The 71,371-nt window shown below is 48.2% G+C and overlaps 1 protein-coding gene across 2 annotated transcripts; it reads right to left on the bottom strand.

Moving 5' to 3' along the window:
* Positions 1-5,256: 5,256 nt before the first annotated feature.
* On the bottom strand, positions 5,257-53,868 carry Mras (muscle RAS oncogene homolog). 2 transcript variants are annotated; one of them, XM_055629810.1, is made up of 6 exons: positions 53,496-53,868; positions 30,402-30,612; positions 12,767-12,920; positions 11,230-11,329; positions 9,434-9,513; positions 5,257-8,234 (listed from the first exon to the last, which is right to left on the bottom strand). In XM_055629810.1, exons 2-6 carry the CDS (start codon positions 30,592-30,594, stop codon positions 8,135-8,137), a joined length of 627 nt encoding a protein of 208 aa, XP_055485785.1. In that variant the 5' UTR covers positions 30,595-30,612; positions 53,496-53,868; the 3' UTR covers positions 5,257-8,134. The 2 variants fall into 2 exon arrangements, with proteins under 2 accessions (XP_055485785.1, XP_055485786.1); XM_055629811.1 differs by lacking the exon at positions 53,496-53,868 and adding an exon at positions 42,824-42,986.
* Between the last annotated feature and the right edge of the window lie 17,503 nt (positions 53,869-71,371).

A 71,371-nucleotide genomic window follows, 5' to 3' on the forward strand; every position in this document is an offset into this window, starting at 1 on the left:
CCCGTTTCGTGGTTCTCCCAGGTACCAGACCAGCAGCAAACCATTGCCCAGAACCTGTTAAAAAGCACATTTAAGCTGCTACATCCTAAGCCTGTGTTCTAACTACTCCCACCCACGATGACAGTTGCTAGGGTTCCTGGCTATGGCCGGTTCCCTAAGCAGAATGCCAGAGGCCATGAACACGCTTAAGGCCCTCTGGACCTCACCCACTGTACTCTCCACTGGGGGGCCCTGGCCTGAGCAGTCTCCGTTGGAAGGGCTGTAAGAGGGACAGAGCTGAAGGTGGGGTCCATGGTGAGGCCGCCCTGGGTGGAGGTTCAGTTGCAGACACTCTGGAAAATGACTGTCACTGAAGCTCAAAAGGCCACACTGAGTCACCCAGGGGGAAGTTGGGCTGAGTCCAGCTCTGTTGAAAGAAGGCGAGGAAGTGTGCCACACACTGAAAGCTTTCCCTCCAACCTGGGTAAATTCGGGAGTGGGCTAGCTCCATCTTCAGTGTGGCAGGGTCAAGGTGGGGAAGGGCACAGGCTTCAGGAGCAGAACTGGGTGCTTTGGCAGGCCCCGTCGTTCCTGCCCGCTCCTGGCCTCAGTTTCTTTTTCTATTCAACGCTTTATCATCTTCAAGACAGGGTGGTCATGAGGAGAGGAGGCGGGTGCAGAAGTGGGACAGTGTCTTACAGGCAGTGCTCAGCCATGCTTGCTCCCTGTGTGTCCCGTGGACTTGCTAACTCATGGTTCTCTGAGCTATATCACTACCTGGGACTTTAAAAAGCTAATTAAAGCTGCTAATCCCCAAGCCTGTGTTCTAATTACCCCCGAGCGAGCAGAGGGGATGGTGACATTGGCTAGGGCCTGCAACTAATTCACAGTTATGGGAGTTGTTATGCCAGAATAGGGCAGATGTTTCATTCTTAACACTAGGCCTGTCCTGGACCTATGGTAACCCAACATCCAGAAAATTCCTTGCCCAAGCAAACTGGAGGCTTTAAGTCACCCAGCTGTTTCGCCCTAGGAAGGAATTGTGGGATGTGGCTTTTTTAAAAAGTGCCTGCATTGAGAGGGTCTTGAGGAGAGGGCTTTTGACACGGGGGAGGAGCTAGGCTGGGAGAGGGTCTGGTGGCAAAGGTCAATCGAGAGGCCATCTTAGGGCCTCCAAGTCTTCAGCGAAGATCAGGGGTGGTTACAAGGGTGGGCTTTTCTTTGTGGAGACTGAAGAAGGGGTTAACTTGAGAAGAGAGGCTTCAGAATAGAGGCGGATGCAGAGGGCACCATGAGATCATGGCATGACGCTGGAAAACTATTTGAAGTTTGCAGCGACCTTGGGGCTCCTACAAGCTATGAGACTAGGAACCAAAGAAAGCCCATTTGAACGTAAGATGGTTTGGGATTTAAGGCACGGAGGCTGGTATCTGTGATGATTACTGGTTTGTTTTATATGAATTAGGTATCATCCCCGTGCCATCTGCTCCTTCCTCGGGCCCGAGGGCATAAAAACACAAAGAACATAGACAAATGAAATAGCGTTATAGCCTGTGACCAGCCTCAAAGAATACCTGCTTTAATGAAAATATAAGAGTTGCGTGTGGGGCTGGAAATCTACAGCAGTGGTAGAATTCATGCCTAGCATGAACAGGTCCTGGGTTCAGTCACCAGCGCGCACGCGCGCGCGCGCACACACACACACACACACACACACACACACACTCACAGTGCTGTCTGCCACAGTGGGGAAGGAGGTAGGTGAGTCATGCTGGTCACATACTGGGTCAAGGTAGTGGGAACTGGGGGAAAGGCAGCCTGACCCCGTCCCCTCCTGCAGGATGTCGTGGGAGGGCAAGCGGGGACATGTCCACTCGGTTAACTGTTTTTGTCAGCGCTTCTTCAGAGGAGCGGGCTCTTCGCTCCTTTCATTTCCCCTTCCTGTCCTCCGGGGCTGTGAAACTGCCGGAAGACCCTGGCGTTGGAGAGGAGGCTGCTGTACCCTCTCCCTGAGCGGTACCCAGTGTGCTGGCAAGAACCCCACAGAACGCAACAGTCACAGACCCGGAAAAGGGGACAGGACGGGGTCGCTGCCATTTTGCACATGATTTCAAGGTGTCAGCCACCCCGCCTGCGACTCTGTGGAGTTAAGGCTGGGGTCTCTGGTTCCAGATGTTGGGGGGCGCTTATTAATTAGATGCAGGAAGCATCGGTACTCAGTGAGACCACAGCTGCCTTGCGGGTGAGAACAGTGGCAGAAGCTTTAACTTTGGGCCCACACTTACCCAGTTTGGTGATTCCCAAACTTTAGGGGACATCGGAGGGCCATGAAGGCCTGGTCAAACACAGAGTGCAAGGCTTCAGCTCCTCAGGTGTAGGGCGGGGTGAGTTAATGGCCCGCTGAGGCTGAGGCTGAGGCTGCTGCTCTAAGGGACACGCTTATCCCAGGACCTGACCTCTGCTTGTCATCCCAGTCATAGGTCCCAGAGCTGAGCAGAAAGATGGATGGGAGTGAGAGTGGTCAGCTGTACCCTGTCCTACCCTTTATTTTATTTTATTTTATTTTATTTTATTTTATTTTATTTTATTTCATTTCATTTTATTTTATTTTATTTTATTTTATTTTTGAGATAAGGTATTACTATGTAGCCCTTGCTGGCCCGGAACTCACTATATAGACCAGGCTGGGCTCCAGACTCCAAACTCCAGACAGGTAGACTGCATGCTAGTCATGCACCATCATAGCCAGCAATTTCTTCCATTTTATGATAAACCCAAGAGTTCAAACAAAACACAAAAACAAAAAACGGGAGCCCATTAGTCCTTTGTGCAAAATCTTTCTATAATCAACAGTTACATGGGATGCCTATGGGACAACATGGTGTTGCTGGGCAGATTTTTTTTTTTTTTTTTTTCTGAGACAGGGTTTAACTCTGTGTAGCCTTGGCTGTCTTGGACTTGCTTTGTAGTCCAGGCTGGCCTTGAACTCACAGCAATCTGCCTGCCTCTGCCTTCCCGAGTGTTGGGATTACAGGCGTGTGCCACGGTGCCTGGCTGCGAGGCAGATTCTTAACAGCTATTTGCAGCTGAGCCTTGCTCTAATGCCGTGGTCTCGACCTTCCTAATGCCATGACTCCTTAGTACAGTTGATCATGTCGCGGTGACCCCCAACCATAATATTACTTTGTTGCTACTTCATGACTGTAATTTTGCTATTGCTCTTAATTGTACTGCCAATATCTGTCTTTTCTGTTGCTCTTTGGTGACCGTGAAAGAGTCGTTTGACCCCCAAAGGGGTCAAGACTAATGGGTTGAGAACTGATGCAGGTTGAATGGATGTGGTGGGGCTTGGTCCAGAGGCAGCAAACCTGGGCTGAATCTGCACACACATCACTGAGATCTTGCTGAACACGAAGATTTCTGATTCGGGATCTTGAGACAGGGCCCAGAGCCATGTCACTAAGTTGTGGGGTGACGACAATGTTGGCGTCTGTGACCCTGGAGCCTTTTATCCACTGCCTCTCCCACAGAAATCAAAGTGGACTCTTCAAGGAGTCCTACTAGAGATGGAAGGAGGCTCTGTTGCCGTTGGCAAGGTGTTTGCTGTGTGTGCATGAAGAGTGGAATGCCAGCACCTGTGAAAAGCTGGGTCAGGGGCTCACAGATGTCATCCCAGCACTGGGGAGGCAAGGACAGCCAGATCCCAGAGCTTATTGGCCAACCAGCCTAGCACAGTTGGAGGAGTTGCAGGTTCAGTGACAGACCTTGTCTCAAAACAAACAAACAAACAAACAAACCAAAAAAACAACTGGAGAGCAATTGAGGAAAACACCTGACGTTGACCTCTACCCTTCAAAAGCACAGGCACACATGAGCAGGTGCACCAGCTTGTACATAGACCGTACAGAGAGAGTGAAAGGAAGGGGAGGGAGGGAGGGAGAGGGGAGAGAGATGGGAGAGGGAGAGTGATCTCGTACTTTTATAGATTAGACTCAGGAGGGAAGTCTTTAGTCTTTAATAGTGGTTAATTAGTGGGTTCAGTGTGTGAATGGCTTAGGACTTCCTGGGTTGGTAAAGAATCACGAGGCTGGAAATCCTCTTGGTGCTCACTTCCCCTGGATTCAACGAGTCAGTGGACAACCTCCTGGGTTCTGATGTTCTCTGTGACCTTGCTGTGGGGCTCAGAACTCAGTGAGTGTCTGACATCAAGTTCAGGAACACAGTTGGCTGCTCTTCTCTTCCAGCTAATGGCCATCTACTCATTCATTACTTGTGTGTGATGACATGGCCCACCTTGCCATGCCTGTAAAATGAGATGGGAAAGCTACAGGGTGAAGTGTAGCTGTGCTTTTTTAAAAACTCTTTTACTTACGGTTTTTTATATCTTTTTCTCCCTACTCCACCCCAATCCCTTCTAACATCCCAACACCAGATAGGAGAAGGAAAGGGTTAGTGGGAGAAGGGGCATAGTTCTCTTAGCTGCTTCCTACTGGTTAGGGTAGGGTCGTCGGGTTCCTTGGTGCCAGTCCAGTCCTCATTTCAGGAGATCTCCAACTCCTTGTCTCACAGCAGCAACCAGGAACACCAAGGGGGAAGCAGGAGCAGCCTTGTTCTTTCTCCAATTACCTCACTCTCTGGGCTCTGGCATTTATTCTCTCTCCAGAATCCTCAGATTTAAACTGTCTGCAGCTGGCAAAGAGCTCCTCTCAGAGCCCGCATGAGGCAAATAGTCTGCTGCTGTGGACCATCTGAATCAGTCCCACACCCCACACCTGGGACCAAAACAAAACCATGTTTATAGCTACAACAGTGGAGGGTGGGATAGACAGAGGTGGAGACATAAATTCACTTTAAATTTCTTCAGAACGTCTTTGCTGTCAGTGTTGAGCATGAACTGTGGGAAGACTAGAGCAAAACACGAACAACTGCAGCATCGGCCCCAGCATCAGTGTAGGGGAAAGGGTAGGCTCTAGATATGTTCTTGTGGGGAGAGATCAACAGTCTTTGCTTACAGGACACGTGGATGAGGGGCAAATCCAAGAGTCTGGATTTAAAAGCTACGAGCAAAGAGCTGGGTGAAACAGGCATGAGGGGAGACCAGGAGTTCCGTTTTGAATACAGGAAAACAGTCTCCCACAAAAGACAGAGGGACAAGTGGTGTGTCCACTAGTAACCCTACTTTAGGCCTCCTTACTTTAGGTTTGGCTAAGTCCAAGGCTGTGTTCAGGGAGAGGAGTGTGTTTGGGCAAAAGAACTAAAAACTGGGAGTATTTTGAGTAAGAGGAAATAAGACAGCGTTTCTCTGTTTCTTTATTAATAAGTAGAGATACACAAAGACTTGATAAAAAGTTACATAAAAGGCTCAAGCATCATCAAGGTATCCAGGCATCACTCTCGTTTCACGACAATGGCCACCTGCTAATACTGTCACTCAAAGGGCTCAGTGTTTCAAGTATCTGGCATTCCCCGTAAACCCAACCCAAAGTGGAGTCTCCAACCGGGCGGGCCACTAAAAGAAGGGACCCCTCTGTGGCTCTGGACTTTATGTGGTGGGTCTGAGGGGCCTTGGGGGTTAGAGCTGGCATGGGTTAGTGGGTCATCTCTCCTGGCAGGCAAGACAGGCCACGGAAGCCCAATCCGGTACTCCCACGGGAAGGTGGGAAACTCCTAAGGGAAACATCCAGGCAAAGTGCTTGTGGGAAGGGAGGAGACATAGCTTAGCCCTATTTAGGGGGAAAGAGGATAGCGGGGGAGAAAAAAGATCCTATTAGGAGGTGTCAGAGTAGTGGGAGAATATCAGAGCACACAGGTGAGTGGATTCCAGGGAGGGTGTGTACATCAGGGGATGTTATGGGACACAAGTTTATGAAAATCTAGAGGGAACCTCAGGATGACAACTCAGCTATAGATCTGGAGAGTCCCCAGTCATTTAGTGTTATGGCCAACCAGGTTTCCCCTACTTCCCCTGTCAGCTGGTGACAGAGATGCGCTGAGCATACTTTATGGCCCTCACTGAAGAGTCTCTGTCCAAGGGCTCATTTCTAATTCTGGGGTGTTCCCTACCCGAGTCACTTCTGGGGGAAATGTGACTCAGAGAGGTGAAAGCTTACAGGAGCCCTGAATCAGACGCTGCAGAAGGCCAGGTGTCAGCCAGTCTGTCTGTCTGCATGGGGAGTCAGTTTAGGAGGCAGTTAGAATGGCCAACCTTCGGGGCTTCGGTCTAAGCAACCGCCCTTCTTCCTGGGAGAGGCCCTGCCCAGCACAGTGGAGGTACAGCTCCAGAGGCAGGGGTGTGCTGGTAGCGGTGGTGGGCGATGGGCCTCTCTGGCAGTGGCTGCTGCCCTGATTTGTAGGGCCTTCCGTCTCAGCACCCTGAGAGAGCATCTCGACCTAGCTTTTGTCCGTCCCCTCTCTCCAGGCGGCAGGCAGCTGCTACGGAGCCTAAGGCTGGAGAAAACCTGGTCCTTTTAGTGTTGAAAATATTCATGAGTATTACAGGATCTGGGAAAATGGTGAGGTACCTCATCTGGAATGTTCTCTGGTATCCTTTTTAGGAACAGGAAAAAAAAAAGTGGGGTAGGGGTGGCAGTTTGACAAGTAGGAAGTCTGATCTCTATCTGGCAAAAGCGTCGATCCTTTTCTTCTGCAGCAGAATGGCCCCTTGGATCAGGCCTTCTGTGCGGATGAACCCTGGGTGTGAACAACTTAGGACTTTCTGGGTTGGTAAAGAATCGTGAGGCTGGAAATCCACTTGGTGCTCGCTTCCCTTGGGATTTCTTTCCGTGAGTTTCTTTCTGCAGATCAGCCCAGCCACCTCGTGGGAATCCTGTTTTTCCGAGGTGAGCTAGCAAATGAGCTCACCAACTATGCTGCCTCCTTTTCTGACCCTCTCACAAGGTACCCTGTGGCTGCTGTCCTCCACATAGTAGATCCTAGCTGGAAAAAAAAAAAATCTTTACCCCACCGGCAGCACCAGGGAGGGAGAGGCGCATCATGGCCAGAGGTGTCCCTGCTGAAGTGGGTGTACCATGTCATCAGCTCAACTTTCCTTTCCCCTTTGGGCTAAGACAGGAGAGGGCAATGAAAGTTTGCACCAAAAGGCAACCATAGTGCCGATGGTAGAGGGGATTTGCTCATTGGCTGGGCGTACAAAGGTAATAGTCAGCTGACTCAGACGGAAATGGCTTCAGGTACTGGTGCTTCGATGATAGTACCGAGTGCTTTCAGTTCAGAGCTTTCTGGATGGTGTGACGTTTGCCCGTTTGTGTCAGAGGCACCACAACATGCGAGCAAGCAAGAAGGCACACATCTGAGCCGCTCGGGGCCCTGTCCACATCTGAACACAGAATTCACCCCCTGCCTCAAATGCAAATGAGCACTTTCTCGAAGCCAGTCATGCCTCACACTGTCAGGATAAGGAAATCCCTCTAAGGGTGAAGGGGTTCAGTTAGCCCTCACATCAGTGGCAGTGGGGGTAGGGATTTATTTTCTAATCTCTGTGTTTTTTCCAAGCCTTCCAGGTGAAGCCATCTCCCTCTCTTCCAGCCTCTGGGGTCTGTTTGCTTCTGGGCTTGACTCCTCCGCAGGCTTTTGATATGGGCTCCCCCTAACTTCGGTTTCAGTCTTTCATCCTCCGTGGAGTTTGGCACTGCTAGGAACACTCAGTTAAGGACACAACAGCACTGTTCCAGACATTGATCAGAGGTCTGCCAGAGACTTGGGGCTTTGCCAGGCAGCAGACACAGACCTCTTTAATAAAATAATCATTACTCAAATAATTTAAAAATCTACAAGACATGAGAGCTCAGACACTGGGGGACAGGGTCGGGGAGGAAGCTTGTTCATGGCTTGTCTGGTACATTGTATGTGGATAAGCACTTCCACGGCAAACCAGCCCTATGTAGTTAGAAGAAACAACACACCGGCCAAGAGACTGGGAACTGGGCTCAATCAACACACGAAGGGCTTGGAAGCTGTTGCTTGTCTCCTGGGAGAGGCAGCAAAGCCAGACCCTGGCTGCTCCTGCCCTTCCTCCCTTCCTGTGCCCAGCCCAGAGCCGAGGGCTGTGGTTAGAAATGGTTCTCAGTGCAGGTAGGCAGTGGGGTGGTCCCGGGGGCTGGCAGTTCACGGTCGCTCTGCCCAGGGCTCCAGGCTGTCACAAGATCACACACTGCAGTTTGTGAGTGCCAGTGGCCCTGTCTCCTCGCCATTTTGTTTTCTTTTTCTTCTTCTGGTTTTTCTCTGGAATCTGTTGCCTGTTGAACAACGAAGAGCAGAAAGGCGTCAGAGCAAGCCTTTCTTTCCCTCCATCCTCTCTCTGTGACTCCCGGGTCTCTGACAGCCCCAGGGTGGAGGGACAGCTTGAAGGTGCTGCTGTCATGGCCACCCAAGGGGACCAGGCTACGTGGCATCTCTTAGTGCAAGAAGTCTGAGAGGAAGAGAAGGAAAAATGAGAATCTCCTGACCGTGTAAAGGAGTGACATCAAACGGTGACTAGATCTATTCATATTGTAGACTTATTCGTATCATGTTTTATAATGGAGTTAGCGTCTGTTGGTTTGTGTTTTTTTTTTTCCTTTCATATTTTAGATAACTGGCTACATAGATGCAAAAGCCTTTCCATGTTTTCTGTTGGCATTGCCTTTGGTGCCACACGTCCATAATCGATACATGGCAGCATTAGGCGATGAGCGCACCACTGGCAGCACACCCGACTGCCAGTACAAACACAAATTGAGGGCTGCACGGAGGAAAAAGGATGAAGTCAGGCTGTGGGGTGTGGGGGTGCATGCCAGGGTTGTGCACACGGCAGGGGACCAAGACACCATTCCAGGCGGAGGTCTGATTCACAGCTGGCCAACAGCCTCTGAGTCACCCGCACACGGTACTGAGAACAGGAGTCTAACTGTTGGGAACGTTAAAGGTTTAGAAAAGGGACTGGGTGGTGGCCGGTCACACAGCCAGGAGGCAGCTTCGGTCATCCAACATGAGGTAGGTAAGTTTTTAAGGGAATATTCACCAGTCTGTTCTCAAGGATGCTCGCACTTGAAGACCCATAGGCTGCCTCTGGAATTTGAGTCCAGGAACCATATGTACAGTCAGGGCAGCTGCACAAAGTGGGGCCTGCTCTTTTGCCGTTCGAATTCATTGAAAGCTCGGGGTTCTGAGGGATCAGGATGCCTGATCTCCACAAAGTGCCTGCGGCCTCTACCCACCCTCCTGGTTATATCTGGGGGCAGTGTAGAGGTGGGGTTAAAGGATTGAGGGAAAATGCAAAGAGTTACAAGAAATGACACACTAGGCTTGGAACCTACGCCCCTGGCCTAGCACAGGGGCTGTCAGCACAGGAGTTGAGTTCCTTTTATATTCAGGTTGCAGTATGGCTCATCCATTTCCACCTCAGAGGCTGTTGACAGGGAGGGGCAAAGCTGTCAGGGAGCGTACGATTGCTTACCTAATTACTCTAACCAGGTCATGGAAGGCTTTGTCCACATTGAGAGGTGGGTCCTTGGCACTGGTTTCTATATATGGGATCTGGAAGGCAAAGCTCATCTTGGTCAACCCGGCAACAAAACCCATGAAGCTCTCTTCTACCTTTGAAATGTATACTCTAAGCCGGCCATGGTGGCACACACCAGGCAGGCAGATCTCTGTGAGTTCCAGGCCAGCCTGGTCTACAGAGCTAGTTCCAAGACAGCCGGGGCTATCCAGAGAAACCCTGTCTTGAAAAAATGAAACAACAAAACAAAACTATACACTCTAGAGGGTCTGTGGACCCAACAGAACCCTCACAAGGCCTAAAGCTTCTTGCCTCATAAGGCTGGCGAGTTCCTCTAATGGCCTCTCTCCCTCTTGTTCTCTAGTCACAGAGATACTTAAGAGCTCCCTAAAATAGAATCCAAATAGTCTTTTTATATTCAGGAGCAAACCGTTTTGCTTCCCACACTGAAGCATACTTTGTTCTACTTCATTCCTCCTTCAGGGGTGACCTCTGACCTTTTCCCTGGGCTCCTCCAGAGTAAACTCCAGTGGGGAAGGCTGAGGAGAGGTATGATGTGAGAAGAATTCTGGACCTGGGTCACTCTGGCCTCTTACCCCAGCTCTCTAACCCAGCCCCAATCTTGTTTGCTCTATGTCTATAAGCCTGAGAGCTCAGCCATGTTTACCCAAGGATGCTGCTGAGATAGTCTCTCCACTGATAGGAAGCAGCATGTGGGAGCTGGGGCTGACAGGAGCCCCGGGTCCATGGCTGCACCAAAGCTTGGATGGGCAGAGTGGAGCAAAGGCTCTGGGAGGGCAAGGTACAATTCCAGGTCTTATGATAGGTACACCAGAAAACCAGGAAGTTCTCATCCCACAAGGCTTGAGAGTTCAGGAAAACATGCCCTGACCTCCTAGGTTAGAGGTTAGACCAAAGGACTTTGCAACTTCTTGTGCCTTTTTTAAAATTTTTCCTGAACACAAAGTTAGTGCTCTTTGTTCTGATACATTTAAAGTACAGTGAATAAAATAAGTCGTTTGTTCGTTAAATGGATGGGGAGGGAGGAAGGCAGAGCAAGCCGCAGAGTTAGAGCAGTTAGTGGGAAGTTTTGCCCAGGACACACAGGGGTGTGTCCATAAGTGGGGTCAGATGTTCCCATGCTGTGCTGGCTTCAAGCAGAGGTCTTATTGTAGTGCAAACACACACAAAGGGCCCAGCTTAGGCCTTTGATATTTTTATTTGAGCCTCTGATAACGCTGAAAAAACTGTGCCCTCCTCATCGAGATGGCTGCTCGGTGTTCCCGTCTCCCTGTTCCTGCCTTTGCTGAGTTACCCCTCTGAGGTAAGGGCTACTACAGTGCTGGGCAGCAGGCGGGCTCAGTGAACAGAGCGGATCACAGTGATTCAGCATTACCCAGTGCCAGGCTGTAGAGCCACCACTCCTCACAGCCCAGTGTGGATATGCATTGCCCCGGGCAGAGCAGCCCTCGGCCAGGAGCACGCTGAATACTACAGGCCACCTGCACGCAGCTGTCCACACGCCAGAGCCTCTTAGGGCTTCAGAGGCTGCTTTCTCGGGCCTGCGGCTTGTTTCAAATAAGATTACTTCACACTCACCCAGTGACCTTTCTGTGGAGCCTAGTTGCTCAGTAGGAGGACTTAGTTTCATTTCCAAAGACCAGCATTGCGTAAGAGATGGCATACGGACTTTCACACATCACACACACACACACACACACACACACACACACACACACACGAATACCTACATTGTGTTTGGTCGCCATTTCTTTTCCTTGCTCCCGGGTGATTTTCCTCAGGTGCATCAAATCCACCTTGTTGGCCACGAGGATCATTGGGAAGGACTCCCTGGGAAACAGGAGAACGGGAGCCACGTGAGGTTGATTCTCCTGCACCATCAGCTCAAGGTGATGTTGGGCCAGGCCACCCCCAAAGCAGTTTTCCAATGGGCCTCCTCTTTTCTGGAGGAGATAAGGGCTTGGGCAGAGGGAGTCTGGGGTCTGTTGCAAGGCTAGCCTTGAGGCTGGCCTGAGGCTGTTGGTGTGTCTAGCTCCCCAGACACCAGAAGTTTTCAGTTCTGCGGTGCTCTGATATAGAAACCGCGCAGGGTTTCCAAGTCCTCTCAGCCAGGACTCATGAAGAGCACCAGGGACAGGGGCCGGCACGCAGCTGTCACTGCACATACCATGCAGCAAATGACACTGGATCCCAGAAGAGGAAGTGTGGGCATCGTACTGACATGGAAACCGGACAAAACATCAGCCCATGGCATTCTGGGGCAACATTGGTCAGATTAAAGACCCTGTGTTTTCATATTTAAAAAAAAAAAAAAAAAAAAACGTACAATTTGAAACACACAAAAATATGCTACTTTTTATTTCTTTGATTAGCAAGTAAATTAAGGTTTTTCCCCTCGCTGGACCGCTTAGGGTGTCTCTTTTAATCAGTTGCAGCTTGCTCTGGGTGTTCCTGTGTCCCTGTCAGGTAGAGTTACAAGTCCCTTTTCCTGTGGAACAGTAATGGGCTGGGCTTCTCCTTCGTTACTGGGATTTAATCTGAGCTTACTGTTTTCCTTCATTTAATTTTTCTTTCGCCCTGCTTCTCTGACGGCGGTGTTAGATGGGCTTAAAGCAGACGCTAGGTGATTTAATTATTGTTAAAGAATGTGAAGGAAAAGAAAAAGCCTTTCATCAGAGACTTGTAAATCTCATAGTCGGATGCAATTTAATCAATTTTGGCGTGTCCTGGAGAGGAAATTCCCTTTTTTTTTCTTTGCACATAATGCAATTTGTTTAAATTGGAGTTGGAAAACAAAGATGTTAGCATTGATTCCTTGGTTGAGAGATAGTTTATGAAAATATGAGGGGTGCGGCTTGGGAGCAGCTTAGGAACCAAGGAAAGAGCCAGGAGAGACCTAAGAGCAGGGGTTTTCAACCCTGCTAATGCCTCGACCCTTTAGTACAGCGCCCCACACTGCGGTGACTCCCAACCATACATTTAATTTTGTTGCTACTTCGGAATTTTGCTACTGTTACAAATTGTCATGTAAATATCTGATAAGCGACCCTCCCCAAGGGGCTCACGACCAACAGGTTGAGAACTGCCTTAGAGGAAATAACAGAGAAATCTGTGGGGGGGGGCGGGGAGAGGAAAGGAGAGGAAGAGAAGAGGAGGAGGGAGGTAGGAGAAGGAGGGAGGTAGGAGGAGGAGGGAGCCCTGTGCCTCCATAAGCCAGGGAGAAGAGAAGGGAGCACACACACCACCCACCGAGTCTGCTGCCCTCACCTGTCCTTGACGCGCAGAATGAGCTGGTGGAAGCGGTCCACGTGCTCGAAGCTGGCCTTGTCCGTGACGGAGTAGACGATGAGGAAGCCGTCCCCTGTGCGCATGTACTGTTCCCGCATCGCGCTGAACTCCTCCTGCCCAGCTGTGTCCAGAACTGGAGAGGAATGAGGTCACTCGGGGGCAGCCCTCGATCCCATTGGGCCCGCTCCCAGGCTCCTGCTGCGCTCAGCCCCAGTTGTTCTCACAAGAGGATTTCCAGCCACCGCAGAGGCTGCTTCCCTGTAAGGCTCTTCCTGGTTCCTGTCAACCTCCGTGCTCACCGGACCTCGATTCTATGGCTGAAGAACCCGCCTCGAGAATCCAGAGATCAACTCCACAAGTCCCTCTGGGGAACCCCACAGCTGGGCTCGGATTCCTAGTTTAGCCCTTACAAACTGGGGTTCTCTGGGGTGTGCCTGACCCTCTGTGCCCCATTTCCTCCTTCACATATATGGAGACAGGGCCTCCACCCGGAAGCTCTCAGGTGCGGAGAGCTCCAAAGAAACCAGCTGAGTCAGGAGGGCCTCTGTAAGGCCTGTGTGGACAGACACCTACATGCAGGCCTTGGGGAAGGAGTAGACTTCAAAAGCCAGGCCCACATCCTGGGTGGAAATGGCAGGAAGGGACATCTGGGGCGGGAATCAGATGAGGAGGGCCACTGCAGCTCCTAGCCACCCTCACCACTCCCACTACACAGACCCCTGATGCTCACTCTTCCTCTTTTTGACGTACAGTGCTCTGCTCCCGTCTCGTTGAGACCCAATCCCCAAAAGTACCCACACTGTGTCTGTAGGCCCTTTGGTTACAGGGTGAATGAGGCCAAAACTCCAGCAGTCAGGCTGGTAAATGGTTGAATGGTTGACATAACTTTACAGAGTATGAGGCTCACTCTAATGAGGTGAAATGTGGCTGCAGGCTTTGTTGTCATTCTGGATAGGTCAAGAAGCTACCTCTCAGAAGGTGACCTTTGAGCAATGACTAAAGGCAGGAGGGATCCGAGCCACACGACCTGGGGAGCAACATTCCAAAAGAGGGAATACTCCCAAAACTCACAGATAGAGGTGTGGCTGACATGTGGTGCTGGGGAGGGAGTTCATAAGTGTCTGTTGCCCTCTGCCCTTCCTCTTCCTGGGCATGGTGAAGCGCAGTGCAGAATGTGGGCAAAAAGTGATACAGTCCAGAGGACACTGTGCCAAAGCTAGAGCGTCAAATGCTAGGGCATCAGGGAGCAAGCTGCCAACAGAGGCAGGGAACCAGTTAGGATGTTCCAGGATAATCCAGGGGAGACATGATGGACAGTCGCTGGACCATGCTGGGAAGAGAAGGGACCAGATACTGAACACTTTCCAAGACACAGCTGCACTGAAGATGCTCTCTGACTGTGCAACTGAGGTGAAGAACATGAGGAGGGAGACAGAGCCCATGGGGTTCAGTGTCTCACACAAGCTGCCGAGCCTGGCTGACCACATGCAACACCTCAGGTCAGACCCTGAGGAGAAAAGAGGCGAGAGATTCTCATGTAGCGAGGAAAGCCACAGAAATAGGAATCTGGGGACCCCCAGATTCTAAGGCAAACGGATTACCCCAGCTCTGACTTTTTTCCTAAATGAACCCTACTCTAAGCTGGAATGAACAAAACTGATGAAAGTGGTCTGACGGCTTACGTGCATAGGAAAGGATGAATGTGAGATCAGAAATCATGATTCTAATACTGGAGTTAATGTATTCATAGATGTTGAGGGTATATATTATATATGTAAAAAAAAAACAAAAACCTAGAGATCATTTGAAAGAAAGCTCAGTATGAACCTGGAAATAAGAGACTCCTCTGAAGCTAGACACGGTACAACACACATGTCGTCCCAACATTTGGGAAGCGGATGCAGAAAGAGCAGAGTTCAAGGTCAGTCATGGCTACATAGGGAGTTCAAGGCAAGCCTGGGCTATAAGAGGTTCTATCTTCAAATCAACAATAAGTACACAAAAACCCTCTGGAAAGGAAAACGTTCATATCTGACCCTGCAGGAATATTCCCAATGCTTTCTAAAATAACTCTTGGTGAATATGTCATCAAAGGGAAAACGAAATCCACAGAAGAGAAAGATGAGTGGCATTACGAATGGTGTTAGGCAAAGGCAAGAGCTGACATCTGAATGAAGATAAAAACTGTTGCTCAATTAGAAGACTGTGGGAGCCAGGCTTGGTAGTCCAGTCTGTCCTCTCCACTAATTACAAGGCCAAGGAGGGAGAACAAGACACTTAAGTTGAGCCCAGGCAACTCGACAGGGCCCTGCCTCAAAATAAAGAGGTAAAAGCGACAGGGGCTAGAATATAGCTCAGTGTTAGAGCGCTTGCCTGGCATGTGTGAGGTCCTAGGTTCAAATCATAGCAGCACAAATACAGAGCCTGAGAATGCCTGGTAATTTAGAACTAAAAATTATGACAGCTCATGAGTTAGAGATGGGCCCAGGAGACAGTAACAGGTTACAGGTCGAATAGACCTAATCAGCAAGTCCAACATCTGAAGGGCTCTGAAATGTGAAATGTTTTATTTCCAAGTATAAAATGTCTAAAATCTGAAACGATTCTGGTATTAAAGAAAAAAAATAAAGCTTGTTGAGAAGAAGAGGGAAACACTAGTTTGATTTTTAAATAATTTTTATTTTTAGTTACATGTGTATGTGTTTATGTGTATTGGTCTGGACACATAAGCACACTGCCCACAGGAGTAGGCATCAGATGCTCTGGGTCTGAAGTTACAAGCTGTTGTGAGCTCCCCAACATGAGTGTTGGGGCCCCAACTCGGATCCTCTGCAAGAACAGTACATTCCCTTAACCTCCGAGCCAACCCTCAGCCTCAGTAACTCTGGTATTAATGTGATGTTCTTATTCTGGTAATGGTTAAAGGATATTTAACCTCATCTGAAGTCCTCGCTCTGTTTAGGAAGAGGTTCCAGATCCTGATTATATCCTGATACTGATAGAAAAATACAAGTAGGAATACTCATATCTATCCAATAACTTTCTGAAGAACAGAAATAAAACCTCAAACTTCTTAGAGGAGATAAAGGGAGAACAAAGCATAGAGGACAAATGCAATAAGGCAAAAACAATCCTAATTTAAAAATAGCTATGAAACAAGATAGCAGAAGTATTGAATTTATCAAAATTTCAATGACATTCTTCACAGAACTAGAAAAAAAAACACTTTAAAATTCACATAGGAGACAGTTTTCAGAAGTGGATACAGAGCTGGGCTGGGCATAGTGGCACATGCCTTTAATCCCAGCCCTCAGGAGGCAGAAGCAAGCAGATCTCTGAGTTCGAGGCCAGCCTGGTCTACAAAGTGAGTTCCAGGACAACCATAGCTACACAGAGAAACTCTGTCTCAAAAAAAAAAAAAAAAAATGTAGTTGCAGAAAGTATATGTTATCTTTAACAATGAGGGAAGAAGTGTAAATCAAGAGTTTACTGATATTCTATCTCACCCCAGTCAGAAGGGCTGTCAGCAAGCAAAAGGCCACAGACACTGGCAAAGATGCAGGTAACAGGAACTGTATACACTGATGGATGGAACAGAAACAGGTGCTGAGATCAATATGGAAATTGTTCAAAACACTGAGAATGGAACTACTGCATGGCCCAGACGTTATCACTCAGGTACATGCTTGGGTGAGGCTAGGCCACTGCTCCAGTTCTACCGAGAAAGAGGAATGAAATACTGTTGTTTGCAGAAAAATGAAAGTAGAAGTCATCCTGCTAAGTGAAATAAGACAGATTCAGAAAGGTGAAGGTCACATTGCCTGTCATATGTGGAATCTATATTAAAAAAAAAAAAAAGGAGTGGTGGTACACTTGGGAGGCAGAGGCAGGCAAACAATGTGAGTTTGAGGCCAGCCTGGTCTGCATGATAGAGAGACCCTATCTCATACATGCACACACACAAACACACACACATATACAGGTATAAAGGACGTTATTTGAAAAGAGAAAAAAAGGTAGGGGTAGGGGAGGACTAGAGAGGATAACGGGAGTAATTGTATACATGTGAAGGTGTCATGACAGGGCCCATTATTTTGTACAGTACATGTTAATAACATTGAAGTAGCAATTATAGAAAATTATGAACGATCAAAACACATACAGCCTCATAAACCAGTAACAACGGAGTGTAAAACTGAAGACAAAAATGGCTGAAAGTTATGCTTGGCCTGAGGGGACATGCAGCCAGGATGGAAGAGGTGACATTTTGCTGGGCAGCCTCTGCTTTGACTCACATGCCTGGGAACACCTGGGGCAGACCCCAGTCCAGGTCATGCTACCCAACCTTCCTAGGGGAGGCTGCAGGTTCCCAGGTTAGGGCTCTCGAGAAAGTAACTCTGCCTGTACTCCTCATGCCTCGGCTCCTGAAGGTAGGAGGCCTCTGGGGACAGAGAGTCTTACTCATTGTGGGGGGGAGAGGTGTTCTACCAGTGTGTGCGGTGGTACAGGCAGAAGTAGGAGGCGGGGAGGGTCTCCGCAGGATGGCACGGAGGCTGCTGGAAGATCCAGTCCCACACGCCAGCATTACGCAAGTCTCAGGTGGGTGGACAGCCAGTGTTGAAGGGTGCCAGCCCGAGTCTTTGCTGTGTCTGTCAAGGCTGCCTTGTCCTTCTCTTCTCCCTTTTCTCTCCCCTACTTCCCCTTCTCCTCCACTCTTTTCTTCCTCCTCTTTATTCATCTAGGTGTGGGTCCAGCCACCTGGATCCAGACGAGCTGTTCAGATTCCAAACATGGGCTGAAGCTATGACCTCCAATTTGAAAGCCTCTTCCCCTCCCCTCTGGTTGTCCCAGCCGCCCTCTGGCAGACCTGTGAGAAGGTCTCCCTCGTGGGAGGCCTCAGCCTCTGACACTCACCCCTGAAGTCTTCCTCCAGCCCGTGACTCAGTTCCTCGTACTTGTGCATCCTGACCTGGCTCCTGTCTACGCTTTGTAGTGGGTGGCAGAGATCAGGAGCCAGGCACTGTTCCCTTGGGTCTTCCCCCAGATGTAGCTCCAAGGAGGGCTCGAAAAGGTGTGGGAAGCACAAGGCACACCCCAGTGCTCAGGCAAGAAATGCCATGACCTTGGTGAAGCAGCCTTTTTTGTTTTAAGGAAAAACGCTTAAAATTGACTTTTCAGCTGGCACTGATCAGGAGGAAACAAGGGTTCCAGAATACAGAACAGTAAAGATAGTGATGTCTAAAGACCATAATATCCCCAAAGACCACATCTAGAGTTTGCTGTCTTTCTGGGCTCCCCAGCTCTACCCTAGGGAGGGAGGACCATCAAGCCGATTTTTCAGGCAAGTTCGGTGGGAAAGCCTGTGCCTTCCTTAGCTGTAGGTTTGCATCAAACCACAACACCTCACAGAGCATGGCGACAGGCTTGTTCCTTCCTGTCAGAACTGTGCTTCTTCTCTGGGTCAGGTGTGTTACAGGGCAGGGCTGGGTGCCCCAACCACTCGCTGTCTGGGGGCTGCTTTTTTTTCAGCTGCAAAGTGAAGCTGTGAAGGCCAGACCACCTCAGACCACCTCCAGTGGAGGAGCCAAAGTCTTACAGAGCCTCCATCTGGCTTTCTCACCATGGGGGAGGATTCCCTCTGGCAATGATACCAGCTTCCTCAACACGATGGCTTAAAGGGCAACAGCAAGGAATATTCCACAGCTACCAGCCCCAGAGATGCCTGTTCACAGTACCATACTCTTCCAGAAGGGAAATGGGGGGAGGAGACTGTGGGGCAGGTGTGTATGAGGCTCAACAGCCCCTGGGTTGGTGTCACTGAAGACATGCCTTTGAAGGGACTCTTGCCTCTGTCCCCATCCTCCCTACCTCTCTCCTTCTCTTTGCTTCCTGGTAAACAGCTTCCTGCTCTATGTATTCCTGCCACCATGGTGTTCTGCCTCACCTTAGGCCCAAAGTGATGGAGGTAGCAGACTGCCAACCAAACCCTCCACAGCCGTGAGCGGAAACAAACCTTTCTTCCTTTTAAACTGTTCTCTTGGGTATTTGCCAGGAATGAAAAGAGGAGAAGTTGCAGAGGGCAGCAGAGGCCTCAGCGGCATAGCCAGAGCTCAGGAGCATCATGGGGGCAGAACAGAACCTGTGAGGGGCCCTGGTAGCCGAGAGGAATAGAGAGAACACAATGCTGCCCCACAACCTCAGTTCCATTTCATGGGAGCCTGGAGGGCAGCTGTTTACAAGTAAAGAAACGGAGGCAAGCTGAGGCCAGTAGGCTTTGGGTTTCTGTGCTAATGAGCCATGGAGTACATTTTGAGCTCTCACTCCTATCTAGTTCCTTATGCCTACCTGCCTATGAGCAAGAAGCTAACAGGACATGTCCAAAGCCTGATGACAAGCAGGAAGTAAAGAGAGGGCAAAGACAGGTGCCCAAGGCTAGCAGCCGTGGAAGGCTTGAGGCCATTCTTCCAATACCCACTTCCCAGCTGGCTCCATCCACATTCTCCCCAGGCTCCACACCTACCCTTGGGTGGACACACAGACCTGGGAAGAGAAGAGGCATGGCTGACCCTTTTGACAGAGTCCTGAGCACCTAAGGATTCTAACACGGCCGTGGCCAGCTAGGCTCCTAGTCCCTGTAAGCACTACCTCCTTGCTTCTCACCTCCATTCTCACCTCAGACGCAAGTCCTACTCAGAATAAATTTCACGATTCCACCCAAAACAGTTCAGCTTACATCTATAGACCCCTCACACGTTGCTGGTGGGAGGTGATGATAAACACATGACCCCCAGCAGGACACCTAGGAGAACTGAAAACGTTAAGTCCACAGAGGAGCACATAGCTGAGTGTTCTCGGCAACAGTATCCATCCGAGAGCCAAGAATCGTCCAACTATCATCCAAGTGCAGACAGCCCCGGGAACCAAGGGAAGAGTGAGCACAGCAGGCACATCAGCCACACTCGAAAGAGAAGAATCTGGTGTCTACTGCAACTCACGGAACCTTCAGAGCACCAAAGCCACTCACAGAAGACTCATGCTATATGATTCTATGCATAGAAGAGGTAAGAGCAGAAAGTCGATTGGAGAGTTTGGGGTTCGGGGGAGGGAGGATGAGGAGTGGCTGTTCATGTATGAATGTCTGGGGGAGGGGTATGGAAAGGGTCGAGAATTGATGGTTGTAACTCTGGTGATTACTAATTTGTGAATCGATTGTTGATTTATGGGCACACAACTTTGATAGGTGCAGTGGTATGACCCTGACAGACTCATGTGTTCAAATGCTTGGCTCATAGAGAGTGGCATTATTAGGAGATATGACCTTGTTGGAATAGGTGTGTCCTTATTGGAGTGGGCGTGGCCTTGTTGGAGAAAGTGTGTCACTGTGGGGGTGGGCTTTGAAGTCTCCTATATTCAAGCTACGCCCAGTGTGGTACACAGTCTCTTGCTGCCTGTGGATCAAGATGCAGACCTCTTCCCTCCTCCAGCACCATGTCTGCCTGGACACTGCTGTGCTTTCTGCCATGATGATAATGGACTAAACCTCTGAAAGTTTAAGCCAGCCCCTAATTTCCTTTACAAGAGTTGCCATGGTCATGGTGTCTCTTTACAGCAGTGAAACCCTAACTAAGACAATCGGTATGCTAAAAATTGCAATTCTGCATGTGGATTATATTTCTTTCTTCCTTTCTTTTTCCTTCTTTTTCTTTCTTTCTTTCTTTCTTTCTTTCTTTCTTTCTTTCTTCCTTCCTTCCTTCCTTCCTTCCTCCCTTCCTCTCTGTCTCTCTTTCTTTCTTTCTTTCTTTCTTTGGTTTTTCAAGACAGGGTTTCTCTGTGTAGCCTTGGCTATCCTGAAACTCTGTAGACCGAGCTGGCCTCAAACTCACAGAAATCCTCCTGCCTCTGCCTCCTGAGTCCTGGGATTAAACTGTATGCCACCACCGCCTGGCTGTGGATTATATCTTAATGAAAAACCATATGAAAAAAATCAGCCTCCCATTCTCTGAATCCCACGCTCTAACCCTCCTCTCCTGCTGGTAGATGCCTGTCTACACTTCTAAGTCCATTTCTTCCTCAAGGAATACATGATTCTGCTCTTCATATGAAAGGCAGTTCATATTTGACGAGTACAAAATTAATCTGTTGATTCCCAGTCTCACTACATAATTTCTTTTCTCTTACCCTGTCCCATGACTAATCTCCATCCACAAACCTTGTGTGTCTTCCTAAATCTATACCTGGAATCTACTTCTTCTTGCTTCCTCTCCCATATCCCTAGGCCACCACCTCATTGAACCCCAGTTTTATTTCTCTACACATCATCCAGAGCAAGCCTGAAACCATCAGTGTGGTCATGTGCCTCCTCTGCTCGAGGCCATCAGTCCTATCCAGCCACCTCCTCAACTCACCTGCTAGTCCCCTTTCCATTAGCTGTGCAGAGGACGTGTGTTTACTGCAAGGCCAGTTCATCTCACCCTTTAGCTTGTGCAACCCACATGACCTAGCAGAGCTGTCATCAGACCAGCAGGAACAATCTTTGCGAGGCCTTGACCCTGGCCTTTGGCCAGCTAGGAAGATCTGGTCAGTAGCCTCTGTTAGCATAACCCTAAGGGCCAATCACCAGCAAGAAAGGATTTAGGAGCTGGCCTAGATGAGGGAAGCTCTCTACCTGAAAACCCTGCCCACCCACCCCCTTCCCAGCACCTTGGGCATCAGGGAGCTCCAGGCCATTGAAAGTGTTCGTGCAGGAATGGCTCACAGAGCCAGGAGAAAGGGTCAGGCACAGACCTGTAAGGCTGGATTCATCACCTGAGGCCAGTGGTCACACTTGCTCTCACAGGGAAAGAGGGAAATTCCCCAAGTGACTGTCTTTGGGAAAGAGGACAAAGGGTAGAGGACAGACAGACTCTTACTGTACTTTCATTCTTGCTCAGAGACCATTTGATGTGCCCACTGTAATGTTGGCCAGGGGGTGGTGAGCATAAATGATTGCTGGGAGCCCAGAAAAATCTCTAAATAATCATTCCAGTTCCTTCCTGCCCTTCTCATGTCCTCCTCTCTTCCTGCTCTCCAGAAAGACTGTGGATTCAAATGTTCAGGGAAAAGCCAGGTCCAGGCCCCCCAAGAGAAGACAAGAGCACTTGTGTCTAGTTTTGGGCACAAGCCTGGGTGGAAATGTCCTGGCTTCTGAGGGTGCCAGAGGACAGATGGCCAGGATTTTGCTCTCCACAAAGACAGAGCCCTGGCTAAGGAGGCGAGGAAGAGCAAGGTTGTGAGCTGTGTCTAAGGGCTCCTGGGCAGGAAGGCTCTGGAGAAGGGCTCTTTGCTGTTTTGTGACAGTGGAAGTTCGAAAGGCTGGCAGGACAGACAGTGAGCTTGGAGCCATGTGGGGAGGGGAGGCCCGGAAGGACTTGCTTCTCTTGTAAGTGGGCAGAGGTATGTGTCACCAGCTATTCTGCTTAAAGCCTGCGCCAAAGCAGAAATCGACATGAGAGGATGGAGGACATGCTTGGTGGTGTTCAGAGGCTGAGGCCCAAGTCAGCCATCGGCCAGGTGTGGCTCCAGACAAGTCACTTCTCCATCGGCACTGGGTATAAGCAAGGGTCTGTGACATGATGAGCTCAGCAGCCTCCAGGCTCTAGCTCAGCAGAGTCACCAGGGACACGGTGTTGCTAAGACAAGGAGCTGAACAGAGGGACCCAAAGAGAATTACAGAGCATAGTCATCGCTGCTCTTTTCATAACAGTCAAAAGAGGGGAAGGCCTGCGTCTATCTTTAGAGGGAATAACAGCAGAAAGTGGCACACAAGGCAGTGAGATGTTATTCGGCTTTAAAAAGGAAGGAGATTCAGTGTTAAATAAAAGAAGTCAGCTATAAAAGGACAAGTATACAATCCCAGATTCTTAGCATGTGTGTGAGGTACGTCGTGTTGCCACATTCAGAGACAGGAAGTAGAATGGTGAATGTCATGGACTGGATGAAACAGGATGTCAGTGTGTAGCAGGTATGAGTGTCACTGGGGGAGGTAAAAAAAACGTTCTAGAATGGGCAGTGAAGACGGTCACAGAGCAAGGATAACGCACTGAACAACACATACCTGTACATTTAAATGTAGTTCCAATAATGGATTTATATATATATATATATAATGGATACACACACACACACACACACACACACACACACACACACACATACATACATATATCACAACAGAAAACCTCAAACGTACTCCAAGACTCTGCTCAAGGTTCAGGGTTTCCTGACTCATGAAATGAGAGAACTGGGATGAAGTGAGGCACACAGATACAAGCCAGGGTAAGGAAGGGTCCAAGAGACCAGGAGAGATGCCAGACAGTCAGGAGGAAGCACTGAAGGGAAGGCCACAGTCGAGGGGTAGACAGACTGTGCAGAGGAAATGTCCCTAGCCCTGACTGTAGGCTGTGAGATGATAGCCTCAAGCCCTTGTGGGGAAGAATTCAGAGCCAGCTTTCTCTAAAGTCTAGGGGCTGCACTGACATGGAATGAAATGAACCTTTGCTTCCATCCTCCAGGTTCTGGGGGAACGGTGCCAGTGTGGCTCCTCAAAACAAAACAAGAAACAGGTTTGTGATGTAGCAAGAACCCTGTGAGCCACTGTCCTGGGAGCGGGACCTCGGAGTGGTCCTCCTGTGTGTGCCCACAAACATGACCACAGCCATGGGGAGCCCAGGGGGACAGGCCAGGGATAGGATAGACTCCTGACAATCTAGCTGCGTGCCTTCTCCCTGAGAGCTCAACTCCCATTCCCGTGAGTCACCAGAATTGACCATCACATTGGAGAAGATTCTCCTGCTCAACTTACTGTGCGGTGTGTGGTGGTCTCTGGGTGTTTGAGCCGGCTGCCAGAAACTCAACTTCACCAGCACTGACAAAGTACCTCAGAAGACCAGCTCAAGGGAGGAAAGAGTTATTCAGAGATTTTTTACTTTACAGTCCTTGGTTGTGTTGGTCACAGGCCTGTGCTAAGACCAAACATCACGGTGGCAGGAACGTGTGGAGGCCACAGCTGCTTTTCTCATGGTGGATAGGATGTGAAGAGCAGGGGAGGGTCTGGAGACCGGGTAGAACTTTGAAAAACACACCTCCAGTGACCTGCTTCCTCCAAGTAGCCCCCACCTCCAAAAATATTGCCTCTGTCTGGTGACCAAGCACTCAGCACAGAGCCTGTGGGAGGTACTCCGCACACGAACCGTAACACTTGACCCAACTTTTATTTGCAACAGCAGCTACCACAACAGCATTTGTAAGAAGTAAAGAGAGTGTTCAAAGGCTTTCCAGCAGTCATGCCCAATGACATCATCACTACCATGGCGAGTCCCCGCTCCCCGCCCCTGAAAGAAACAGACCCCAGAAATGGTCAGTGTTATGTTCCGGCTTAAATATAACAGGCCTTTGATTAAGGTTCTCTATAGACGGGACATCCTTTTTAAAGCCATACTCAGTTGAAATGTTTTAAGCCCTTTTTTTAAGATGGGAGGCCTTACACTGTAGAATGTGCTAGTCTAGACATCTAGTATCTACTCTTAGGCAAGGTGGCGTGGGTAATGCCCTGTGCTAAGTGTGCTGACTGGTATTATGTCAACATGATATAAAGTAGAGGATCATCAAAGAAGACGGAGCCTCAGACTGAGAAAAGGCCTTCATATGATTGGCAAGGCTGTAGGGCACTTTCTTAGTCAGTGATTGATGGGGGAGGGCCCATCCCACTGTGGGTGGGGCCATCCCTGGGCTGGTTGGTCCTGGGTTCTATAAGAAAGCAGGCAGAGCAACCATGAGGAGCAAGCCAGTAAGCAGCATCCTTCCATGGCCTCCTCATCGGCTCCTGTCTCCAGGTTCCTGCCCTAATTGACTCTTCCTGTCCTGGCTTCCTTCAATGATGGACTGTGATGTGGAAGTATAAACCAAATAAACCCTTTCCTCGCTGACTTGCTTTGGTCACGGTGTTTCATCACAGCAATAAAAACCCTAAGGTCCTAAGTCAAGCCTGGTCTTACCAGTGTGAGCCCCAAAAGTACTGCTGCGGCCATGCTTCCCCTGTCTCTGCAGCTGAGAAATGTTATCTCGACATCTAAAAGGCACTCTGGAAAAATGCTTTTTTTTTTTTTTTCCTCCCTGAGAAGCAACTGTTCAAAGTTACTTAGAAAAACATTAAAGAAGCTTACATGGCAATAAAAAGAAATAACATTGACGGAGCCACAACTTGTACCAGGCAGTGATCTCCTCTGTATCTATTATGCAATATTTCTCTGAATGTTTTCCGTGGCGCGCAGCCCAAAGCCAAGTGCCAAAAATGGTTCTTTTGAAAAATCCTAACAACATAGTCTACTCTGCTCCCGATATACACTTATACAGTAAAGGATTCTTATAAAACCTGCCGTAAAGAAACTCATCTCCACATATTTTATTCAGCCTGTCCTAAAGTATGGCACATAGTCCAATATACGGGGCCTACAGGTATTTTAGAAAGTGCAAGCTGGCTGTGATGGCACAAACTTTTCATCCCAGTAATGTGGAGACACAGGCAAACAGATCTCTGTGAGCTCAAGGTCAGCTTGGTCTACACAGGTAGTTCCAGGCTAGCCAAGGCCATATGGTGAGACCTCATTGAAAAAAAAAAAAAAAGAAAAAGAACAAAAGGCAACAGAACAACAACAGCAAAGGAAGTGTAGAAAGTGTATAAATGGTGTCAGTGATATGGCTGAATGGTAAAGGCATGTGCCTCCAGTCCTGATGACCTCAGGAATCTCTAGGCCCACACAGTGGAAGGAAAGAACCGACTCCTACAAGCTACCCTCTGTCCTCCACATGTGTGCCACAGCTAAGGCGTGACCACATAGGCAGGCACGAAGTAAAAATGTAAATTTTTAACAGCTGTGAGGGCACATGTTTTCACTAAGAATTAGAAAAACAAGATAATGTAGAGAACCTATCAAACCTGTTACTGCATATACATTGGTCAGGATTTGATAATCCGTTTATTTATTAAAAATGTTTGTTCACAGAAAGAGCAGGGGTGGGGGTGAATACTAGTGTAGACGTCTTGGTCATGGAAGCCCTCACCAATAAAGTGTCATTGAATAGGCTGTGAGTGTGTCTCAGTTGGTAAAGTGCTTGCCTACCACGTCAGAAGGCCTGACATATACCTCCAATCCCAGAACTCAGGAGGCAGAGGCAGGAGGATCAGAAAGTCAAGTTCAACCTCAGCTGAACAACAGGTTCAAAGCCAGCATGCCATACACAAGACCTGCTTTAAAAAAAAAAAAAAAGTACAAAAGCTTATCATTTCTGCAGGAAGAGCATGCAAATTCTCAAGCAGGGACACACCTGTCTCCCTGTCACCCAGTGAAACTGATCGAAATTTCACGCTGCAGACAAGGCCCCACAGGCTGGCGTGTTCCACGTGAGATGTGTTTCTCATAGCATAGCACGAGTCCCTTCTGTGAAGGGTGGTGATGCTGAGAGACAGAGGGCAGGCACCCAGCTCAAGCTCCTCGGAGTTTCAAGGTGCAGGGCACAGAGGGGAAAGTCAGGAATGATGAAAGCCATTTTAATATGATGGGAGGACCAGTTGCCAAGAGGCTGTATCAGTCCTAAATGTCTGTGCATTTAACAAAGAGTGTTAAAAAAAAAAAAAAACTGCACCAGGCAAAATCCCAGTAGAAAATAAGGAAATTTACAGTTATACCCTGATGTGTGGCACTCTCCTCTTACTAAATAACAGAACAAGTATCCAGGAAACCAGTGAAGATGCAGGAGACTCGGACGATGTTATCTGTCCGTGTGATCTGCGAGACGCTCACAGACATCCCATCTAGTATCGGCTAACCCTGAGAACATCTATGAAGACAGCCCATCTTCCGGGCACTGAGACAAGTCTCAGAAAAAGACCTCAAGTAATGTACTGTATGTTCCCTGACACACTGAAATCAGAGATCAAGAACAGAGAGATCTCTGGAAAATTCCCAAATATTTGAAAACTAGATAAGATGCCTCTAAATAACCTATGGGCCAGAGAAGAAATCTAAAGAGAAATTAGAATTTGAACTGGATAGAAAAGAAAACACAAGCCAGCTGCACTGGCACACACCTTTAATCCACCTAGCGCTTGGGAGGCAGATCTCTGCGAGTTTGGGGCTAGCCTGGTTTTCATGGCAAGTTCCAGGACAGCTAGAGCTACATAGTGACACCCTATCTTGGAGAGGGAGGAGAGAGGGAAGGGAGGGAAGAAGAAAGGAAAACATAGCATATTACAATTTGTGTAATTCAGAGAATTTTATTGTGCCAAAAGAATATCCCAAGAAAAGGAAATAATTTACTCAAATCAACAATATCAGCTTGTTTGGGAGGCTAAGGTGGAAGGATATAGCCCAGGAAGAGACTAGCACACGTGAAACAGTAAGACAGTTCTTCAAGGACATGGGAACAAGAGAAACCTGAATCCAAAGTAAGTAAAGAAGAAGGAGAAAGAGTTATGAGTGAAAATCAATGGAAGTAAATGAGAAAAATCAATGGATGCAAGTGCTGGCTCTTTGAGAAAATCAATACTTATAAAACCCAACCAAGCCTGATCAGGGGAGAAAAAGATACATTACTAGTATCGGGAATGAGAGATGACATCACTGTAGAATCTACAAGTATTATAAAGATAAGAAAAGAATATTATGAACAGCCTTATGCCAATGAAATTTCTAACTCTGATAAGCTGAACAAATTTCTTAAAAATCACAAACTACCAAGGTTCAGTGAAGAACAAAGAGGTGATTCAATGCCCTTATGTCTATTACAGACATTTAATTTATCGTTTAAAAGCTTCTCCATAAAGCTTGCTGTCCAGATGGTCTTGCCTATGAATTCTACTGAACATGTAAGAACGAAATTAAACTCTCCCAGAGAAATTGAAAAAGAAGAGTTAATTTCCAAATCATTCTAGAGGGCCAGCATTACAGTCATACTAAAGTTATATAATAAAATATAATAAAAATATGATCTAATATCACTCAAGAACACAAGCAAAACATTTCTATATTGAATTACTTCACACTAAAGCCAATAGTATATGAAACTCATCATCAATTCATCATAACTATGTGCTATTTATTTCAGGGATTAAAAAAAATTAGCTACACATTAAGAATAGGCCCAGCAAGATGGTTCAGTGTATTAAAGGCATTTGCCACCAAGCCTCATGACATGAGCTCAATTTCCAGGCCCTACAAGGTGGAAGGAGAGAATGGATTTCTCCAAGCTGTGCTCTGACCTCCATATATGAGCACATGCCCCAATCCCCCACCAAACACACACACACTAAATAAAAGTAATTAAAATGTAAAAAAAAAAAAAAAAGGGGAAAACTCAATAATTAATAAACTAAAAAATGAAGAGCCATATTACTGTCTCAGCCAGAGAAGGCATTTGATCACGTCAGCATTTGTTCCTGATTGGAAGCCCTCTGAAAACCAGGGGAAGGAGCTTCCTTGACCCTAAAGAGCATCTCCACCAAATAAATCTACGGTTAACAACAGACTAATGCTGAAAGACTGAACACGCCCCTTAGGATCAAGGCAAGAATGTCTGCTCTCATTGTGTCACTCAGCATAGCACTGGAGACTCCAGTCACTTCAGGAAGGCAAGAAAAAGAAATAAAAACCATCCAGAGTTGGGGGGTGGGGGTGGATAAAACTTCCTTTACCATAGCATGATCATCTATGCAAAAACAAGTCTCACAAAGAACCACTAAAGCTAATAACCAGTCGGTTATATGATTAACATATAAAAATCAGTTACACTGGAGGGGCTCAGGAGCTACAGGGAACGCAGTGTGGGGGAGATGGATTACAGTAAAGCATACTGGACGTATATGTAAAAAAAAATGCCAAAATGAAACCGATTACTTCATAAGCTATCTTAAACTAATTTTTAAATTAATTAGAAGTCATTTAAATTCATATATTCTAAAAAAAAAACCCACCAATGTACATAAAATAAAAATAAATTATTTTTTTTTAATTTCTATATTCTAGCAGCAAACAACTGAGGCTGAAATTAAAGAAAAAACATTTATTATGACATCAATGCAGTTATAAGTATATCCCTGACAAAGGGTACATAAAAGACCTATGTATTTGAAAGCACAGAACAATTGGAAGATCAAGGAAGGCCTAAATAAATGGAGTGTGTTCACAGAGTGAAAGGCTCAGCCTTGTCAGCTGAGACATCAGCTCTCAAGACTGAGGATGTGGTTCAGGGCTATGTCACTTCCCCAGCGTGTGTTAAGGTCCCAGGTTCGGTACTGAACACTACAAAAATTCCTTCAGATTGCATACGAATTCAACACTACCCCAAACAAAATCAGAAATTTTAACTGAATCTATAATTTGCACATCCATTCTCGTGACTACCGGGTTTGTTATAATGTTACAACTGTTAAGGCAGTAGTAATTTGTCTTAAATCAGTCATCCAGATCAAACACAAATTTCACGGGGAATTGGTTGTCACTAGAGGGTCAAAGGCAACTGGGAGTTGGAAGGAAGAATCTCTTCAACGAGAAACTCACACACGAAGTATATAGAATAGATCAAAACCTAAATGAAAACCCCCAAACAATTAAACTTCCAAAAGAAACCATGAGAAACACTGCTGTGACCTTGGTTAAGCAAAGACTTTTCAGACAAAATACCGAAAGCACACTCTGTAAAAGAACTCATAAACTAGACATTGTCAAAACAGAACCGTCTAGTCTTTGAAAGAAACTGTTATGAGAATGGAAAACAAGATACAGACCGAGAAAAATATTTGCAAACGACATTTACCTGAAAGAACCTTGTAAGCCAATGGCTCTCCTCTTAGACCAGCATCCTATGATTAACGGGCCTTTGTTCAGGAAAGGGACTTGGGCAGCAGGAAACCACGTCCACTGGGAATCTAGAGCAGGGGCCTCTGGCTCCCGTAGTCCCTACACAGTGCTAAACACAAGACATTGCCCTCCATCCTCAGAGTTTAAGAATAAGAAGGGGGCTGGGAATTCACTTTTCTAGTAAGTTCCTTGACCACCATACTTTAAGAAACACTAATTTTGACCAGAGTAGAAGACAATGCCAGACGTAAGATCTCCCAACAAAGGGACGCTTCCTAAATAAACTCTGGTTATTAAGAAATAATTTTTAGGTATTTTGAGCACCTCCTATTCTTGGTAATTCTTTCTCAGCTTTCCTTAATAAATCTAAAAAAGGAGAAATTTTCCATTTCCCCACTTTCACTAGCTTGAAACTTTTCTATCTGTTCATCAGTACTTCTGCTCAAGCAAGCAACACCCAACATAGCACTTCTGAGCTGTCAGGATTCTAGCCTGGCCTCTTCCTCCAGTGTCCGCTTTCATTGCCACTGAGGTCTTTCAGCACTCCATCAAGGTGTAATCTCTATCTAGAATTCCCCTGGAAGCTGCCTTCTGCCTTAAGAGCAACCACCCCATAATAACAGCAAGCAGAAAACCATGTTTGGGCCACTAAAGCCTAACTAATTTCTCTGATCCTCCTCACGTAACAGCCCACCCCATGCAAGGTTGTAACCAGGTCTCACCATCCAAGATGGCCCATTGATTGTCAATCTCTGTATGCTTCAGGTAGGAGTCTTCAATGGTGGGGTCGTAGTCAGGCACAAAGATCTTCTGGAAAAACTGGATGGTGAGGGCACTCTTGCCCACACCTCCATCTCCCACCACTACTAGTTTATACGTGGGAAGGTTGTCACTGGGAACAGCGCTGGTTGCCATGCTTTTTGGTAGTCAAACCTAAGGAAGAAAGACACATGGAATGAGGGAGGGATGTTTTCTTTTTGAACTGGGGGAAGATATTCATGGGTTTTCTTTCCTGATTAGGGAGAGATATTTACGGCTTTGGTTTTTATAAAGGTACAAATGCTAGCCTCTGCCCCAGAACTGTATGTGTAAGGAAGAGGGCTCTATGCTGTGAGCAGGGATAGAAGACGCCAGGGTTCACCTTTCTAATCATCTCTTATCAACTAGAACATCTCTTATCGATTGAAACGCTCTGCTGAGAGAAACCCTGAGGCTGTTGAGCCCAGAGGACAAAGGTGCTGTGTGAATTAGCATGCCTGTGCTGTGGGAGGCCATTCGCAACTCAAATCTGCCATCTTTTCCTCGAACAGACTTGTACTTTATCATGCTAAAGTCAGACCGGCATTCAAAGAAAATCTCATCCGTTCACTTAAGCTGGGACAAAGGAAAGGAAGGAGCAGGTTTTATGGCGAGGACACTAACTAGTTGAAGAGATGGTTCTTAGCCAGAGGCCATTCTCTCGGTTCTTAGCCAGAGGCCATTCTCTCGACTGCCCAAGGATATCTGCAATGGTGGGGTACTTCTGGGCATCATTGGCACTAGTGGGTAGAGGCCACAGTTGTCACCAAACATTCTAGAATGCACAGGCTGGCCTTCCCCAGCAAAGACCTGTGGGAGCTAAGGCAGAGCTGGGAATGTGGGGCCGAGGTTCTGGAGAACGGTGGGGCCTTCACAGGTCAGGACTGATTGTGAAGAGGTGACAAGAGATAGATGAAGAGCAAGTGGCCTTGGGAAACAGTGTGTCTCGGAGTGCTCAGAAAGTGACGCAGGTGGGGGTCATGGAAGCGGCAAAACAGCGGGAGTGCCGTCCATCTCCTGCAGGCTGGCAGCAAAAGTCACACAGTGGCGAGGGAGGGACAGTTTGTAAGGGTCAGAGGTGGAGGCTGACTTCAAGGAACATGCTTTCCCATCCACAATAGGAAGGTTGCACAGATGAACTCACAGCAGTCGTGACAGCACGCGCAGGACCTGTGCAAGCTCAAGCCCGGGAAAATCCCAGTGTGGAGGCAGTGGGGGGGAGGTGGACACCAAATTCCACCGCTAGCTGAGGATCTCCTGGTATTTGTGTATGTGTATGTGTCTCTCTCTCTTTTTGAATGATTTACTTATTTTTATTTTATGTGTCCTGGTGTTTTGCCTTCATGTACGTCTCTGTGAGGACATCAGATCCCCTGGAACTAGAGTTACAGACAGTTGTGAGCTGCCATGTGGGTGCTGGGTATTGAACAGGGTCCTCTTAACTACTGGGTCACCTCTCCAGCCTGCTATTGGCATCTGATAGCTGCTAGGAGGAGAGTCCGCTTTTTGGTTAGTTAACCACACCAAGGCAGGCCCCGTGCTTAAGAGTAGTTGGGTAACATGAATTGGACTGGACAAAAAGAAGAGGAGGAGGAAGAGGAAGAGGTGGAGGAGGAAAGTCTCAGTGTTGGGTAAGTAGGGAGGTGAGTGTAGAGAGGGTAGATTGGGAGGAGCTGGAGGAGAGGGTGAATATGATCAAAATGTATTACAAGTGATTCTCAAAGAATTAGTAAAAATCTTTTTAAAAGAACAATTAGGAGTGCTGATAGGGACAAAAGCTGCCCGCTGAAGGCTCCGCCAGGAAAAGCAGGACCTCCTGCTGGCAGGCCATGCCCGAGGAGGATAGAAACTAGGCACTGAGGGAGTAGAAGCCGGCCCCTATCTCTGTACAGATGAAGAGAAAACACAGCAGTGCTGCTTTGGGGAAGGCAGAGGCAGGACGGGCAGAAGTTCAAGGTAGTAAATTGGAGGCTAGCCTAAGAGATCTTTTTTCTCCTGATATGTATGGACCATTACTCCTTAAGCAGTATGATGTAACTGTTTATATAGAGATCTATTGTATTGGACATGCAAGTAATGCAGAGAGGATCTGAAGTATATGTAAAGGTGTTGTGAAGTTTTATGTAAGGGACTTGAGAATTTACAGATTTGGGGTCTTGAACCCCCACTACCCCCAACCTTGAACACCAACAGATGACTGTAATAGACTTGCATACTGGAAAAATTTGGCACTATTTAGATGTCCCTCACAAATTAAAATGTTTGGGCTACCTGAAAATATCCTTTCCACTTTCATTTAAGCACTTCAGGGTGGAGCTGGCAGTAGCTGCAGCTCCAGAATCAACGATGGGGATGAGCTACAGTTTCCATAGGCAGAGCCACCCCATACAGGGGCTGCAGGACCACAGAAACAGGGGCAGGCAGGAAGGACAAACATCCTTGTCTCTGCCTCTCAGGCCAGCTGAGCCTGGTGCCACTGCTGGCCTCTTCCCGGTGGACAACGATACTGGGCCAGAGCGCAAGTGTTTGCTGGTGAAAGAGACACTTTTCCATTCTCCCCCGGAAGCCACGTGAGCAAGCTCCACTTAGCAGATGAAAAAGGATTAGGAAGAGCGCAAGGTAAGATTAAGATACATGTTAGCAACAGAGGGCACGAATTTGACCTTTGATTCAGCGTTCAGACCACCCACAGCAGGATCACCTGTGGACTTGCTATAAACAGCCTCTCCTTGCTCAGGCAGCTGGCGGGAAGTGGTCAGTGGCGGGGGCCCCCTCCTTTTTACCGTGCTCTGATCTCAGGGATTGAGGTTGCCGAGGAACCACATCAGGTCACGGTTCCTTTTCTCTTGGGAGTTTCCTTCTAACTAGGACTCAGTGAAACAGGGTCACACTGTGTCATTCCAGGCTGCTTTACTGAGCACTTAACCGTGACTTATCCGCAGCAGCCCCCAGTAACCTCTCCAGCCGCACGTGGGCAGCAGCCCCACCCAGCTCTCACCCCCAGCTAGCCTGTGCTCTCCTGGTGCTCGCTAGAGTCATAAAACGCCCAGTGTATACAGAATGGCAGTATGCAGAGGAGACACAAACAACTATAGCATGCCCAGGCCCCGGGGGACACTTCCCAGGGGAGACACAGCCTCCAACTTGTACTTTGAGCCCAATGGTCCCCATGCAGAGGCCACCATCACACTTGGAATCTTCTACACACTTATTATGCACCCAAGGGCATTGAGCTGCCTTTGTTGCCCTCTGTCCTGGCAAAGCCTGGCACAGAAGGCTGAAGGATGCACCAGGGCTTAAGCATTGGCATTGCCAAAAAAGCTAGACAACCTGCCAGCCGTGGAGCCGGGCCTCAGCACACACAGGACTCAGGGAAACCCTCTCCGCCAGACACTGGGACTGTATCCAAGGGTTCAGATGAACCCCACAGATAGGACTCTTTTGAAGTAAGTGTGAGCCAGATGGAAGAGGGGGCTACCGGGACAAAATGGATCCAGGGAGTCCCCCCAATACAGAAGTGGTTTTGGCTGTGAGGCTTCTCCTGGTATGTGTGTGTGTGTGTGGGGGGGGGTGTTTGACATATTTTTAACCCGCCAGGGGGAAAAGGATCAAACGAAGTCTTTAGAAAAGCAGTCATGAGTAGGCTGGTCTTGCACGGTTCAGGAAAAGAGATTCTTAAATACCACCCAAAGGCTATGACAAAAGTTACCACTGCAAAATCGGTTTGCTCAAATAGTAGCTACGGGGTAAACTGCTTATATTCACAGTACACTGCTCTTCTAGTAGAAATCATTGTTGAATGTTTGTTCTTCACTTTGGGGGAACACAGGTGGCCCCTTGAGGGTAAGGAGGTAGCTTGAGGTAGGCATGTGTTCAGTTTGCCGCTCATCTCTGCTGTGTTTCTGTCCGTTGACCAGCTATATAACCTTGGGCAAGCTACTTTTCATGGCCTTCGGCTCTGTGCTGAGCATGAGATAAAACGGCATGAAATATGCCGAGCTTAGGGAGGGTGCGCAAGCATTTCCTCTCTCGCCTGTTTACTTTGCTCCCAGAAGCAAGAGCATCCCCATCTCAGGCACATGATTCTCGGCCCTCATTTGAAGTCATGCTGCCACCTCATCTCCATTACAGCCAGATGCTCCTGGCCTATGTGGGAATGTCGCCCATCACTTAGGACATTGTTTCCATGGGAAAGGCTGTGAGGTTCCAGCCCCCTCCACATAGGAACCAACTTTTGGAACAGCCACCCTTTGGCAGCAAAGGCAGCTGAGCTGGTTCCCATGGCAACCACTGCTCCCAGAGCCCAGCCCAGCCCACAGGCTGCACCAGCAGCCTAAACCATTACTCACACTGGAAACTTCCTCCTAAAAGGCAATGTTGCTTTTTTAATTGATTTTAATGACATGTATATTAAAACCTCAGGCATCTCTAAATTGAGAAGTATGTTAGTTTTTTTTTTCTTTTTTCTTTTTGGTTGTCATTGGTTTTTATGTCCCCATACCCCTTTTCTCCTTACCCATAACACCATTTTACATGAAATTATTTCCTGGATTCCAGAACCACCTTCCTAAGCAGAATACCAGCTCTATAAGGATTACAGCCACCTCTTCCCAGCCCTTCACAGGGCTGAAGGGGTCTGTACATTCACTAGCCATTCCATCCTGCCTCATTTTGCCTTCTACTGTCTCTGCCTTCTCTTGTGCCAAGAAAGGACACAATGCCCATCCTATTCTCCCACAAGTGTGAGGTCAGCTCACACCCCCAAGAAGCAGGTATTTGAGTGGTGAGCCTAGTATAACCTTGCCACTCAGCCAGTTTCAAAATGTGGTGGGTACAGGGGGCTGGAGAGATGGCTCAGTGGTTGAGAGCCCTGGCTGCTCTTCCAGAGGTCCCAGGTTCAGTTCCCAGCACCTACACGGTGGCTCACTACCATCTGTAACTCCAGTTCAGGAGAGCTGATGCCCTCTTCTGCCCTCTTCAGGCACACATGGTACACATGTGTGCACAGATATCAAGGCAGGCAAAACACACACATAAAATAAAAGTAGATAGATAGATAGAGTATGGTGGGTACATCTGAGACAAACCAAAAACAAAAACTCAGTGGCTCTCAGTATTGGCAGCCTACGGGGTCAGCAGTCTTGATGCTGCAGCTGGGCAGATGATGCCCCATGTAGAAGTTTCTTAATGTCTTATACCCTCCACTTTCTAGTTAAAACATAGGAGAACAGGGCCCAGGGGCAATAACAGGGAAGGTGCCTGAGAAAAGGCATATGGGGGTGCAACAATGGGGGAACTGACTGACCCTGCTTTCTCTTCCGACCTACTAGGTTTCAGTGACTTAGCTCAATTCCTTGCCTATGCGTGGGTCTGGCTGAGGGCACCCGCACATAGGGGTGAAGAAAGATGCTCAGGATAACAGGCTGCCCTCTTCTCCTCAGGCTCTAGAGAGCTCGCAGAGCTTGTTTGCCAGAAGACTAGCCCTCAAGAGAGCTGTGCATGTAAAAGAATTGGTGCTGGCGCGAGACGCGGTCAAGGGGCCTGTGGGGTTCCTGGCGACCTACAACCACATCCAGCACTGCTTTAAAAGTAAATTCATATAGTCCTAGTTAAAACCAACAGTGCCCAGAGGGATAACAGCTGCTTTTTCTTTAGTGGACCTTTGCTGTGGACTGATCAGACGTCAAAGGTTGGGCTTAGAAGAGCCATGCCATGTGACCCTGATTCTTCGGTCAACTGACCTTAAATTCATTTGCGGCATCACACAACTGCACCTGTCTTTGTGATCCACTATCCCCGGAGCCATGGTTCATCCTGTGACGGCTTCCCTGACATGGACACCAAGACCAAGATTGATGAGAAGCCAGTGCAAAGGGCACAGGTACCCCAAAGATGCCACCAACTTCAGTGAAGATCTGAGACTCACCATTCTTCTGCCTCCCTCTATTGATACTAATTATTTTCAAGATTCTTCCTGAGCCCAGCAGGCAGGCTGGGAGAGGAGGATCCACTGAGTGTGAATGGTGCTCTTTGGGAGAGTGCATTCGCAGGGAACTGAATCAGTCCTAGGAAGCCAACCTCACCCCTGTGATGTCTGGGTGTGCCCAGCACTGGGGGATGAGGACACATGGGGGGGAGCGACCCAACCCATGTGGAGGAAATGGCTCTGCATTCCAGGAGCTGCCCTTCCCTTCTGCACAATTCCCAGAAATGGGATGCTTCCCCCAGCTGCTGACCTGCAGGCTGAGTGCAAGTCATGCAGGACCCACCAGGAGTCTGGGGCACTTGGCATTTCTCCCTAAGACTTTCCCCCTCTCTTCTGTGTGCCATCTGTGCCAACCCAGCCAGCGTTGTCCCTGGACCACCCTTCTCCTCTAGAAGCTACCGCTGAACCCGGCTCCCTCCGTTCCTACAAGTTAACCACCAGCCAGCTATGTATGTACGTTTTTGCTACCGAGGACCCAAGTCTATATAACAAATGTGTGGCTGAGTGATGCTCCTTCCTAGAGCCATGGCAGATGCCACTGACTGATGCCAGCTCCCTTCCTTCCTTCCTCTTAAGAGTTATTTTTCCTACCTAGTGCTCCTGACAGGTAGAACCAAGGAGACTGCATAGGAGAAAATCTGTTTGGCATCCCGGGTCTAACCCACTGCTTTTCTTGTTCTCTCCTAACCACATCATACAGTGGTCATCCCTTTTCTTGGGAAGGGCTCAGGGTTCCCTTCTTCTTGGGAAGGGCTCAGGGACTTTAGGAACATCTTGCTTGGCTATGTCTGGGTGACTGTCATTGCCTTCTGTTAACTCAACAGCTCCTCTTTTCTGCCTATATTCTCCACTATCAAGAGGACAGCAAGCAAGGAGAGGAGCCTGGTACCCTTGTTCACCCTGTACCTTAGGTTTCTTCTCTCATAACCATTAATACTTGGGTGTTGTTGTAAATTTAAATGGTATTAGGCTATATAATGTTTATTGTTGGTCCTATGATTATCACGGTGGTATTATTTAACCTGCTATCACAATCAAATAAGACACAGACATCTGTTAGATTTTATAATTGCCTTATTTACCTTGGGCTGGGCAGATATTCTACCTACACTATCTCAATCACCTCACCATCACCTCCCAGCCCCCATCCAGTGCCATTCCCCTTAACCATTCCTATTTTGGCTACCCTCCCTCCATAATTCCAAGATACTTGCTTATATTTTTCATCTGGACCTTTTCATGCCATTCTTGGAGTCCTTCCTCCGGCCCGTGTGGTTCCTTCTCCATACCAACCCATCATAGTGTACTCTTTCCTCCTCTCTTCCTGTCCATCTGTTTCCTGAACCCAAAGCCTGGGAATCTTAGCCACACCTACCCCATTCTGCCCTGTCCATTTTTTTAGACCTTTAATCAACCAATCAGGTATAATGTCTTAGGTGGTTTTACACAACAAGGATAGGTTTATCCAGGTAGTAACCAGATCGTGCAGGCGAGTAACTAGCATCGAAATACAAGCATCAGACCAACCCTAACACTTGGGTTCCCCTCACAAGTATGAGGTGTCTTCTGGACAGGGCACTGAGTCTCCAAGCAGTGTGCAGAAACCTCTGGCTACAGTCATGACAGTAATGATTGTGTCAACAGCCAACACTTAACATAAACAATGCGTTGGAAACTGTTGGGAGAATCTGCCATGTAGTGAACTCTCTTAATTCTCAAGTGCTGGTTTGATTAACTCAATTTTACAGCTCTAGAAACACAGGACCAATGAGATGGCTCAGCAGATTAAGGTGCTTGTTGCCAAACCTGGCAATCTGAGTTCAATCCCTGAGACCTACGTGATGAAAAGAGAACGCTGACTTTCAGAAGCTGTCCTCTGACCTACAAAGACACCACACACACACACACACACACACACACACACACACGAGCTAAATAAATAAATGTAATTTAAAATTAAAAACAAAAAAAAAAAGCCAGGTGTGGTAGTACACACCTTTGATCCCAGCACTCAGGGAGGCAGAGGCAGGTGGATCTCGGTGAGTTCCAGGCCAGCCTGGTCTACAGAGCAAGTCCAGGACAGCCAAGGCTACACAGAGAAACCCTGTCTCAAAAAAAAAAAAAAAAAAAAAAAAAAAAAGAAAAGAAAAGGCAAAAACAACTGAGACATGAGAGAAGTTAAAATAAGGTCTCCCAGCTAGAAGAGAGCAATGCTATACTGACACCACCACCAGCTCACTACTCTGGATATGCCCCTGTGGCCGGTAGGAAGACGGACATATGTGTGCGAAGTCAGGCCACGGCAGAGACAGCAGATGCAGGCGTGTTGGGGAGACCACAGAAGTGAGCTAGGGAGGGGGCGTCAGAGTCATAGGGCCAAATCACTGGCCCCGTGGGAGGAGCAGCCAGGCAGGTGAGAGCTGGGCAAATGCAAGGACCTACGAACCCAACCCCCAAAGCGGGACAAAGCCTGCTGCACAGATCTGGTCCCGACAGATACCTTGTGGACCAGAGGGGAAGTGGGAGAAGCCAGGCAGCCCTGCAGCCTTGTTCTGTTTCACTCTCATATAGGACTTTGTCCACTCTCCTGCCCCTAGCCCATCCACACACACAGCTGCTGCCGACAGCTGGCCCCTCACCTGGAACTCCAGAACAAGGAACAGGCGCTATGGATTACCGTCTGTGACCTCAGACAATCACTCACCCTTGAGAAAAGTGGGGAAGGCAGCAGCCCTTGGCCCCAGGATGCTAGGGGAAAAGCTACCTATTCTTTGTTTGTCTGACAGAGTAACTCCCCAGTAAGCACCAGATTATCACCATCGTCAGCATCCTTCAAACCCATTGCAGTCTCCTCTTGTGCAGGAAGGGCCCCTGCTCCTCCAAGTCCCTTCTTCTGCTCAGGGATGGTCTGCAAACTAGCGGTTCAATAGAAGACAGCACAGTATCACCCAGCTCCTCACTACCCCACCGCTGGACCTTTCTCATGGCAGTCTGTACTAGAGTCATTGCAGACTCTTGCCAGAGGGGACCATCCGTCTCAACCCGAAATTATCCATACAGCAACTCCCAAGAACAGCAAGCCCCCGAGTGCTCACTGACTGACTGACAGGAGCCAGGCCATCTTTTGCCTGCCTGCAAGAGTTCTGCAGATAGCTACTGTCACTGCAGAGCATGCAGAAGATAGCACATTGTTTAGTGGTTCAGTGTTCACCAGTGACTCCCTCAAGATCTTAAATACCAGTGTTCTCTACCAGAAAACCAATCCCTCTCCGGGTATCTTATGTTTTAGAGAGTATATCGTTGGGAAGGTTAAAAGCTGACAAGCCACAAGATGTAAAAACAATGGCCAAATTAAAGTCCAGAGAAGAGAAGACTGGGTGAGAAACCAGCACAGCCAACTTCTCAGGGTTCACATCTGCTCACATTCTAGACTGGCGGTTCTCAACCTTCCTGAAGCTGCAACCCTTTAATACAGTTCCTCATGCTACGGTTCCACCACCACCACCATAAAATTATTCCATTGCTACTTCATAACTGCAGTTTTGCTATGTTAGGAACAGTGATGTAAATATCTGATATGCAGGGCACCTGACATGCAACACCCAAAGGGGTCACGACCCTCGGGTTGAGGTCCACTGCGCTATATACACTGATGCTGTAATGTAAGGGTCTGGGAATAGGGGCATCTTACCCGTGCTGGGGGCTCTGGGGACACCTTCCTGGTAAAGGAAAATACCAGAATGGAGTCTTTCAGAGCTCACAGATATTAGCCAGGTAAACAACAGGAACAAGCACGTCCCAGGTAAGGGTCAGAAGCTGCTGCAAAGCTATGAAGGTCAGGAGCATGAAACCACGGAGTGCTCTAAGCCGCAAGATGGGACTGTGTGTGGAACGTGGATGTGACGAGTTAGAATAGCAAGGGTGGGAGGAGAAATGGGGGTCTTTATGTTTGTACCTTTAGCTTGGGGCAACAGCATACAGTAGCTTCTCCAGAAACATCCAGTGATGAAGGAACCAGTGGCCACGGCTGCAGGGCTGGGCGGGTCAGGTTGTGGCAAGCCTGCACATGCTAGAGGCCCACAGATCCTCTCCTACCCGTAGGCCAACACAGTCATGCAATTAGGCTTGCTACAAGGCTGCCCTTTGACACAGGGCCTCCAACTCGTTGTGATGGCCACAGGGAGATTACGCAGTTAGGCAAATTCCAGCTGAGCCTTCGTGAGGCTGGATAGATTGCACAGTGAAAACTCAGAGTACTAGAGGCTTAGAGGAGACGGGTAGGGTTAGAGAAAGATTGGAGAGTCAGGAAGGAGAGAGATACAGGTAACACAGATGAGGTCCAGCAGGGTCACCCAAGCCTGAGGCAGAAGCCAGGGGCAGGTTGCTACTCCATTTTATCGGAGGGCAAACAGAGTCAGAGATACTGAGGCATTTGCCCAAAAGCACAAGTCAATAAAGGGAGAGGCTAAAGTTTTTGCCCCCCCAGAGCCCTGGCAAGTTGCAACACTACAAGTTTGTCTTACTTCCTAGAGCTGAGGGGTTGACAGGGGCCTCAATGTCTCAGGATCCTTAGAGCCTAGGGCCATGGGCCTCATCTGGCCTCTGGAGCCCCCAGCCTTGCTGTGTCCCCAGTACCTCATCAAGGACGGAGGGAAATGGGAGGATCTCAGCCAAAGATGAGGAGCAGAGCCCCTGGGGTGCAGGTTTTTGTGAGGGTGGAGCTCCAGCTGGAGTGGCCACTGAGGAGAGAGAGGTCAACTTGGTTTGCTTTGTAAATCCCTGTTCTCAGTCTCTGGGGGAGAGGGCAGGTATCAGTTAATATTTTCCTAGTGCTGGGGTAGTCTCACCTGCAGCTAACGGGCAGAATTTCTTAACCTGCCATAGGAATCTGCATGTGACTAGGGAGGTCACCCTAGGGGTCACTCCGCGGGAAGGGGTCCCCATATTTAGGGCCTTCCCCACTACAGTCAAGCAGGCTGCAGCCCTGCTCTGCCTGAAGCTCTTGCTCAGCTGAACTGTCTCATGGGCCCTTTTATCTCTCACTGCTGCTCCACAGCTCAGCCCAGCTCACCCTGCACAGACTAGCTGCAGCTAGCAGAGTGGTTCTCGACCTTGCTCATGCTGCAACCCTTTACTACAGTTCCTCATGTTGTGGTGACCCCCAACCATAAAATTATGTCATTGCTGCTTCATAACTGTTATCTTCCTACTGTTATGAATGATAATGCAAGCACCTGTGTTTTCCAATGGTCTCGGGCGAGCCCTGTGAAGGGGTCACAACCCACAGGTTGAGGATCAATGAGTTAGCCCCTCTTCCCATCCCCTCAGACAGGCCCCTTTCACGCTTTTCTGCTCCAAACTAACTCTCTTCTGCTTTCTTCCTTCCTTTCTTCCGTTTACCTCAAATTCAAAGCCAAGGCCTGGAAACCCTGCTGCACATGGCTTGCCCACTCATGGCTAGTCTGTCCCCTCACCTTCGGCTCTCTCTTTTAGCAGTGTCCTCCCAACCCTTCAGCCCTGTTGCTCTTCAGCTGCCCTTGAGCACAAAGGCTCTCCTGGAAAATTGTGCAGGAGAACCTGAAGCTTTCTACACAGGGCCTCCTGGGCTTTCCTTCTGCTGCTCGGCACCCCTCCCCCCAAGTCTCTGCTCCCACTAATTCCCAGCAGGGTGTCCTCAGGGGTCAGGGACAATGTCCAGGGTGCTGGTACCCATAGGCAGTCTTCTAGCAGACCTTCCAATTGAACCCCCTCCAACCCTCTCTTGAAGGAGCAGCCTGTTCTTCGCAGGCCCTTCTGAACTGAACTTCGGAAAGGCCTCTTTCTTTGGGCCCTACTCCACCTCCTCCTGAGGAGGCCCATGCTTTAGTCTGTGGAGTTTCATGGGGAAAACGCAGTGGCAGCCATTGTTTCCTGGCCCCAGAGCCCCAAAGGACAGGGTTCTGCAGCTTGATGCATGTCTAGCTGAGATCTGGCCATAAAGCTCTTACTTGGGCACATGGCCGTACTGTTTCTGTTAAGGAGCATGGCCCTCCGTGCCACCCAGACCATCAGGTTTCTCTGCTACTGTGGAGAGGGGGGTGAAGGCAGACCCTCAACGGCTGTGACCCAGCTGACAGCTGCAGCCAGAGAATGTCTGCAGCAGGGCAACGCTTTCCTTCGGTCCATTTTTGAGACAGAGTCTCTCTGAATGGCCTAGGCTGGCCTGGAGCTTTCTCTCTGCCTCCACTTCCTGACAGATAGCTTACCTATTTAGGGTAACCAGAAGTCTAAGTTTTTGTGTGAGAACTCCACATTTTAAAATACTGACCATCAGCTTAAAAGGTTTTCACATTGTATAAACCAGACAAATGGCCCCCATACCTCATAATGGTTCTGCCTTGGGTCAGTGGCTACCTCCTCGGCCCTTTTCATCACATACACAATCCTAGGGCTGTGGCAGCTTGGGACAGATGACTCTTCACTGCTGGCCTGGCCTGGATCTGGCTGCAAAGAGCCAAAAGAGGAAAGCTGTGGAATTGACCCCACACAGCAACAGGGGTTCCTCTGCCTGAAGGGAAATTTCCAGGGGTGTGTTCTCCACCCAGAGGGCACCCAGCCTGCCTCAGAATGGCTCAGACCCAGGGAGGTGGAGGGCAAAAGGCATGTTCAAAAGGATATTGTTTTCCTCATTTATTTTCAAAACAGTAAACACCATTATCTAACAATGTGAACACTTTTTTTTTTTTTTAAATGCTTGACCAAAAAGAGAAAGAAGCTGGGACTAGGCTCTTTCCAGAGGTAGAGCGAGGCCATCTAATTTCCATTTTTAAAGAGTAACCAGATGGACAGGCCAAATAAAGGGGAAACTTCCTGGAAACGAGCTGGGCATGACAACGAACCGGGTGATGGGATTTTCCTGTGGGAGGCCTGTGGAATGGCGCACGGAGGAAGACAGCAGCCTGGCTCTGAGGGTCCAACCAGGGCTCAAGGCAGGGCAGGGTGTTTTCTTGGTGACTTCCAAACTCAGGGTTTTAAGCTTTCTAGCTGAAAAAGCTGGGGCCACTTGCTACATCTCACCCTTCAACCCCTATGGTTTGCTCAGTTCCTTTCTGCCTCCCTAACCAAGCAGATCTGACTTGGAAGGCAGAGGAAGAACAGGCAAACTGGCCTAGCCCAAGGCAAAACTCAACCAAAGGCCATCACTGGCTGGTGGCCAGTCTCCCACCTTCTGCTTGCTTGCTTGCTTCCTCTTCCTTCCTCTCTTCCTTCCTTCCTTCCTTCCTTCCTTCCTTCCTTCCTTTCTTTCTTTCTTTCTTTCTTTCTTTCTTTCTTTCTTTCTTTCTTTCTTTCTTTTTCTTCTCCTCCTCCTCCTCCTTCTTCTTCTTCTTCTCTCTCTCTCTCTTTCTCTGTTTTTTTTTTTTCCTTTTCTGAGACAGGGTCTCACTATGTAGGCCTGGCTGTTCTAGAACTCACTATGTAGACCAGGCTGGCTCTGAACTCACCAAGATCCACCTGACTCTGCCTCCCAAGTGCTGGGATTAAAGGTGTGTGCCTCCACACTTAGCTCCCTCTGCTTTCTACATAAATGTCATTCATCTAGGGTCTGGAGTTGTAGTTCAGTCGGTTAAGTTTGCCTAGCGTGCACAAGTCCTGGGTTTAATCCTCAGCACTTCATAAACCATACAAAGCATCTTATACCCATCATCCCAGAATTTGGAAAGCAGAGACAAAAAGATGAGGGATGGTCATTCTTGGCTGCAGAGCAAGTGTGAAGTCAGCTTGGGATACACAAGTCCCTGTCGTGGGGGGGAAATACCTGTCTTGCCCCTCTTCTAGCCATACAATCTTCAGCAAATTCTCAACTGTGCAAAACTATTGGTGAGTGACAGAGATCGGCAACCAGCTGGAAGCAGACCCGGGCTGAGGCCTATGGCCAGTGTGTATCATTATAACACCTGTTTATTAAACCCTAGCCACATACTAAGCCTCCATAATAGCCTTCCCTGACTCTTAATGTGTCTTGGACTTGGTGAGATTCCAGTTGGGTCCTCCCAGCGCACCCCGTGACCTACCTTGACCACATTTCACATGCTGGTACTTAATGCTTAGTTGTAGATGATTCAGTGTGACTTCCCCACTTGACGGTCAAGGCACATCCCTGCAGGGGCTCAGTGACCATCTGTGGACCCATTTCACCTCCGCTCTTCATAAATACCCTAACAAGATCCCTCCCTGGTGTGGTCATTAGGCTGACTTCAGGATTTATGCTAGCTTTAATCATGGCAGTAACCATCCTACAGCACCCGTGTTCTTACTCTAGGTCTGGGATACCGAATTCTGCTTAGAGGAGCTCTTTAAGGGTGTTGCTCAAGCTCAGTCTAGAACAGACTGTCATCACAGCCCTGCACTCAAGTGATAGAAGTATGGAGTTTTCAGCTAGTAAACAAGGTTTGAGAGAGAGAGAGAGAGAGAGAGAGAGAGAGAGAGAGAGAACCACTGGAGAAATTCTCCAAGGCTGTGACCAAGTAAGAGGAGAATGAATGCCACTCAACTGTACCTCTGTCTCTGTCATGAACTGTGGACAAGCCCCTTTCTCCTAAGCTCCTGGGGAAAGCCTACTGTGTAACAGTGGTAGGTCAGTAGGGCTTAGGGAGTAAAGAAGCCATGCCTACTAATGCACACATGGGGCCCATCAAGTAGCTGGCCCTGGAGGTCAGTCAGCCAACCATTACAGTCCTCAGCCTCGAATGCTCAGAAACACTGTGGATACAGGGTTGGTTTTTTTTCTTGTTTGTTTGTTTGGTTGGTTGGTTTGGTTTGGTTTTCTGACACTTCGGCAATCTTTAAGAATGACACTATTGGAGAACTTCAGTTCTCCTCTGGGAAGAACTGGGGAGTCCTGGGTGCTTATCTCCCCCACACCTGTGGAATGGAGGCCTGGCCCCTGGGAAACTGGATCAGAGAGGATCAGATTAAACAGGAGGCAGCTGGGGACATCCCCTTCCGCTATACATGTGGAAGGGAGGCTCACAGAAGTAGCGGGGCTCACTTCAGATTGCACAGACAGCAGAGGGTGGGCAGGAAAAATCAAGAGCAGAGACTTCTCCCAAGGAAGGCAAGTCAGAGAGTCCCTAAGGGCAGGTTGGTTGCTCTGAAGCCTAGCTGGGTGGCCCCAGACCCCTGCCTGGCACTGCTGGAGACCCTGCCTAGGGCAAAACCACTCCACCCTGTTCTGTTACATTCCACCCACACACAGGCTCTCTCCAAACCCTCTGCCCATCTTTCCTATTCACCCACACCAACCCTAAATAGAACAGTCCCTGTGAACTGCTCTCCCTGTTAGAATGGTTATTTTGTTAAGGTGCCAAGTGACCAGCTCCTGCACCCCTTTCCCTCCTTCCAGCCATCCCCAGTTGGAGTCCACAAAGAAAACAAAAGCTTTGTTCCTTTATTTTTATTTCCTCCATAAAATCTTAAACATGCAGGAAACACCCACCCAGTCCCAGATAAGTGGACTCAGGCCACAATTTACGGAGGGTGGCTGGAGCTTGGGGTGGAGTGGACAGGACGCTGGGAGGCCAGCTGGCCTTTAATGCCAACAGGGTACCTGACCTTTGTAGACCCCATTTCCTCAGTGGGAAGAGGGCTTGGTGTGAGCAGTGGAAGACCTTTCTCACTCTCTGCCAAGAATATCAACCTGAGGAATGTGGGTATGGGAGGATGGCTGAGGAGACATATCCTATGCACATTTTTTTTTAAGTTATGTCTCTCAGGCATTGGGACAACGTCTCCACCCATCTTCCCTCGTCTCCAATAATGCAGACTTTGAAAGGCTATTTTGGGCTTTAGGGAATGATTCCTGAGAGGATGGTACTGGCTGAGGAAGATGCATTGCTCTGGATCTCGCCTTTGAAGCTTCGTGTTAATTAAAACACGAAGAGATGAATTTGTAATTATCTAAGTGGTGGTGGGGGGGGCGTGAATTTCCCGGAAATTGTGTTGAAATTTAAAGAATGAAAACAGAAAAAAAAAAAATCAGTAACTAACTTGAAATTCATTTTTCTTCTGAAATGAATGTAACACTTTTGGGAGGCTAGAGACTATGCCCAGCTTTCTCCTCAGTGGTCAGCTCTTAAAGAGATAGGTGGCCTCTCTCAACTGCTCGTGGTTCTACCAATTTGTGCACAGCTCTGCCTGACCACAAATATTTTTAATCTCGGTGCTTGGTGTGTATTATGGGTAACCCAACACACGGTATGTGGCGTTGGTTCTGGGAAACCCAAACTTTTTCTTTGAAAATTGACATTCATGTATTTCTGTATAATCAAATAGAACTTAGCTCTATAATGCATGAAACCTGCTTTCCCTGGTGCCACTTGTACAGTGAGACAAACTCTTAGGTCCTCCTGAGGTCTCCCTCCTCAGCCTTGGCGTCTTCTATAACCTTTCCATCAGGTGAAAGAGGACCCAGCATTAGGAGCTCTTGCTGGCAACTCAAAAAAAAAAAAATAGTAACAAGGTGCTTTATCTTCATTAGAATATAATGAGAATTTGAGAGCCCCCTCATGTCCCCATGGCATATCATGAAACTAGTTCAAACCTCAGCTTCCACCCCCCACCCCCGTGAGTGACGCATTCCAAAAGATCTGCCAGTAAGGAAGGCCTTCTCCAACAGTCTGAGTTGCCAGCACACAGCTTCATGAAGCAGCGCTCCACTGTTCTCACTCAATCCCCAGCTGAATGCTAACAGGATCCTGCCAGTCTCCAGTTCGGAGTTAGCCTGTGGGTGGAAAGAAGAGGTTGCCTACAGCTGTCACCAGGAGCTCCCACTCCCTGCAGCTGAGGTTATGGGGCTGGGCAGAATTGAGAGCCCTCTGCAGGGCACCTGGGGCCCATTCTAAAGGAAAAACAGGAACATGCAGAGCTGGGGATCAGAAAGCGCCTCCACTAGGTCTGTTTCCTTAAAGCTAGTCCTGTATGTTTGGTTGGTTGGTTTTGGTTTTTTGAGACAGCTTCTTTCTAGAGAGCCCTGGCTGTCCTAAAACTCACTATGTAGTCCAGGTTGGTCCACCTGCTTCTGCCTCCCAAGTTCTGTGATTAAAGGTGTGAGCCACTATCCCTGGCCTTATACTTTTGTTTCAAGAAGGGTTTTCAGAGGTCCAGGCTGGCCTTGAACTCACTATGTAACTGGGATGGTCCTGACCCCCTGATACTCCTGCTTTGACCTCCCAAGTGACAGGATTACAAGCATGTACCACTATGCCCAGCTCACTCCTATAGTTTAGAATATGCTATGGACTTTGTCACCAGTTGTTTTATATGAACTTCACAAATCATTAGATTATAATGATTTCTTTCCTCTCTTTTTCCAACCTCCCCTTCCAGTCTCCATCCCTTCCAGTCTCCATTTAAATTACAGATCGTTTAGAACACTGGTGACTAAATTATGCTCCAAAACCCAGTGATCAAAGCAGGTGTTTGTGAGGATGGATGGATGGATGGATGGATGGATGGATGGATGGGCTTGAAAAAGACCTTTGAGAAAGGTCAAAGCCCAGCAATGCACACACCTTACTTCCCAGTATGGTCACCTGAGAATTATGCTTCTATCAGCGTCCACAGTGGAGGCCTCCCTAGCCTAGGTATGAGGGCAAAGAGAGGTCTAACTCCTTGAAACCAGGCCCAGCTCTCAACAGGCACATGCTAGGCCCAAACTCACCAGGCCAAATGACCAGGCTCTTGCTTTATGTCCTGTGCTACCATGGAAAGGATCAAGTGCAGATAAAATAGTCAGACCTGTTCAATCTGAGTCATGGTTTCAGAGTGTTAATTCCACTAGCCTTTATATTTTCTTTTTTCAAAACTAAAAACAATAAAGTAAACAGGTGGTTTAGGGGTTCCTCAGTGGCCATAGGATTAACAGAGTCAGGGTTACTGCCAGTCAGTCCTCCCTGCCCTTTGTGAATCAGCCATGGGTTCACCTTTGTAGTTTCTGCTGCCTACAGTGTTTTCATGCAAAAAAAAAAAAAAAAAAAAGTGTTCCACCACTCTCCTTACAGGCCCCAGTCCCCATGGTATTGATTGTGTAGAATCAGATCTCAGAGCTCCAGCAGAGAGGGGACTGTTGTTTGGCCCTCCAGTTCTGGGAACAGCAGGTGCAGCAGAAGTAGTGTATGCTTGAAATAGAACACACTCAGACTCCACCCTGGCACCGCATCTGTAAGCTCATGGCTATGGAGACCTGCTTAACCCTTCCTAATCCTGCTTTCCACAACCATGAAAGGCTAGCAGCATCCAGCGACACTGTCATGAGGTTCAGGGATGGTAAATTCAAAGGGTACAGGACAGGGCAAGTCCACAGGCCTTTGCTGAAGGGAAGATGGGTCCATAGACGAGTGGGCAGGTAGACTGACAGACAGACAGATGGACAGACAGATGGATCGGTGGGTGGATATATAGATGGCCATACAGACAGGATATCTTTAAACCAAGCCACTGAAGAGAAGCTGAAGAAAGCAAAACTGTCCATTCTATAAAAATGCATGGCTGTGAGTGGTTTGTGTGGGTGTCTTTGACCCAGTGAGCGTATTCTCCAATGGAGCAGACTCCTGATGGGCAGTGCGTGCCCTGTCTCTACAAGGGTCCAGCTGAAGCAAAAGCTATCACAAATGTAGCACTCTTCTGTGGAAAGCTTCATAGCCTCCACTCGGGGGTCAACTTCCCCAATGGCCATATCTGTCCACTGAGAATCTTTACCTTAAACTTAGACTTTTTAAAAGTACTCTATTTCCCTAATAATGTTCTTTCTTTCTATTTTGTTTTGGTTACATTTTATTTGTTTACTTGCTTATCTGTATATGGGTGTGTGCATGTACACACAGGAGTCAGAGGACAATTTGCAGGAGTGAGTCCTATCCATTTACCATGTAGCTCCCAGGGATTGAATTCATGTCAACAGGCTCGGCAGCAAGTGCCTTTACCCACTGAGCCATCTTACTGGCCCTCTTTGTCGTTTTTCAGTCGCTCTCATGTAGCCCAAAGCTTAGGGTGATGATCTTCCTGCTTCTACATTATGTGTTGGGATTCCAGGATTGTATTACCACACCTGGCTCTAAGTTTTTCTGTAGCATTAATCTGACCAAAATATCCATTTAAAAAACAAGTCTGATGCGAGACCTGCTTGCAGGGTTTTTAAATAAAGCATAGAGCAGCTATGTAACTATTCAAAAGGGAGACCTGTCCTGGCCACATCATAAATTATCTCTCCCATTGTGATGAGAAATGGTTGTGCTGGGTGTGACACTGCAGTAAATATGCCGGAGAGGCCTGCTGGGTCAGGATTCTGTTATTTGAGATATGGCTACAGCCCTGATTGTGCTCTTATTCTCGTGGCCCTTTACAGCCTCCCAGCATATTTCATCTGTGTATTTCATCTAATCCCCATGACAACCCTGGGCAGAGAAGCCACAGACAGAGCCTGGGCCTGCACAGCACAAGATCCACCCAAGCCGTCTGGACAGGCTCAGAGGACCAGGGCCGAGCTTAGAGCTTCCTACCCTGCCCATTTTAGCCCGCCACTGCTTGCCACCGAATCGGTTCCAATCATGGTGGTCTCCAAGAAATCTCACTACTGGAACAACCCAAATATAAACCGTGACCTTCATCCATTGAGAGATAGCCTCATGCCAGGCTCTCCAGACAGAGAATAAATAAGCCCTTCTGAGACCCATTGTGTCACCTTAGCAGCTGGGGAGACCCATATTTTCATTTGGCCATCTGGCCATCCTCAAGCCCGTCTGATGAAGCTGCCAGGCATATTAAAGAACAGTAACAGGCTAAATTCACATGGTTGCTCATGACTCCCATGAGAGAAATGCCTGAAGAAAACTATCTTGGAGCATACAGGCCAGCTAAAAAGTTTCACACAGGGAGGCAGAGTACGTAGGGCCTGGTGAGGTGACGCTCTCAAGGAGTACGAATTCTACCTAAAGGACAAGAGATACCACTGTGGGTTGCACAGCAGGCAGTAAGGACTTTAGCCCTTGCCTTTGCAGTGACGACACAGCTCCCTTTCTCAGAGCCTCACAGGGCAGGCTGCAGGCTATGAGCACAGACCTTACCTCAGCCTGGAGGTAGTATCCTAGTCTCTGGAGATTCTCTGGACTCCATCTCTGTCCTTTCAGGACACTCTAGAGATGAATAGTGCCTACCTGGGATAAAGGGCCACAGGACAAGTCTCCAAAAACCATTGATGAAGCAATGGGCATTCGACCAGGGATGGCCAATTCATAACTCATTTTCAAATATTCAAATCACCCCCAGTCATATGCTATGACTGTTAGTCTTGTTAACTTGACAAGATTGGAGTGATCTAAGAATCTAACCTCTGGGCACAGCTGGGAGGGTGTTTCTAGCGATGTTTCATGCAGGAAAGAATACCTAAGCAATGCCACCCTATGGGCTGATGCCCTTGAACTAAAGAGTTAAAAAGCAAGCAGAAAGCCCACATTCATCTCTCTTACTCACTAACTATGGCTGTAGTGTAACCAGCCATCTCATATTCTTGCCATCCCAGCTAGAACCATTCTCATTAACATCCTTCTCTGCCAGGGAGGATTAGGGGTGGGGATAGAAAGTGGGGGAGGGGGGCTATATTCTCAAACTGTGAATCAAAATGAACTTTTCCTTAAGTTTCAATAACCAACACACACACGCAAATGTTCTCTGACTTCTCACACACATATTTTAAAAGTGGCATCTCAAGGCCTATGATAGGCATGACTGTGAACTCCAGAGCCAAAGCCTTCTTCGCTCTCTGTCCCACACGATAACTCGATGAACGTGCACAATGATCTCATGAGAGCGGAGAATGTCTTCAGTAAATCTGAGCTGTGTCTTGCCTACTGTTATCTGAGTTTTGTTACCTGCAGCCCAATGCATCTCCGTGGGTTTGGACCATAGGGCCCAGAAGCATCATATTAAACTGGAAGGGTAAGGCTTTAGAGTTTATCAACAAAGTGCGCTGCTCAGCGCCTGTGTAATAGGCACCCACGAGGTGCTCCAAATTGCAAGGAGCTCACGCCCACCTCCTTCGTTTTCCCCATCTCTAAGTAAAGGTGATGCTACTTCAGAGCTGGCACTCATACCCTCTAGACACCAAAGAACATTCAAGCTTTGCACGAGAACCTAATCTCCACTTAGTACAGTTGTTACAAACTACACAATACTCAGGAGTAGTATGTTTTCAGGTACCAGGGAGGCACACTGTTGGGGACTTTTCATTGTTCGACAAGATTACAGTGATAACAACATGTGCAAAATACAGGATAGAGATCACAATTTTCTGAGAACTGAGGAGACCCAGGAGGCTGGTAAACACGTGCTGTTAGGACCAGTGACTCAAAGGACTCGATTCACCGGAGTCCTTCCCAGCTCTGGATGAAACCTGGAACACAGGGGCCAATCTCAGGGCAACAGTGACTTGTCACTTTTTAAAAGGATGTGATTACGTGTGCCTAAAAGTAGTAATAGAAGTTAACATTTGTCACACACACAAAGTCTTATAAATGCAGCCAAGTGTGGTAGTGTGTGCCTTTAATCCCAGCAATCAGGAGGCGGAGGTTGGAGGATGTCTGTGAGTTCCAGGCCTGCCTGGTCTACACAGAGCTCCAGGCCAGCTCCAGGCCAGCCGGGGCTATGGAAATTGCTTTCTTCAAGAGCAAAGGCGACGGCTCTAGAGGTTAGTCAGTCACCTGCCTCCCCAGAGGGCCTTTCCTCTCCACAAAGAAATGTCAAGGTCACATCTGGGGGGCGACAGTTTCCATCAGAGCCTTGGACTTGCTAAACCTCCCACTAAAGAAGAGATTGACCTTGAAACACCCCCCTCAGGGGGCGTCAGAGCCCTACACCTCCCACCCTGGCATAGAAAGGCCAGACCGTGCTATAAACCACAGACAGAGATGCTAACTGCCTGCTGGGTAGTGTAAGCAGACCCAAGAGTAAACACCACCGGCCTGAAACATTTTCAGCCCCAGTCAGCAGGGACTTGCAATTTACAGGAAATAAGGTTTACGGAATGTCAGCAGCTCAGATTTCTTCTCTGGGAAAAGGAGCAGGAGAAACTCTTAAGAAGCGCCTCAGTGAAGGCGCTTTGTTCGTAGCTAAGCCCTGACATGTGTCACTTATTAATAATATACACAGCCGCCACCTCGCACATCAGCCCACCCCTGCAGGATGAGGGGACTGCTGAGCTGTATGAATGCACAACACGGGCTGAACTAGCCTTAAACCCCAGCACCACGGACCCTCACTCACCAGAGGCCAGAACAGACCCAGGGTCAAAAGCACAACCCTGGGTAGGTTGTCTGTCCACTTGCCCCTCTCTGAGGCGTCCTGTTTGAAGACTGGCGAGCCCCCATCCAGCGCCCCGTGGTTGTGAGCTTTGCTTTTTAAGTCTCCTCTGCTTACTTCCTCGGCCAGGTAGACCTCCGAAGGCCACAGTTCTGAGCTTCAGAAGTCACGCTCTCTCATTGGGTCCAGAGCGAGCAAAAACCATCCTAGCGGAAGCAGGTTCCCCACTACCGGGAGCCCGTGTCCCAGCACTCTCATCAGACCCCAGTGAAGCTGCCTTCGTCCCCGCTTCACCCCAAGCCCCAAGCCACCTGAGCTCTGCAGGGGGTTCTAACCGGACGTCAAGGGTCCACACAGATACCTACATCTGCTCTTCTAGTCAGTCCTCCCTGACCCTGGAGTAGGGGCTGTCGAGCTCTTGCTCTCTGACACTGCTCTGTCACTCCGCTTGCGCCCCTGCCCTCCGGGCGGGACAGGAGCTGGCCTGACTGAGCCTGACACATTGGTGGGCACCCGGGCCACATCATCTGAGTGCGTGAGCGCAGGCCCCAGCAACCCGAACCGGGGGCGCAGTCCAGAGTTGTCTGTGAAGCAAGCTGCCACAGGAGCGTGCCAACCCGCCGTAGACCCCCTACCCTGGTTAACGCCATTTTAAGCCCCTACCCTACCTACCCCGCAGCCCACCTCCCCGCCGAGTCCTTACCCGGGCAGCCGAGGAGGACCCCCCGGGGATGGGGTGGGGGGTGACTACAGTCAACGGAGTCCGAGCGGCCGGGCCCTCCCCACTGAGGTCGGGGTGATGAGCGACTTGTCCGCGGCACACCGTTACGCGCAGTGGGAAGGACTGAGGCCGCGCACAGCCCGGAGCGGGGCGCCGGGTTGCAGCGCAGCGGCAGCGCGGAGGGCGCGGACCGGGCCACACCTCCAGCCCCGGAACAAAGCGCCCCGCCGGCCTCCTCCCCGCAGGGCTGCCCGGCGGCTCACCGCGCGCTCCCGCCCGGGCTGGGCTCCGGCCCTCGGCCGCCGCCTCCTGGCTCGCACCGGGAGGAGGGAGCGCCGCGCCCGCGCCCGCCCGGGGCCCCGCGCCGCCGACTGACGGCTCCCTGCCAGCTAGCCCGGGCGCCGCCGCCGCCGTCCCCGCCCCGCCGCCGCCTTAAAGCGACCGCGCACCCCGCGCCTCCAACGCCTCTGGGGGGCCGCCACGACCCCAAACCGGCGCCACTGGGGGCGCTGGGACAGCTGGCACCGGGCGAGGGTCCCTCGCCTCCACCCACCGACCTGCTAGCCCGTGAGCCGCCGACGAGCCTGGGACACCTAATGGGAATTCGCACCCCCCCCACCCCCCCAGGCTGTAAAAGAGTCGGAGCTCTAACCTTTAACTCTCCAGCAACTTCAGGACTTGGGGACGCCTCCCCAGTCCTAGATGACTCCTGTCCCCTGAACCCTAGAGTTAAGAGGGCCTAGGGCCTGTGTTAGCTAGGTGCAAGGTTTCAGGCCACAAAGTTCTTGAGAACTGGCCAGCAGACTGGACAGGAGGCGACAGCCCTGCACCATTTCGCGCGACTGTTCCACCCTGTCGGAGCATCCTCACCGCCACCACCCTAGCCCTCCCTTTTACAAGACTTGAGATATGATCACATAACGCTGAATGTACGCTTTTAAAGCGCACATTTTCAGTGGGTTTTGGGGTATAAGTTGTGCAATCGTAGTTATTATCTAATTCCAGAACATCTTGGCCACTACTCCCTTCCCCAACAAATAAAAACCTCTGTGGGTAGCCTCTCCTCATTCTTGCCTCCTCCCAGCCTCTGGAAACCTCTAATCTGCTTTTCAGCCTCCGTGGATTTGCCTATTCAGAACATTTTCTATAAATGGAGTCATGCAGCATGTGATCTCAGCGGCTGGCTTCTTCCACGGTGTTTTCGGGCTTGGATGTATGTGGTCCCGTGTAGAAGCGCCTTAGCCAGACTCATCTCCAACGGTACTAGCCGTTCTCCAGTCGAAGGTTATCTGCTCTTCCACTTTGGGCTGTTAGGAATAAAGTGGCCAGAATGTTACTCTACAGTTTTGATGTAAACTGTAGAGTAACGGTTTGATTTCTCTTGGATACATACGCCTCCAGTGGAATTGCCAGGTCACTTGGGTAACTTTTTTGGGTGGGGGGGGGGGCAGGGAAGAGATCTGTTTCCTAAGCAGCCACAGCATTTTATTTTCCCACCCCTGTCTCCCCAGTGTGTGAATTGTGTGTGTGTGTGTGTGTGTGTGCTCACACCTGCCTGTGGAAGACAGAGGACGACACTGGGCATTGTTCTTCAGGAGCCGTTCACCGTTTTGCCTGGTTCTGATGTATGGTTGGGGGTTGTGGTTGTTCTGGATGTTTTGGGTTGTTTATCTTGTGATGGGGTCGCATTGACCTGGAACCTGCTGAGTAGGCTGAGCTGTGAGGCGATCAGGCTGTCTCAGCCTCCATTCCCAGGTAGGGAGTTGCCTGACTTTAGACACAGCTTTTGTCTCCATTCTTCTTTGTGCCAACACTTGTGACTGTGTGTCTTCTAGGTGCTAGCCACGCCGGTGGGGTGAAGCCGTCTCTTGCTCTAAGACTCAATCCAATCCCATCCCCTACTCCTGAGAGAGGGTCTCCAGTAGCACCACTTCCGCTCCAGGGTCCCATCTGAGGAAATTCTTTCACAAACGAACCTTGATGACTTGGAGCTAGCTTTACCCATCCAGGACTGCCTTAACATTCTGAGTGCCTCTCTTCACCACAGGCCTCAGGGGACCTCAGATCCCTGTATCCTCCAAGCCAGACTGAGATTCTGTGTAGGGCAGGCCTCCCGTGTAATCTGCTGCTCTCAAGAAGCCCAGGGCAGGGAACACACCAGGCGCCTTTGAAAGTGTCTTTCACTGGCAGTAGGGAGTAAATAAAGTGGGTGGGGGGCTTAAAGGTCAGAAGTCCAGCTTGAATGCCTGGGTCTTGCCCTGCCGTTCCCTCTCATTTTGATTTACCACAGGCCTCAGGGAAGGTGGGCAGAGGGTGTTTCATAAGGGCGGAGCTAGGTCTATCCTGTTTCCATACAGAAACCTTCTCATGTCTCCCCAGAAGTGGAACTCACGTCCCTTAGTTGGTGCATTCCTGGGAGCCTTCAACATGAGTCTGGAGTTTTCAGGATGGATTATCTCATTTAGGCTGTCTTCCCTGCTCCTGAACCCTGAGATAAAGCTGAGGCTTAGTTGCTGTCAGACAGCCTTTTAAGAACAGGATTGAGAGAGCAGCAAAAGCTAGTTGTGAAAGTCTGTTCTGGAGGAACTGATACATCACTGAGTGTTGGGCTTACACCAGGGACCTACCTCCCAACGGAGAGGCAATGGAGAGACACGCAGGGCTGTGTGGGAGCCCAGAGAAAATCGTCTAGCCCAAGATGCAGAGGGAGCAAGTGAGATCTGACTGAGCCAGGTCACAAGATATGTGTGTGTGTGTGTGTGTGTGTGTGTGTGTGTGTGTGTGTGTGTGTGTGTAAAACTAAATCCACCAGCCAGGCTAAGAGATATGAGACAAGAGCTTGTATACTGAGGCATGATTCAGCTGAAGCCCTTCCAGCAGATCTGCATGGCTGATCAGGTGTGTCTGAAGCACGACACACCAGACTTCTGGCCAAGGATCCCGAAAGAGCACAGACCAGATTTCATGCCTGGAGGGCTGAGGCCAGTCAGTGAGCCAAGAGCCAATTTCTGAACTAGAAGAAAGGTCAGAGCTGATGGCCTGATACACAATGAGGCCTCCCAGCTAATGACACAGCAGGTATGCTGCTCTCACTGCCCCACCCCCACCCTCACCCCCACCCTCACCCCCACTCTCACCTCCACCTCCACTCTCACCCCCACCCCCACTCCCACTCCCACCCCCACCCCCGGATGGGAACAGACAGGAGCTAATGGGTCAGCTAACCTGGAGTGGGCAGGACCTTCAGGTTTTTCTCTAGGCTCCAGGCTCTGAGCTTCTGCAGGCCCACAAGTGCAAAAGGCCTGAACAGACTTAGTCTAGATGTAAAGAGGTTGCAGGTCCAATCATGCACAGCCCATGGGCCTAGAGATAGGCTCTTCTACCCACAAAGCCTACACACCTCCTGCCATGCCTGTGGCCTGGACAGGCAAGTCACTCGTGAACGTTTGGTGCTAGAGATGCAGGAAGGTGAATAAGCAAACAATCCTTGTTCCAGGTACAGTGTCTTCAGGCTGTGGCCAGAATTGAATCTTGGTGACCCAGAAGCACCAGGTGTAGGCTAGCAAAAGAGGTCTGCAGAGCCCCATGCCAGTTAACCCTCACCTGGCCTTTGTGCTATGGCAAGGTCTTACCTCCTTACTTACGATGTAGCACCAGGAACTGCTGAGGTCTGCTTTCAGAGTTTCTGTGGGGTTTGCCAATTCCTTCTAACCCTCCCCCAGCCTCATTAGGAGTGAAACCCCACAAGAGTTCCTTTTGGGACATTCATAATCCACACCTCCCAGAGGCGCCCTCTTGCTCTCTGGAGCCAGAACAGTTTCTTATGAATCTTCCTACTCACCCCCAAACCCCTCCAAACAGTTGCTCTGGCTCAACTCACAGACCGGTTTATAACCGTGTTTATCTTTCTTTCTTGGAACTTCCAGTCCAGCGACTTTAAACTTTAGGGGTTGCAACCCATAGGGAGAAATAGATTTTGCATTGTGAATAGGAACACACACACACACACACACACACACACACACACACACACACGAGAGAGAGAGAGAGACAGAGACAGAGAGAGACAGAGAGAGACAGAGACAGAAAGTCTTCCAGTCTTCCCAAACAATAGTTATCTCTATTATGTGTGATACTCTGATATGTTCCATTCTATTTCGTGTCATTAAAAATCCATATTTTGACAACCAGAGCCATATTGTAGTAGACTTTTTCAAGAAAGGTCAAGAGAAAATTTCAAAACACATGCTAACAAGAAGAATTTGAGAAAAGTTTTGATTTTCAAAACTCAAGATTTCCTCTTCTAGGGGAGTATAAGCAGGTGAGGACCAGAAAACTCCTGTCACAACAGGAGGGGGATGTCACTCCCATTCCTTTGTCTAAAATATTTGTCAGTTTAGGGTACCAGTTAGTGGCTGTTTGCCCAGAAAGATGTATGATAGAGGAGATAGTGACCAGCAAAGCTTTTACCACATGATGATAGAATGGCAAATGAGAATACAGGAGACCTTGACTAGCTAATTTTGTCTGTGTGATGACTGCCGGATTCTGGGCCCAAGAATGCCTTGAAGAAAACAGAATGAGGGGGGCTGGAGAGATGGCTCAGCAGTTCATAGCACTTGTTTCTCTTGAAGAATATCTGGGTTTGAGTCTTAGCACCCACACAGTGGCTCACAACCATCTGTAATCCTGGGTCCAGGGGATCCTTTCCTTTGGCCTCTGTGGGCAGAAGTACAGATATGGTACATAGACATACAAGATGACAAAGTACCTACACACATAAAACAAACGTAAATAAATCTAGAGGAAGAAGAAAAAGAAGAAGAAAGAAGATGATGACTAAGAAGTTGAGAACAACAGAATTAAGCTTTCCCCAGTCCACAGTGTCTAGAAAACAAAGGCTCCCAAGACATAAGGGCTTGACTCCCACTTCAAGATTCTGAGCAGATTTTGAGGTTCCATGAAGACTGAGCCTGGGCAATGTAATCAGGAACCCCTCAAGGGCAGGGCAAAAATTCCATTGAGGATGCCAAGATCCTCAAGGCTATTAGCTAAAACAAGAATTAAAACCCCACCAGGCAATGGTGGCACACACCTTTATTCACCACACTCAGGAGGCAGAGGCAGATGGATCTTGAGTTCAAGGCCAGCCTGGTCTACAGAGTGAGTTCCAGGACATAAAGTTAAAATAAAATATTTTAAAAAATAAATAAATATAGCTGATAGTGATAGCATATGGGACAGTAGGCCTGGTTTGGACGTTTGGACAGGAGAGTGACAGAAAACCAAGTGGAAAACTGTTTGTAGTGTATCAGATGGACACAGCGGCACACATTTGTAATCCCAGCACTCGGGGAGGCCAGTGATCTGGATCTCTGTGAACTGGAGGCCAGCCTGGTCTACAAAGAGAGTCCAGGACAGCCAAGGCTACATAGAGAAACCCTGTCTCAAAAAAAAATACAAAACAAAAAGAAAAAAAAAAAGAAATGTAATGTATCTTGATCTGAACAGTAATCACACCCACACATGTGAATCTGCAAGCACACTGTGCTGTGCAAGAACGATTAATGTACTTTTCACACATCAGTGTGTGTTACACTTTCAAAATTCTAAATATCCCCACGAACGGTTAATACATGAAGGGAAATGTCCCTAGGATTGATTAAGGAGAAAGAACAAAATTTATAAAAGGGTCAAAAAAAAAAGCATAAAATTTAAAATTATAATGAAAATCAAGATTGCATTCGCTCAGTTTAATGGCAGATTGAACACAGGTGTGTAGAGTGTTCATGGTCTGGATGACAAATCCAGAGGACGACACTGAAACTAAAGCGCAGAGAGAAAGAAACCCAAATGATAGCACAGAAGTTACCCAGGACATACTAAAATATCGAACACCCATATCACGAGGATCCTGGAAGGAGGGACAAGGAAGAAGTGAGAGACAGTATCTATTGGCATAGGGAGGGATGAAGGGAGAGGAGGGCCTACTTTGTACGAACGAATCTACACACAGATTCAAGGAGGCTGGCATCCCCAAACAGTAAGTGCAACAAGATCACCAACAACCGAAACCACTTGGACTCCATCTTGCCCTAATCAGAACGGCTTGTGATGATAATCACAAGCACCAAAGGCGAGTGCTGGTGAGGTGTGGGGAAAGGCGCCCTTCTCCACGCTGTCGGAGTGCAGCCTAGTGCAACCACTATGGAAATCAGTGTGGAGGCTCCTCCAAAGAATTAAAAATAGAACTGCCATATGGCACCGCTCTACCACTCCTGGGCATATTCCAGAAGGACTCCGTGTACTACCACAGAGAGACTTGCACTTCCATGTTATAGATGATCTAGTAGCAAGGGGATGGACCCAGCCTAGTCGCCTCTCCACTGATGAACGGGAAATGAAAAACTGGCAGATATGTGCAATGGAATTGTATTCAGCTGTTCAGAAAACTGAAATATGCAGGAAAATGGATGGCTCTGGAATGAAGTGGGGTGACCCAATCTCAAAAAAAAAAAAAAAAAAAGCAACTTGTATGTTCTCTTGAATATGCAGATGCTAACTCCCAATGTTTGTATGTGTGTAAACGGGCTGTCAAGGTGGATATAGACTGAGGAAATAGATAGGAAACCAGGAGTGAGGAGCCAGAGGTGTTGATAAAGTGGGGAGAATAAAAATCACACAGAACAGAAAGCGGATAGGCGGCTCCTGGAGGTAAAAGGGCCCAAAAAGGGATGGGGAAGACAAAACAAACTGAAAAATGCCAATATGAAAACCTAATTTTTGTGAGCTGGTGAAAAAAAAAAATTTTAATCTATTTTCCAAAACAAAAACAAAACCTCACATGCATGTATATGTTATAGTTAAACCATTGAAAGATGACAGAGAAGGAGAAATGAGAAAAGCAATGAACGAAACAGTACAGCCTTCGAAATGGTCAGCCGGATGAGTCTATACTGAGGGGTCTCCACAGTATATGTGCACACACAAAAGTAAGTAGAAGAGAATTTTAAGCTGATGATGCAACAGAACTGAGGAAAGCTAGAAAATGGAGTGGTTTCTCTAAGGCGCAAAAGGGAAGAAAACGCAACTTTAAATTCTATAGTTACCTCCAATGATGAAGTGAAATAAACTTTCAGATGGACCTAAACTGAGGAAATCCATTACTCGCTAGCAGTAAAAGAAATGGTTTCTAACCAGGAAGAAATTATTCTAGGCAGAAATGTGGACATGAAGGATGGAAGCAAGGGGCACCTAAAAGGTCAATTAAAAAGCAAAGCCGGCAGGTTTGCATAAGTGCATTGGGGGGACCCGAGAGCAAAGAGAAGTGCGCCTCTGTAGCCAGAGTCTTCAAAGGCTTCGAATTTCTCAGAGAAGCCAAGCCACAAAGCCCGAGGACGACAGAAAAGAGGGTCTCTGCAAATGGGCTGCCGCTCGGGGAGGGAGCAGGGCAAGCGTTGCCCAGGGTATGGTTAGACAGAGCTGACTGAAATATCAGAGGGCTGTTCCACACGGCATACGGGCTGGGAGAGGCAGGAAGCCCACATCGGGCTCCCACTGTGCAGCCATCAGACAGCCCAAGCCAGTAGAGCCACAGGCCAGCGAGGGTGTTGGACGACAGGGGTCTTCATTTCTTTCAGGGTGGGATGCAAACTGGAGCATCCTCTTTGGAAGACAATTTATGCGATTTATAATTATATAGCAATTTGTAATTGCTTACAAGCTGAACTTTTTTTCTTGAATATTCTTGGTATTTGCTGGAGGAGTCGAAAGCTATCGCTTCATAAAACTTTGTACTTAGACGTTTTGGGCAGCTTTATTTCTAACTTTCAAAACTTGGAAGCAAGCAGGCGCCCTTCCCTAGGTGAGTGAATGAATCTACTTTGCTACATTCAGCTGTTGGTATGTTAATCAGTGCTAAAAGAGATAGGAATGAGCCTCTCAGGCCATAGGACATTGGCTGTATATTACTGAGTGAAAGAAGCCAGGCTTTAAAGGATGCCCAGCGTGGGGATGGACAGATGGCCCAGCAGTGGAGAGCACTGGCTTCTTGTCCAGGACAAAGATTCTGTTCACAGCACTCACGTGGCAGCTCATAACAGTCTGTAACTCCAGTTCCTAGAGATCTGCTGCCCTCTGCTGGCCTCCATGGGCACCAGGCATGCATGTGCTACACATATATACATCAGGCACTCACACACATAAAGTAAAAATAAGTTAATTTTTTTAAAAAAAAGATTTGCTTATTTATTGTATATACAATGTTCTGTCTGCGTGTACACCCGCACACCAGAGGAGGGCACCAGATCTCACTATAGATGGCTGTGAGCAAACATGTGGTTGCTGGGAATTACACTCAGGACCTCTGGAAGAGCAGCCAGAGCTCCTAACCTCTGAACCATCTCTCCAGCCCAATAAGTAGTTTTTTGTTTTTTTTTTTTAAATATGCCTATTGAATGGATACATTTCTATGGCATTCTTGAAAGGTAAAGCCACAAAGACAATAAAGAGATGTCAGGAGCTACCTGGGAGATGATGAGTAAGAAGAACATAGAGAGGATTTCTAGGGTAGGATTTCTGCGTGATGCAAGAATGGCTTGCTATATGTCATTACACACTTGCCAAGATGCAGGGAGTTTTCGACACCAAGAATGAGCATGTCCAATCTGCAGCCTGCAGGCCACATGTGGCCAGTGAGAGCTTTTGAATATAGCCTAATACTTAAAGCATAGTGCTTTAGGTAAGTATATACATATAGGTAACTCCATTACGCAGTTCTTATGTATAAACTTTGCAGATGACGACAGGTCACAATGGCAAACAGTTAAACACACCTGACAGATCATGATGATACGTCGACATAGGTTTTCAGCTGTAACAACCATAAGACCCTGGTGGAGGGTGCTGATAATGGAGCAACAATGCTTATGTGTGGGCAAGGAAGGAAGGAGAAGATGGGCCAAGGCCCCTACAGTCTTGTGACTAGCACAGATGGATGGAGTAGCCATGTGGATGGACCCACAACCTTAGACAGCTGCAGAAGCCAGAGCAGTGAGGTGGTAAGGACCACATGCCTCTCCACTGTGCCCTGACATTTGGTAGGTTCCCTGTAGCTGCAAGGTTAGCTCCAACAATGGGGTTCGAGTTAGGGGGAAGCCCAGACAAACAGGGAGTCACTGAGAACAGCCCGAGTTCACCAGTATGGGATGCAGCTGGCTGGCCAAAGCTTAGTCCTGACACCAGCTGGAATGAATGTTTCAAATAAAAATCAGCTGCGGAGCATTGTTGGTGATGAGGCGGTTGGGGAAAGGGAGGGAAAGGGAGTGCTTGCCATGGGGACCAGGAAGCCCCTGGAAGAGCAGATCACATCCCAGCATGTATGGATCTTAAAAACTGAAGAAAGTTAGAAAAGCATGTGAAATGAACACAAAGCCCTGATATAGATTGAAACAAGAAATATGTTTGTAATTTGTGTGTGTGTGTGTGTGTGTGTGTGTGTGTGTGCGCGCGCGCGCCAGAATGTTTTCTAAGGGGCAGTTGGGAGAAGAAAGGGGATTTTCCAGCTATTATCTAGACGACAGAGCCCAGACAAACCGTAAGTGCTAACAGTCCATGGAAGAGAGGTCTAACCTCAGAGGAGCAAAAGTGAAAGGCAAAGGGAAGTGAGGCTGGGAAGGTAGGGAGTGTATGATCGGTGTGCACGATCACTGGGCCTGCTCCAAGCTGTGTGACCAACGGCTTTCAGCCTATACCTTGCCCTGGGGATTCCATTTGGAGTGCAGGAGCAGAGGCAGGGTGGGTGTAGACACCACCACCTGACCGACACCATCCACGAGGCACAGGACTTGTTCCTGTCAGCACAAGGCCCTACCTACGAAGCTACCACATTAAAACCGTTTCAGAAAAAGCCAGACCTGTGAACTTGCCAAACACACCAGCTACATAAGGGGTACAACGTCCTCACCTGGGGCCCATCCAAGAAAGGACCTCTAACGTCAGTGACTTGTCGTGTGAGCTGTGTTAAGGACCCAATAGGCAAGCTGGGCGTGGTGGCGCACACCTGTAACCCCAGCATTTGGGGAGGCAGAGGCAGGTGGATCACTGTGATTTTGAGGCCAGCCTGGTCTACAGAGAGCCCAGGACAGAGAAACCCTGTCTCAAAAACAAACAAACAACCTAATATCCGATAGGCAGAGAACTCCCAACTTTCTCCAGTGTGTGTGTGTGTGTGTGTGTGTGTGTGTGTGAAGTGTAATGTGTGGTCTGAGTTAATATTAGAAATTAAGATTGAAATAAAAGAATCCCACAAGAAGCAAGATATGCTCAGTGGTTAAGAGCACCGGCTGCTCTTCCAGAGGACCTGGGTTCAAGTCCCAGCAGCCACACATGGTGGCTCAAAAATGTCTGCAACCCCAATTCCAGAGGATCCAACACCCTCTCCTGGCTTCTCTGGGTGTCAGACAGGCACACACATATATGCAGGACTGACATTCATACACATAAAATAAAAAAAAAAAATCAAAATAAGAATCCACAATTGCCAGTGTATCATGTTAGCAAGGAAAATCTGGATTACATGAGAAATTGCAGTTAATAAAACTAAATTTAACTGTTGTGTGACCTAAGTTTCCCTGGAGAGATGAAATACCCACATCTACTTGGAGAGGGAACTCAGGACAGACTGAAGTGTGGACCCCACCGAAGCCCAGCTTGGTGAAGCAGTGAGTTTTCCTGGGGTTCCTTACAGGGTCAGAAACAACTCAAAGACAAGTGCATCACCAAGGTCCACCCCAGCTCGAGTGACAGCTCGCCAAGGCTGGAGCACACTGCAGAGCCTGCAGGCAGCTCAGCAGGTTAGAGAGTGTCCTTTCCTGGCGCCTCGGTTGGTCTAAACCTCTTTCAGGCAGCTGCTCTGGTCTCAGTATCTTCTTTGAAGCTCAGTTCTCTCTCCTCTGAGAGAGAGAGAGAAAGAAAAAGAGAGAGAGAGAGAGAGACTCAGCTTTCATTGCTTACCCCAGCGAGGAGAGGCCTAGTGAATCTGGCCAGTTTCAGGGATTTCCTGAAGCCATTTTGAGTTGTTTGCCTTCCTGCTTCATGAGCTTCCTGCCCGGTAGCATCTTTCAATTTCAGGAGAAACTTAGAGAACAGTAGCTAGTGACTTTATTGTTACTCAATAAATTATGACATTTGGAACAACACAAATGGGTCTATATTTCTGACAGTGTTCTCAAACACAGAGGTTCATAAGAAACTGGGCGCTTTTGGTCTGTACTGTACAACTGGAGCTATTGAGCTTTGGAGAATGCCACTAGGGCAGCGGCTCCCAACCTGTGGACCACCACCCTCCTTCAGGATTCAACCACCGTTTGACAGGGGTCACCTAAGACCATCGAAGTCACAGATATTTACACTACGATTCATAACAGTAACAATTACAGTCAAGAAGTAGAAATGAAATAGTTTTATGGTTGGGGGCCACTACAGCATGAGGAACTGTATTAAATGGTCGCAGCATTAGGAGGGCTGAGAACCACTGCCTTAAGGGAAGGGCAAAAGAGGGGCTACGTCTGTCTCTCAGGGTCAAAGTTATCCTCCTGATGGACTCAATCGCAATCCTAGTTTTGATGATTTAGCTTCTCCAGGCAACCCCTCCTTGCAGTGGGGCTTCAGCTGCCTTCTGAAGTGGGAGCCGAGACGGCTGCCTAGAGCTACCACAGCTCCTACCACAGCACATGCTATGGAGGCCCTGCCAGGACTTAATTCTCTTCCCAGCTGAAGGCTGGAACAGATGGTGGCATGGTATGTGAGATGATGTGATGGCAGCTGAGCAGCTGATGAGGTAAGTAGATAGGAGCCCTGGGCCCAATTAATGCCTTTGCACAGATTTCCTATATAAAATTCCGCTCAAGATCACTAAGTGCTCAGGGCAGATGTGCAAGCTTGTGTGTCCATTCCCTTGAAGCCTCGGCCAGAGCCTGCCTGTGAGCCAGGGACCTAGCCCTCTCACATCCTTGTCCAGAGCCTATCATCACTGAGGCTCAGTTCCGCTCCCCCGTCTTTTCTCAGGAACGGGCCTCCTTTGGGATTGCATGCTCTCTCCCTTCATTCTGGGAAATACAACTCAAACTGGAGCCAGAACCAGGCCCAGCCACTAAGATGGACTCATATTTTAAAGATGGCCACTCAGTGTTGGAGTGTTAATAAACTGGCCTTCTCACGATCCCCCCCGTAACAAAAAATGACGTGGAGCAGAGGACAGAGAGACGGTGGCAGAGCAAGGGGCCACTGACCTCCAGACCAGGGCCGACATGTGCTTCCCATGCCAGTATGAGGCATGTGTGAGCCTTTCAGGCTCAGTCAGAGGCTGGTAGTGGGCTTGCGTTCCCAGTGTTGGTTTCACTATGTGAGTTGGGAGAAAGAAGTTTTGCAATTTCATTCTTTTTCAGTTTGCTTGATTTTTTTTAAATAGGTTTTATTTTATGTATACGAGTGTTTGCCTCAGTGCTTGCATGAACACGATGTCTCGAGAGCCTCATGCTCTCAGAGAATGGAACTCTATTTGGAACTGAGGTTACAGGTGGTCCCAAGCCACCGTGCGGGTGCTGGGTATTGAACCCAGTCGTCTTCAAGGGCAACAAGTTGTCTTGACCACTGAGCCATCTCTCTAACCCCTATTAACCATCTATCTATCTATCTATCTATCTATCTATCTATCTATCTATCTATCTATCTATCTATGACAACATCTTATGTATCCTAGGCTGGTCTTGAACTTGCTATGTCGCCAAGGACGGCCTTGAACTTTCGATCCTCCTACCTCTACCTCCTGAATGATGGGATTGCAGTACTGCTTTTCATGCCTTTCCTGTCGGTGGCTATGTTGCAGGCAGACGCAAACTGGATCCCGAGGTGCCTCATTTTCTTTCTGTGACTCGAATTTCTCAGCAACTCCTCGAAAGGTAGGACACAGCAAGTGCAGTGGAAGCCTGGAGCTTTGGCCTCCTGAGAATTTGCTGGGATCGATTCTGTGGACCCAATCTTGAGAAAGGGTGTGGCTCCAGAGTGGGTGCGTCCAAGAGAGTGGGTGACCGCTGCACCCCGCCACTGCTGTCATCTCGGTACACATCAGTGTTGTGCCTGGCAGCAGAGGAGAGACAGCTAGTTTTCTGGATGGCAAATTGAGTGTCTTTTACATTACCTATTCATTGTTTCCCAAACCTTGGGAGTTGGGTAAAGAGAAGTTGAGAAACTCAGAACCTGACATTTTCAGTAATTTACATTCGATAAAAAAAAATGATAGCATCGAGATTAACCAACACTTTTCAATGCATCTGATGGCTTTCTTCGTTGAAAACTAAAATCCTGACGAGCATTTCCAAGTAGCTGATGAGAGGCTGAGCCAAACTGAAGACTATTGCCTGCCGCCCAAGCAGTTTCTGGGCATCAGAGTGAAGACTTTGCTTGCCACATGCAGTGACTAGTATCATATAGACACTGGTCGGTCTAAATGATACTCTAAATAAGGCATGTAATATTCAAAACGCACACCGATCTTTGAGATAAATATTAATGAAGTTTGGAGATCCCCGAGGGCCATTTAGCATAACGTTCTCAGCTCTTTGGGAGGCGGGGGGGGGGGGCACGTGGAGGGGGGTGGGGGGGGGGGGGGGGGGGGGGGGGGGGGATGGTGGGGGCGGGGGGGGGGGGGTTGTGGGGGAGGAAGTCTGTATGATGAGGACCGTGGAGTGGCAGAACTGCAGCCTGTCTAGTCGGCCATCTATTTGGGAAAGGACTTGTGAACAGAGGCTAGAAGGCCGTGCTCTCCCTACCCTGTCAGTGGACAAAGTTCATTGCCTCTCTGCAGTCCTCAAGAACTATGAAGTGGGTGGCTCCATGGCAGATCATGCCTGTAGCCCCAGGATTTGGGAAGATAAGGCAGGAGGCTCACTTGAGCCCAGGAGTTTGAGGTCAGCCTGGTAAATAATTTGCTTCCATCCTAAACAAAACATTGTAATCTGTGATACTTTTACCCTCTTTGCAAGCTAACAGCCTTCCTTCGTTTCATAGGTGCTGGCAGAAGATGCAAAATTTCTAGGGTAGAGACAAAGGAGAATTTATTAGTCAAAACAAGAACAGTTCCAAGGTTGCTGTACCTCGAAGGACCATGAGAAAGGGGCTGGGTTTGTCGCAGGATAGGAATTCTAGTTCCAATAAACTAATGCCCCTCCATGGAGAGTGAATGTGCCTCTGCAGAGAACGGCACACCTCTCCCTTTCAAGGCAAACCTTTGCGTTGCTCTATAAGAATGCTATCTTTCAAGGCTGTAAAGCATTCCCGGATGATAGTCAGGAATAAAGGCGTGCGGCACTTCCGTTTGCACAGTATGTCAAACATGAGAGGTTGTTAGGAAAACATCCGCCAGTGGGTTAGAAGGTATACAGCCTACGGAACTGCTCTTCACTGCAATCACGTCTCAAAAAAGCTAGGACAGTGGGCAGCAAGGGCCTCATCAGTTCAGAGCTCAGGAGCAACCTGAGGCTCTCCACCCGATGCACTAGGGGGTCCCACCAGGCCTAAGCACTTTGACGTAATGCTAACTGAATTCCGCGGCTTGGAGAAAGCACAGCACAGTGAATAGAGGTCCTCCGGCTCAGAGAGCCATTTTATGGCTCAGTATCTGGTCGGCAAAGTCATCCGAGCCTATCACACGCACTGAATCCCAGCACTGGGGAGGCAGAGGTGGACAGATCTCTATGAGTTCAAGGTCTACCTAGAGAAACCCTGTGTCAAACGAAAACAGTCACTCTCCAGCAACCAACAACTAAACAGTGCCTATGGACCAGACTACGGAGTTTATTGATAACAATGAGAAGATGTGGAGTGGGAGCAAGACAGGGCGAGGGCATAAAGAGAGCTGGGGGGAGGTAGTGGTGGATGGATATGACAAAATACAAAAGACATTGTAGAAATGTCTGAGACTGCCACAGAATAAATAAAAGTATCACTTAAAACTGCCAGCAATCAGTAGCGAGTTTCGCAAGATCCCAGAATAGTAGTCAGTATGTAAAAATGAGCAGCTGTATCTGCATGTTCTGGCAGCAGATCATTGAAGATGAAGCTGGAGAGATGGCTCGTTCATTGGTTGGGAGTGCTGGATGCTCTTCCAGCTCACCTGAGTTCAGTTCCCAGCTCCACCTCCAGCCTCAGGGGGAGTCTGACTCCTCCGGCCTCCACTCCCCCAATAGGCGTAATTAAAAAGAAATCTTTTTAAAGAAGAAATAAGATATTTCAATAATGATGTAGAGGAACACAAAACGCAAATGTCTTTTGATTTTTTTTTTTAAGCAACTAGAAAATATTGTTGAAGTAATAGAAAAACAGAAGCCTGATGCCTAAGACCCTGGGTTCTAGCCTCAGAGCTGGGAAGAAAGAAAAAGATCATTCTGTTTGCATACTGACTGAGCAAGTCAATATCAATAAAATTCTAGTTCTCCCCAAGCTAATCTTTAGAGTCAGCACACTCCTACTCAAATCTAATAGAATTTTCCAAAAAAGTATTAACAGGCTGACTCTGAAGTTGGTATGAAAATCAAAGCAATTAAAAATAACCAAAGGAATGTTGAAAAGGAAAACAACATGCATAAAAAATGCTATAATTAAACACACTGCTTGTATACTAAGATAAAAGATAAAATAAATTTGAATGACTTTGATTATATGTTTTTAAGATAATCTTGCTTGTTATCTAAGGACTAAAAATAGCAGCAACAGCAAAAGTTCTTAAAAAAAATTACACACCAGTATAATCAGTGAATTCTCTTTAAGACAGGGTCTCACGCTATAGCCTTGGCTGGCCTGAAACTCACTATGTAACCAGGCTGAGCTGGATCGGACAGAGAACCACCTACCTCTGCCTCCTCAGCGCTCGGGATTAAAGGTATGCCTGGCCTAGCCAGGTGATTTTTTACAAAACAGAAAGCAATTCAGTGAAATAAAGGTGGCCCTTCTCAACATCTGCTCACACGGCCGGAACTATACGTGGGAGGATAAGCCTTGGACCCCTCCCTCACACCCCCGCACAAAAAAGTAGTTTGAAACAGAGTACGGTGCACCAAGACTGTGGAATGCACAGCCATGTAGAAGAATTAAATTATGAATCCACGCAACAACTGGGATGGCAGCCAGGGGAAATTTCAGATTCCAAGGGAATTAGACCAGATGATTAAACCGGGCCCCAGAAGATTGCATGTTGTATGATGTCGTTTATATAATTTTATCTAACTTTTTTCTAACGGCGAAAGTTTAGATACAGGTTAAGGGTATGGTTGGGAAGAGACACAGAGGGAAGGTGGGCATGGGGAAGAGTAGAGCTGGGGAGATACACAGGAGGAAGGTGGGTGTGGCTGATGTTCGAAATCCTGAACTTGTGCAGATGATAAAATGTTTATAGAGCACACATGGACACACACACCAGCAACCAGTACTGGGGCCATCTGAGATGAATGAATTGTGCCACCATCACTAATCTCTTTGTGCTACTGTGCAATAATTTTTTAAACTGTTACCATTGAGAGAATCCTGGCGGAGCATGCAAGGGATTTCTGTGTGCTATTTGCTACAACCGCAGTAAGAGACAAGTATCGCAGTAAAACTTTCAGCCAAAACCTGAAATTAAGTTGGGCAGAGTCGTGTGCAGTCAGAAAGGCAGCTACTTGGTAAACTAAAGGGTTATTTGAACTCATAGGTTCAACCGGCCTGAGCAACAGTGGAAGACTGAAAAGACAGGAAACTAACTGTAAGCTTAACTGAACTAACTCTTCCCTCCCTCCCTCCCTCTTTCCCTCTTTCCCCTTCTTCCTTCCCCAACTCTTTCTTTTCTTTCTTTCTTTTCTTCTTTCTTTGTGCCTGCGTGTATAGACATGCATGTACAGCCTGCGTGTATAGACATGCCTTACATGTGCAGGAGCTGTGATCAGAAGGGCCTATGGGATCCCCTGTAGGTAGAGTTGCAGGCTGTTTAGAGCCTGCCAAGAACTGATTTCAGGTCATCTACAAGAGCAATAAGTGTTCTGAACCATTGAGTGATCCCTCCAGCCCCTAGAGGTCCTTATACTCGACTTTGTAATGTTTCTTTTCCTTATACTTTATCTTAAAATTTTAATAATTGGAGCTTTTTACGCCTTGTAGAAAACAATTATAGCCACAGCTTCATGACCTGTGGGTAGGCAACATTTTTTGTTATTGTTGTTGTTGTTGTTGTTTTGTTTGTTTGTTTTTTGAGACAGAGTTTCTCTGTGTAACAGAGGCTTGGCTGTCCTGGACTCGCTTTGTAAATCAGGCTGGCCTCAAATTCATAAAGATCTGCCTGCCTCTGCCCTCTGCCTTCCAAGGGCTGCGATTAAAGGTGTGTGCCACCATCACCAACAGCAAAGATTTAGTAGGACCAAAAAAAAAAAAAAAAAAGCAATGAACATGCCATACAATTTTGGTGAACTGTAGCTCATCAAATAGCTCACATATTCCCAACAGGTACAAAGGGTGGGTATTATTCCAAGTATAATAGTTTGATTTGATTAAAAGACCACGAAGAGACAGAGATGGGTGTGTGTGGCTGAAGAGGTGACAAGAGACATGGGTCGGGAGGCCACTGTGGTCCTTACCTGGAGTTGCTGCCCAGCACCATTCCACACCATGAAAGACATGACTCCACAGCAACAGCAATGCTGGGGTCAGTGTCCGGAGACACAGACAAACATCGTCTTTGCTACAACATTCCTGGATGGCAAGAATTATATTCCTCATTAAAAACGAGAAACTGAGACTGAAGAAGGATGCCCCTTTTCCAGAACCCCTTTCCA

This window comes from Psammomys obesus, unplaced genomic scaffold (assembly GCF_907164565.1).
Source record: "Psammomys obesus unplaced genomic scaffold, mPsaObe1.curated_primary_1811, whole genome shotgun sequence".
Taxonomy (NCBI): Eukaryota; Metazoa; Chordata; class Mammalia; order Rodentia; family Muridae; genus Psammomys; species Psammomys obesus.

Coding starts and splice junctions, on each gene's coding strand:
- Mras (XM_055629810.1), bottom strand. CDS start 30,594: ATGGCAACCAGCGCTGTTCCCAGTGACAACCTTCCCACGTATAAACTA. Junction 12,921..30,401: donor TCAATGGGCCATCTTGGATG/GTGAGACCTGGT, acceptor ATTCCTCTCCAG/TTCTGGACACAGCTGGGCAG. Junction 8,235..9,433: donor GACCTGGTTAGAGTAATTAG/GTAAGCAATCGT, acceptor GTTGTTCAACAG/GCAACAGATTCCAGAGAAAA.